Below are 72,089 nucleotides of genomic sequence, written 5' to 3'. Positions count from 1 at the left end.
ATATAGGCTGAAAAAATATTATTAATGAAAATGCTTCAGTAACGTAAGACAGCTAGAGTTTAGTCTAGGTCGTAATTTTAAAAATAAAAGTGTGTGGACTCTACAATCTTTCTTCTATGGGCAGTGCATAAAAAACATATTCAGAGGGAAGATTAGTGCTGGCTGCACTGTTCCTGTGAAGAAGCTCAGCACACAGACACCTTGTTCCTCTCTAGAGAAGGTCCAGAGGTGATGAGAAGGGAGGGGATGCTCACCTGAATCAATTCAATTTTACCCTGGTTTCCTAGGAATGGCTTTCCACACGGCTCAGACGTCTGAGCTGAAGGGTTATGTTCTACAGCACTGTCCTTTGCAGAGACAGAGGTTTTCCATGAAAGGGATAATTTAATTGGCAGTTCTATTAGTTTTCTCCAGTAATGCATGATTTCTCAGCCTCTCTTTAGTGTATTAGTACCAATACACTAAAAGTAAGCAACATAAGAAATGAGACTTTTGGGAAGGAGCATATGGCTTAATATCTCTCTGTGTCAGAATGTGAGTAGTGGGGATTTTTCTTTCCTTTTTAACATTAACAAATGACAATAGGGTATAGCAAGCAAATATTTGAAAAATATTATCAATGAAGACACAGCACTAGTGTATAAGCTATACACTAGCATAGATCCTTCACATGTATAGATCCTTCTGTGCACAACAGTATGTTCTCTTTCCGTATAAAAAATGATGATTCTCAAAGCATGACATTTTCTAGACATTAATCCCATCCCTTGACACTGGGAAAAATCCCTGTGTTTTGGAAAAGTGTGTAAGATCTAATAAAGCTCTATTCTTAGAAATCTGATGATGTGCTTCAAGAAGCAAAAAAAAAACCAGCAGTGATGCATGGTCAACGGGAGTGTAGGAGGCTTTTGTGTTCCTATGGGAAGTTAGAGCCATTCTTTCCTCTTCATTAAAAAAAAATGGAAAGAGAAACAAAAAAAGAACCAACCCCCCAAACTTTCTAGTCACTGCAATAGTCATATGCACGCTGAGCAAACACGAACACAGCTGTTACAGCTCTGCCTTGCAAGAGTAAAAAAAAAATCATCTGTACATTTGTTTACATAGTCTCTGCACTGACATTTGGCCAGGCCACACAGCAACACGCCGAAGCAGAATACAGAAACCGTATGTTGCAGATACGCTTAGTATGAGAGGGCTTCTCCTCCACAGCTGGTGTCCCTGTGCTGTATGTATAAACAGATAGAGAACTGAATCCCAATTAACCTGCCATCATCTTAGTGCATTAACTTCCAGTTCAACACCCAGCAGGCGGAAACTTTCTACTCTCCAGTGTGCTGCTGGCGAGGGAAGGATGCAGGAGGTCAGGGGAGCCCAGCTTGGGAAGGACTTCCAGCAGAGCAGGCTGTGAAGGTGATGTGGGGCCCTGAGAAAGGAACTGGGGATCTGCAAAAGCCCCTGAGCTGTGCCCTGGCTGCTGGCAGAGGATCCTGCAGAACATGCAGGGGGGGTGAGTATGCACCCCGCTGCCTGCAAGCAGGGGGGCAGCCCACAGGGATTACGCAGGGGCTTCAGTGTACCGCTGTACAAACCTGCCCTAGGGCTGAACATGTTGATCTGAGTGTTGTCCCTTAAAAAAGGGACCTCCAGTGCTCCAAACCTCAAGCCTTTAATGATTTCACTATTTATTTCAGGTGGCACTTCTGAGATACCTTCATTTTGAAATAGCATAAAATTATGGTTCCACTGTGTGCAGTCTCAGGATCCCTAAAAATTTTCCAGCGGATGTTGAGAGAGTATAAACCTGTTGACTGCAGAGCTGCCATCCTTAAGTCCTTTTCTCAGAAACCATAGAAATAGCCTACAGGTCCCCATGGTCTACAGACCATGAACTGAAAGTATTGCTAGAAAAAAACAACAAATCTGTTTCTGTAAATGATTACTGATCCATTTTAATTTGTGTCTGTAGGTTAGGAAATGTATGGAAACAAACTTGATTACATCGAGATCTAAGAAGTACCAGCTACTTGCTATAACATCATGGTTAGGTTATTTAATTCCTGGACATAGTTCAGAGAGAGGTAAAATCAACATCCACTTGGTGGAATTTGTTTGCTTTTCTGTTCATCCCTCCATTGTTTTTCCAGTCCATCAAGATTTCTACAGGAAAACGGTATTTGTTTTCTTTTGGAGTTAACAGAAAGTACAACGTGTTACCCACAAAAATAAGAGGAGGCCTTACGTGTTGCTGTTTTCCTGAGCTTCGTGAGCCAGATTCTACCCACAATTAGTTATGAGTAAGTTGGATCTATATGTGTTTGTGTATGCATACTACCTCTCCCTACCTCTTCAAATAAATTGAATGTAGAAACAATAATGAAAAAAAATCTTAACAAAAATGGTCCACTTTTTCTATTTTTTTTTTTTCAGATTTGTTTCTGATCCTGTAGGCTTTGATCTAATTTGCAGGAAAAGGAATGTATAGATCAAAGCAAAACCTAAAATGAAATTCTAATAACATAATGTATCTACCAGCCACATTAAGCATACAAGCAGGAGAACTGGATTTGAATATGATTTGAGCACTTGTTGAACAGAATATATATAAATATGCTTAGATACACATACTTTTGCTCAATTCCAAGCTTCTTTGAGCTCATTTAGAACTACTCTGGAGACTTTGTGGTGCAATAGATCAGATTCTGGTCTAAATGACATCATGCTGGCCAAATGGTGGCAGTGATTAAATTCATCACTAATAAAAAAAAAAATATCATAGCTGAGATGTCAAGTATGTTAAACCCTTGAGGAGAAATGATCTAAAAACTTGCCAGGAATGTGATGATTTCACCAACCCATGGGACAGAGCTTGCACACAGTTGCAGATGTAGAAATATGTTCAAGGCTTCACGACAAAGCACTAACCTGACCACGGGCCAAGTTCAGACTTGGCGTGAGGGAGTGCAGAACTGATGTAAAAGGATGGAGTTGCATGAAGGGGGACTTTCTCCCCAGAGATGCAGAAAGGTCTTTGGTGAGTATACTTCAGCTAACAAGGCTATGTTCATTCAGGGCCAGGTTTTGCTGATCTCACTCTTGCTGAATAACATCCTCTTAGGACGCTGGCATCTCACCATATTTAGCGGATAAAGTAGGAAAGTCACTCTGGGACCAGCCTTACAGATAGAATACCTTTCCAGTGCTCAGGCCTGGGGAAAGGCACACCCCGCAGCGCAGCACAGCACAGCCTGGGAGAGAGGCCCAGAAGTTATGTGGTCTGTTTAAGCCTCCAACAACAACTGCTGGTAGAACATAAATACTCATGGTAGATTTTGAGACAGTAAATTTACACTCTTTGTAATTAAAAAAGATTCACAAAAAATCTTTGTTAATGGTGTTTTTAATTTCATTTAGCATATGTTGTAGCATTACATAATTACTGTCATACTTCAATGCTCAGTGAAGAAATTAATAAAAATTGCAAAGGTGGGAATGATAGAAGGATCTGAAATAATTTAGGAATTATGCCTGTAATTCTTGACTTAGTGTATGGGTGTTGAAGAAAAGACCCAATATCCATATGCTGCAATTATTGACACTTTGAGAAATGGCCGAGAATGTACATAGTATATGCAAGCATTAGATTTGTCTTTGTAGTTCAGGATTCAGAGTTTAAAGACCACCATCACTTGGACACAGATTACCAGGGCACAAGCTATGAGCTTTGATTACACCGTTATTCTATGACAGTTATTCTAGGTGCACTAAAAATGAAAAATGGAGATTATAAGTCTGCATTCCTTTGTTCAGAGCAACAGCTGAACACGCTGCTCCCTGTGGAAGTGACTCGCTGTGGCAGCGCCTCCTGCCAATGCAGCCATATCCTCAGCAAGGTCTTCTGCAGGGTGGGGCTGCGTGTTAGAGCTGCTTTCTCCTTTGCAGAGAAGAAAAAAGGAAAAGATGGAGGAACTGCTCTGTGAAATATTATCTGTAGTGTCCTGCAGGATCTCCTAAGCTACTTCACCTTGAGGGATTTAGCAGTACTGAACAGAGATGAGCACTGTTCTTGCTGTCAGGCCATGTCTCCCCAGCAGGGGATTTGGCCGTGGGGCTCAGGCCAGGGGTCAATCCCTGGCCCCAGGGGTTGCTCCATCCCTGCTGCCCTATCTGTGCCCAGCCATGGCCCTGAACCAAGCCCCCACCCCATCCCCACCTTGGCCTATCCTCATTTTCCTGTCTGACCCTGGATCCCCTCACCATGTCTGATTTCCCAAATACCTCTTCAGACAGCCAAAACCACTACACTAAAATAAGGTAGATGTTGATAGCTCTCCTTTAACACTTCCTATTTTCACAGAGTTTGGCTTAGATGACCTTTTACACCACTGCTTACAAATTCAGTACAAAATCTGACAAACAAAGAAAATAAATTCTCCTATCAAAAGACAATACTTACTAAACAAACCAAGGACCATAACTGTCCAGAACTGTCAGAGTGAAGATGTGATCTGAAAAATATATGGTCTTCATTCTACTGTTTCCCTCATGGAGACAGCAGTCCTGAAAGTTATGGTTATGTATTTCCACTGCAAGTAACAAATATCTAAAAGTCTATTATTTGTCTCTGGTATGCTTACTGAGAAGAGATTCTTTCCCTCAACTGTCAACACATTTCAAAGCTTAGTGCTTACAGTTGCAGCACTAAGAGTGTAACAATAATAAACAGAATATAAGGGATGGAAAGCCTTTTTGCTTCTATCATGTTAATGGCAGAAGCGTATACTGAAACACTGGTCAAAACGGTTGTAGCCATTCAAGAGAAATGAGAGGTCCAACTCATCACAAAGTATGCTCTGGTTCACGTATGTACTTGGACCCATAGACTGCTGTTTTAGCTTCACTTTCTTTTGTCTTTTACATCTGTAGCCCTTGCTTTTCAACTTAAAGAAGAATACAATGTCACTAAGTTGCTTTTTAAGTTATATGCTCCTGATGAAGCAAGTATCTAATTATTTGGCTTTTTAAATCGTGGTTTCATATGTTAATGATCAACCTCCATTCAAATAGACAAGGACACCTACACAGCAAATCAACTTTTTTCTCTTGCTGTAAAACCACTTAACTGAATTCACTATGTCAAAATTATTTCAGTAGCAACATCTGAGTTTGCAAACAGAAGATTAAGCATTTGGTGCTAGAATATGCAAGCTCAACTCAGCTGAACACAGTGGAGCTGTGCCTGCCTGTGTCAGCAATGGATTTGGCCCCAAGGCTTCATTATTCAGATTGTGAATTCCTGATATGAGGAACTATGTCTCTGTTTGTTGGAGAGATACTTCAGATACTTTAGCTGCTTTATAAATAATAAATAAAATCACAACTAGAAACCTCCGGGAAGAGGAAGACTGATTGTGAGAGAGAGGGGCTTTGTACAAATACAGAAAAACCTCACTCCAGCTACCTTCCAGGGACACAGAAATAAAAACTAGCTTAGGTATTTATAAGGTATGTTGGTCTTCACTTAAAGCCAATATGTATTTCAGTTTCTGGAGATACTTCAACATAGATCATAGAATCATAGAATGGTTTGGGTTGGAAGAGACCTTAAAGGTCATCAAGTTCCAACCCCCCTGCCATGGGCAGGGACACCTCCACTAGACCAGGTTGCTCAAAGCTCCGTCCAGCCTGGCCTTGAACACCTCTGGGGATGGGGCACCCACAACTTCCCTGGGCAACCTGTTCCAGTGCCTCACCACCCTTACAGTAAAGAATTTCTTCCAAATATGTAATCTAAATTTCCCCTCTTTCAGTTTAAAACCATTACCCCTTGTCCTGTCATTACACCTCCTGACAAAGAGTCCCTCTCCAGCTCTCGTGTAGACTCCCTTCAGATATTGGAAGGCTGCTATGAGGTCTCCCCAGAGCCTTCTCTTCTCCAGGCTGAACAAGCCCAGCTCTCTCAGCCTGTCTTCATAGGAGAGGTGCTCCAACCCTCTGAGCGTCTTCGTGGCCCTGGTGCCCCTGGACAGTGAGTTATTAATCTATGGATGGTCCTACTGCAGACCCCATTGTGTTCCCCAGGTTTTGGGAAAATACATAGGAGGAAATAAAGTATGGGAAGAATATTTAGGGTCCCTTTTTCAGATGTGTTCAGGAGAGGGTTTGCTGTGAAAGGTCTGGGAAGATAGGCACCTTTACTACCATCTTCTGGGCAATGTGTCTCACCCTCCTGTGATGCTGATAAAGCCATCACCTATCCAGACACCATGACCATCCTGGTACCTTCCCAGCTGGAAAGCCACCTTACACAGCCCAACCAAATGGCTAAAAATTTACTTTGACTCATCAATACTGAACAGCTAAGCAGTGCAACCCTTAAGAAGTAAGTACAATCAGTCACATTTGCAAGTAATTGGGAGAATTTTTACTCTAAATTTAAATAAAATAGAATGGGGAAGATCGTAATCTTGATGAAGGAATGAAGCCATAATATAAGCAAGAATTTGATGAATAACCTAGCCAAAGAGGCTTTGCTATGCCATTGGTAGTACCAATTTCAGGACATTAGCAGTCTAGGCAAACACTCTGTCTTTGAACATCCTGAGAATATGGCTAAGTAGGAGTTTCAGTAGTGTGATGAATACAAGCAGATCCCAGAGCAATGACTTTACATGACTGAATTCATTTGAATACTCATTAGGTAAATGTATAGAGATTGCTATACAGTCAAATTATTGGTGGGAATTTGCAAGAGCCCTCTTGCTGCAGAAATTATTGGAAGATGACAATCACAGTGTCACTTTTTCAGCACAGACCAACACTATGCTTAGAATTATATACAGGGAAAAATCCTCAGGGCCAGATTTAATTGAAACTTATTCCCACAGAAAATATTAACACGAAATGTGTTACCTATAAGGGTCTCTGGAACAATGTGTACAGTAATAGCTTTGAGACAGATAGAAAACTAGGTACATTTGCAGCTGAGAAGACAAGGACTACTGTGGGATTTCAGGGCCTTCTAGTTTGTTGAATCTTTGAAATGACAGGTTCATTTAGAAAAAATATTAATTTCTTAGTTCAGTTTATCTAATCTCATGAAAACTGAGAGCAACAGAGATTTCATGTCAGTACTGTTCTACTGCCAAAAGCAGTAATTTGAGCTCTCACACAGAGCTCCTCTGTACATCGATGCATTGTAGAGCTGTGTTAGAGAGACATGGGCCTCATTTCAGGTTGTCTAATCTGACATTATTTTTATGCATGTTCAACTTTGAAGGCACAGGGAAAGAACTTTGGTGTTTTGGGGACACAAATGTTATTAAAGACTGGATGAATCAGCAATAAACAGCATGTGCTTAGATGTACAACAATGAATGAAATGCAGTCTTCGTTATTATTGAGAAGAAACTTCCAATGGCTACCAGTAATGACAGTGATTTTACTAAAGAAGGGCTCCAATAATACAATGTCAGGCATATGACAAATCTAACTTGTTCTCCTATAATAATGTAAAAATAGATACCATAGATTAAAGTGAAATGAGCAACTGCTGACAAAAAAATGCTTGCCAATAATATATCACTTAATTACTGATCATCTGATCAAATCATCTGCCATTCAAAGTGTTTGAAATATTTCTTGGCACAAAGTAGTCTTTTCCACCACCCTGCAGGACAGAGAAGGTTTAAAAAACATCCTCCTCAAAAGAAGACACTTCAATAGGGCAAGTATTTTCTTCTATACATAATTTAAAGAGAAGAATGGAACGTACATGACTGTCAGTGGAATAAGAATTGTGTGCTTTTCCACAAATTAGAAGACTGTCTAGAATACATTATTAGTAAAGGACCAACAAGACCAAGCAATTTAATCAGAGAATTTAATTCCTTGCTCTGAAATGTCCAAGAACCAATTTTTCTCAAACTTATTTCAGTTTGTTCCATTTACTTTAGGGATTACATAGAAATAAGTTAAATCTTAGCCATTTTAGTCAGTTGTTACAAATCAGTGAAGTTATAGCAGTAATATTGTTTCTTTTCCCAGACATGATAGCACTTCTGATACAAATTATAAAATTCAGTTTTTGGTTAAGCGTGCAAAAAAACAATCTCACATATGAAAGTGTAAGGGGAACAGCTTATATAAAGAGAACCCCCTACACGTGTAAAAACTGGTAGGTTTTAGGTTCGGATTGAAATCAATATATAATGGAATTATTTGGCTTTGGATTGGAGATTTCTGTTTGTTTTTTGGTTTAGAGGAATCGGAGCAAGCAAATTTTGTTACAGCCACAACAGCATTTGGAACACAGTTTGGCAAAAAAGAGATATGTTATTTGATCAGCAAACGCGTACTGCCATATGTATTAGTGTTTCAAACAATCTTCTACAGAAGTTACCTCTATATTCAAGTATTTTAAGCTGAAGTAGTAGCTTTTTCTCTCCCATGCTATTTGTTGAAAATTGTCTCTGCTTTCGTTTGGTCAAAGAATGCAAAAATAGAAAAAAAAAACCCAAACCAACCCTTTCATGCCTCCAGTACTGCACTGCTCTATCAAAAAGTCAGAGAGAAGCAATAGAGTTTATTCAGTTCCCCAGGGCGCAATACTTGTACTTGATTTTGTAGCTGTATTGCCAGGCGATAGGAGGTTCAGAGAGGGCCTCCTGACCTATGAAGGTCACTGCACTCCAGGCTCAGAGGAAGTTGTTCATGACCACAACATATAGGCACTGAAGTCTTTATGTCCATGATACTCAGAAGGGGAAATTTGTGAATGAGAGGCTGACACAGAATGCTGGTTACAGCAATAATAAGAACACCCTGTGGTTTTGTGGTCTGGGTGCAAGCAGAGTGCTTTCTATGAACTTCACAACCTACCTCCTTCATTTTCCCTGTATGTAAAATGGGAATAATCTCTCTCTGCTTCAAAAAAGAACAGAAGAATTAACAGAGCGTTTGTAAAGCACTTAGAAGTGATAAAACACTGACAGTCAATAGAAAGCCAAGCTAAATAATTGTACAGAAAATGAAACAGAAATCTTTAGGAGGAAGTCCAAGAAAAAACATCTGGCAAAAGAGAGAGGCATAGGAGGCCTGACAGAAGGAAAAGAAAAGCAGTATTATTGGTTTGTTTTTCCCTTTGTAGATCAAAGCAACGTGTCAGATGCAATGCAATCTGTTGTTTGTACAGAAAAATTGGGGGAAGAAAGAATGGGAACATCTGAACTAAAAAGTCTTTTAAAAATTAACTGTACTGTGCCAAGAAGTAGATGGAGGGCCTGGAGGGACACACGGGGTACAAGGGAGGATCTTGCTTTGAGCACCAGCAGTCTTCCAGAACAGGGATACTGTCAGCTCTGAGATCCAGGCTGGGCTGATATGAGCAATGAATGAGTGGAAATAGCTTTTTGATTCTCTACAAGGAAGTGATAAAAGATGGCAAGAGGTCTAACTGATCCATCAGCTCAGCTTTGTAATATAGTTGTCAACATTCAGGTACATCAGTGAAATGAGCTTTCGGCGATTGTTGAGATTGAAATTTTCCTGTTGTCTCCTCCCCAGATTTCCTGTAGTTCTTACTTCATTTTTAGCTCCCCTCTTTCCCTCTTGTCTCCATTACATTTCTTCATTTCTTGTGTAATCTTCCATAATCATCTTCTGTCCTGTTCCTCCTTTTTCTCCCTCTTTCCTCTATGCCCGTGTTCCTTTCTCCTCTGCTTTTCACACTGAGACTATGTAATGATTTTCCTGAAGTCTCACCACGTGTTGTTCCTTCAATATATAATAGCAGTGACAACTGTTCCGCCTTGGTGCACTTCTCCTGTTCTCTTGCCTGTAGGTAATGTTCCTGTGGCTAATGTTCCCGCTTAGGGAACCAGAACCAAACTGATGATCCAAAACCTACATGATGTACAAGCAGTAGCACAGAGAGACTTCATTATCAAAAAATTAACACTTAGTGTAAGACAAAAGAAACAGATGAACATTTTTAGACAGTGAACTATGAGGGAGAAGAACCAGCCTGATGAGACAAAGTCTTAGCAACTTAGTTCTAAGAAAGACGGAGGTTTTTCTAAGTACCAGTCAAGAAGATGGGTGATGAGGCTGATCTCAGGCAGAGCAGGGGGGCCCCTATGAGACATAAGGAGCAACAAAACATAAAGCAGCGTCCTGTTTCTTCCTGGGATAGAGTTCATTTTCTTAATAGTAGCACGCATAGGATTGTGTTTTGGATTTGTGCTGAAAACAGTGTTGATGATTCAGGGATGCTTTAGTTATTGCTGAGCAGTGCTTATACTGAGTCAAGGCCTCCTCTACTCCTCATACCATCCCACCAGCGAGGAGGCTGGGAGCGCACAAGGAGCTGGGAGGGGACACAACTGCGACAGCTGACCCCAGCTGACCACAGGGATATCCCAGACCATATGATCTGCTCAACATTAAAAGCTGGGGGAAGAAGAAGGAAGAGGGAGATGCTTGGAGTAATGGTGTTAGTCTTCCCAAGTCTCCATTATGCGTGATGGAGCCCTTCTTTCCTGGAGATGGCTGAACACCTGCCTGCCCATGGGAAGCAGTGAATGAATTCCTTATTTTACTTTACTTGCATGTGCAGCTTTTCCTTTACCTATTGAACTGTCTTTATCTCAACCCACAAATTTTCTCACTTTTACCCTTTCGATTCTCTCTCCCATCCCCCTGGTGGGGAGTGAGCGAGTGGCTGTGCAGGGCTCAGTTGCCTGACAGGGTTAAACCACAACAAGCAGAAAAAGGCTTGTGTGAAGATCCAATTTGGGAGCACTGTAAGAAAGACATCATTGTGAGTGATCAGATGTGGGACCTGATCTTGTCATACCAAATGTGAGATAGAAAGCCTACAGAAGACCTGTGAAAAGGAAGATGGACCATTTCTGTTCTGTGTGTTAGAGAAGGAGGAGCCAGCAGAGTGAAATGGCTGAAGTACTTTAGCTAGGTGGGTAGCTGTTGTCCATGCACTTACAGTTCCAATTTCAAAATTTTTTCTGCTTTTTATAGTTACAGTAACTTAAAAAAAAAAAGAAAAAAAAAAAAAAGAGAACATTGAGATTCATATGGCCATATGAGAAAGCTTATTTCAAAAGGATAGCAGTGCTAAGTGCTAAGGATAGCACTGAGTCTTGTGCAACTCGTAATAGAAGAGCCTAAATGCACTTGGATATGAGATTCTCCCTAAATACAAAGAGGACAGAGAAGACATGCAAAACACCCACCTTCATCTGAAGCTATCCTCGGGGACAATGCAGATGGAAAACACCTTTATGTGACTTCTCTAGAAAAGGTCCTCACATGATAGTAAATCTGCTTCTGGGACACTTGCCTCCAAGGCTTTCTCCAAAAAAGTGAAAAGTCCTTTTCCAGCATTGTCGGGCGCAAAGAGTCCGAAGTGTCTGATTCCAAATGCCATCTCAGTGCAAGGTCCCTGTTCAGACCTCAATCTAAGCCTCCTTACCTCTTCCATCCAGCCCAAGGTCATGTCCACTTCATATGGGCCAGGTTTTTTTCCCTAGTTGAAATCAATAAACTTATAGCATAAGAGGCATCAGGTCAGCCTGAGAACACATATAGTAGGCAGCAGAAATCCCTTCATCCCTTTCTCCAAAGTATAATAGCATTAGTGAAATTCTTATTCTACTTCTGTCAAACTCAGATATCTTTTCAAAGCAAAGATATTATCTAATCTATGCAAGAACATTTCCTTTCTCAACATCTCCATCATATCATTTAATGTCAAGTATGTATGACTTTGGCAGCACCTCCTCATCAAACTCCCAAAACAGGAATGGTTGGCAATAAGTGAAATATATGAAAATCAATAAAATGTTCTTGTACAAACAGCCCACTTAGATGAAACATACAGTGTACTGCTCCTTAGGTGCAAATCATACTGAAATGAAACATCAGAAGCAAAGCTAAAAGCCTGTAGTAGTTTTGTGGTGTGAATTCTTAAGTCCCATTAACATTAATTGTATGTATGGTTCAAAAAGATAATATACGCCAGGATATTTAAATTAAAGTAACTGGTTGCAATACAAACCCTACTGCCGGCAATTACAAGGGAAAATATTAAGGGTATAATTCTGCAACAGCTTTCTCATCTAGTTAACTACTGAGTCACAGTGAATTTATCTACCTACAGGAAGGCTGACTGTCCCGGTTTGAAGTAAAACAGAACCAATTTTCTGTTCTGTAACTTTACATCCTAGCTAGGCCTCCTCTAACTCTCTGAAGTTAACGGCATATTGTGGAGAAAACTGCTCGTTCTCAGAATGATAAGACCAATGTTTGTGCTCCATGCCAAGGAATGGTATGCAGGGAGGCCCTTGCTTATACTTGTTGCTACAACAACCAAGGTCAGCCAATTTCGTTATTTGCCCCCTTAGAGGGTCGGAAACGGAAAAAACGTAGAGGGGTCACATCGGTGGGGAGGAGTGGACAGGACAGGTGACCCAAACCTGACCAACTGGGGTATTCCATCCCATCTGCCCCATGCTCAGTATAAAGGCTGAGGGATCAAAGGGTCAACCCCCTTCCTGTGATGGCCGACGTCCAGAGAGGACTCTGTCTGTTCATCTGCCTTTGATCCCGATCCATGTGTTCCTGACTCCAGAGCTGGAATCCAGTTCCCATTCGTCACTGAGTCCAGTCTGGGACTTCCCCAGTGCCTGCCGGTGATGTGACTGTCATCCTGGGAGCTTGACACGGTTTTGTATATTTATTGTATCTATTTCATTATTTTCTTCTTTATTTTTATTTTAATATTAATTCTTCATTAAAGTAGTTTAGTTCATTCTAAACTTCTGAATCTCCTTATCTCTTTCTCCTCCTCTCTCCTCTTTTTGGGGGGGGAAGAAGGAGGGGGAAGGGCCGTCTGTTGGTCCGGTTTTGGTAAATTTGGCCGAAACCACGACACTGACTGAGTCAGGCCCTAATTTTCTAAGTCAAATCTTTCCTTCATGTTAAAAGAAGACAGCTAAACTTGAAATTATGGTTTTGGGAAGACATTTCTTGACTCTTTTTAGGAACACAATTTAATCATAATATTGTACTGTTTGGGAAACTTGTTTGGCTTTCCTTCCATCTTCAGTTATGATGAATAGTAAGTAAGAAGAATATCAATAATATTGATAGTATAGTAATGTCCCATAATGCTCTTTATTTCACTATCTTTAAGGGCTTCATGGTCATGAATAAACTAAGCATTATGACAACAGTCTGGAAATATGTAATGTTGTGCCATAAGGAAGAAAACGAAGTGTGAGGAGTGACGTGAATTACCCTAGTTGAGTCAGTGGCTGATTGGGAAGCAGAACATGGACATCCTGGCTCTTGCTTTTCTCTTCTAACCACTAAGCCCATTTTCTGCACTGAATCACTAGGAGTGTTTTGTATTAGCAAAATCAAAACAAAAACCTCATCAAAATGATACAGAAAGAAAATAACAAATCATGAAGTAGAGAACACCCAGATCATGAGAGTGCTTGAGGAGGCTGCCTTCTGAAGGTGTTTCTACATGCCATTCCCAGGCAAGTAAAGAGAAAACCAGGAGCAGTTATTCTCTAGAAAGTGTTGCAAGATTCCCCCTGTGGTTTCTTACCTGGCTGCTTTTAAGATATTTTTAAAGCAAATTTCATGGGAAAGTCAGAAACACATGTCTGTAAAGGGAGACGAAGAAGGGAAGCTGTTCGCTTGCCCACCCACCATGCTCCCCATAGGTGCCATCAGCTGTTCTCTGCACCACTCTTAAGATGAATGAAAAATAATCCAGCAGGTCTTTTTTTTTAAAAAAACTCAGATTTGCCTTGAAACCGAACTTTAAAAAGAGTCCGTCTGCCAAACAATTGACTTTCAGACTTGGCTCAGTGCAGCACTAATTGCAATCAATAAAGTCCTCCCTCTTACCTGCGAAAACTATGGCTATGCATGAGCACTGGAAGATGATGGTCATGTTTGATAATCAACAAAAAAAAATGAAGTGTTTCCCTTAGACATTTCTCAACATTGTTATTAAAAACCCAGTAAAACTGAGAAGAAGAAAATGGGAGAATGAAGTAACAAAATGACAGAGTAACTGTAGCATATAAAAATACCTTTGAGAGTAAATTAGTGACCTCTATGACTTTAACTTGTGATACAGTGCTTCTCTCAGAGCAAGAAGGAACAATAAAACTGGTTCAATAATGAACAGCAAAATGATTAGCTTCAAATCTGATATAAAATGCACACACACATACCCAGGTACAGGTGCATATTCCCTCATGTGGCTAATTTTACAATGTTCACACTTAGGTTTTTTGGTGGATGGTTTCAGGCCTGTCACATTTTGTGATTATAGAAGAACTGAGATGAAAGACAAGGGGATGCTTCACGCAGCAGGCACTGATGCTTACAGTCTTGAAAAGAGATCTCAGTCTTTGTGCTTGGAGGACTCTGTCTTACTATGGGCCTGAAGAGGCTCAAAGGATTCAAGTAAGGCCAGGCAGCACTGAAGAGCTCATAGGGTAAAGAAAAAAAGATGAAAGCACACACACAAAAAAAACCAACCATGGAAAATTTCCCAGTTACAGAGCAGTAAATATAGAAAAAGTGTGGACTTAAATGGTCTTAAGCTGAATATGTTTCAGTTAACAGAAGGATGCATCATCGAAGGTGTTCTCAGCAAAATAACGTTTTTTTTTTTCTCCTGATCACTGATATTGTTTCTTTGGCAACGAAAAAATTGACTTGGACTTTTCTAGCTTGTGTTTCCCTGCATCTCATTTTGATCTGAGATGGAAAGCATTCATCCTCCTCTATGCCCATTTTAGCTTGTATCTGTATTTCTGTGCAGAGGTTTGTTGAACCTCTGTGTTCTTTAACATGCAGCTGAGATAGGGGAACTTTGTGGTGGCCTGATTGATAATAATTACGGTTAGTATAACCACTACTGGGACCTGGGACAGGGACAGCAGTAACCAGAAACTGCAGTAGCCTCTTATTCTTCCAGGTGAAGTGGCTGAGTTTCTGCCACCACTGTTTATCTCATGTCACGACCTGCTGGGAGATATGGTTGCCTTCAAATTTCACCAACTGCCTGAACTCCTTTCCTTCATTTTCCCAATTCTTTCCCTTGCCTTTAGGAGTCCCTTCATGTAGTTATGCTAGATTAGTCAGCAGCACTTTTACCTACCCAGATACCTGCTGGGCTCAGACCCCGATTTGACACCATCTCAGAAGCTTTACCACAAAGTCCTCAGGCTCCTAAGATCTGTCTTTGGCCTGTTGCCAGGCTGTATACCATAAGGAGATACAGGGTAGTACATGCCAATGAAGTCTGACATTGTTTGTGAAAGGTATAGGCTTAGGACAATACAACTTCTGATCTTGTTTAACAGAAAACATTACACTGAACTTGACCTTCTGACTGAACGCAATGCTGCTCTAATAACACGTCCTTCTCATTTGTATCGCTCAAGGAAATCCTGCTCTCTGTGACATTAGGTTTTATCTGCACCATCAATCTCTAGCAGAAAGACATACAGAAGCTCTGCGTAGGGGACTGCACAAATCTTTTTTATTGTTATTAATGCCGAACATAACCACTTCAGCTTTGTAGTCATTATTTTCTGAATTCATCTGCTCATTTTTCTGGAACTTGAGAAAAATGTAGGTTTTATGTCTTATTTAACGAACTGTGGTTTGCACCGTAATGAAATTGCAAGCTACTGTCAAATCACAGATAATATGCCATCTGTGATGTTTTGCTAAGTTGTTGGGCCAAATATTCTTCTGGTATAAGTCAGCATAGCTTAATTTACATCAGCGGAGCCTTTCCATCAAACATGAAATAACAACTTCACCCATCCAAACGATCTTTCCCTTCTTCTAATTCCAGAGTCAAAGTGCAGATTTCAGAAGTTGTATTACAGCCTCTAGGAGTGTGAAAGCACTACAGCAGGAAAACAAGCAAGCAAACAAACAAACAAATCAAACCAATCCTTTTAAAAAGAAGTTCATCTATATCTTAAATACGTATTATTGTGTTCTGTCTGCCCCTAAACATTAAACCTGTCAGTCTATAGCAGAATTTTTGTCTCCAGTCCTCAAAAATTAATGCATGAACCGACCTTTTCCATTTTTTGATGTTTAAGATCACTGTTTTTTTCTTGCAAAAGGGGATATTATACTGGGACCAAAGAACAGTCATATCTTGGTTCTTTCACCACTACAATAACAAATAGGCTTTCTGATTTTATTATATTATTCTTACACAAATACTTGAGGTCGTTTAAGTAACTTTGCTTTTCAGTGAGAGCAGGATGTCTCAATAAAATTGCTACTCTGCCTCTATGCTATTTCTTATGGGCCTAGCATAAGTCTCTAAAAAAGGCGTGTATGAGACATACATCTCAAGAAGAGGGCACTGACTGGGGCTAGCTGCCAAAACACCTTCTTTACTCTGCAACCTGTCATGCCACAGCCTTCTGTGCTGGGGATCTTCTGGACAGGCATGGGGGTTGCCGTGAGCAGACAAATTGTTCAGACAGCCCACAGGCAATATCACTTCCCCTCCAATGATGGAGGTGTTGTATGACCGGATTTGCGCCAGATGTGATGGTGGGGGGAACCAAAATTTTGTTAAATGGTGGAGGCACTTCCAGTCATGGCTCTGCAGTGCCACCATAGGATGTTACATGACCTGTCTTTGCTGGAACATTTTTCACCCTACCTTAAAATCATGTGGAATCACAACTGTTCTTGTTATCATGCATTGGCAAGGGTGAGCACAATGTGGATGCCATGACTGTGCTGTCCGTTACATGATCATCTACCTTGACTTCAGCAAGGCTTTTGACACCGTCTCCCATAACATCCTCATTAGAAAATTAAGGAAGTGTGGGCTAGATGAGGGGTCAGTGAGGTGGATTGAGAGCTGGCTGTGTGACAGAACTCAGAGGGTTGTAATTAATGGAGCAGGGTCAAGTTGGAGGCCTGTAACCAGCGGTGTCCCCCAGGGGTCAATACTCAGCCCAGTCCTGTTCAACATATTCATCAATGACCTGGACGAGGGGACAGAGTGTATCCTCAGCAAGTTCGCTGATGATACCAAACTGGGAGGGCTGGCCGACGCTCCAGAGGGCTGTGCCACCATTCAGCATGACCTGGACAGGCTGGAGAGATGGGCAGAGAAGAATCTAATGAGGTTCAACAAGGGCAAGTGTAGGGTCCTGCACCTGGGGAGGAAGAACCCCAGGCACCAATATAGGTTAGGGATAGATCTTCTGGAAAGCACTACTGAGGAGAAGGATCTGGGAGTCCTGGTGGATAGCAAACTTTCCATGAGCCAGCAATGTGCCCCTTGTTGCCAAGAGGGCCAATGGGATCCTGGGCTGCATAGGGAAGAGTGTGGCCAGTAGGTCGAGGGAGGTCATTCGCCCCCTCTACTCTGCACTTGTGAGGCCACAACTGGAATACTGTGTTCAGTTCTGGGCTCCCCAGTTCAAGAGAGACAGGGAACTACTGGAGAGAGTCCAACATAGGGCAACTAAGATGATCAAGGGATTGGAGCATCTCCCTTATGAGGAAAGGCTCAAAGAGCTGGGGCTCTTTAGCCTGGAGAAGAGAAGGCTGAGGGGAGACCTTATCTATGTTTACAAGTACCTAAAGGGTGGGTTGAAGGATGATGGAGCTGGACTCTTTTCAGTGGTTTCCAGCGATAGGACAAGGGGCAACGGGCACAAGCTGGAACATAGGAAGCTCCATTTAAATATGAGGAAAAACTTCTTTACAGTGAAGTGAGGGTGAGGGTGACAGAGCACTGGAACAGGCTGCCCAGGGAGGTTGTGGAGTCCCCTTCTCTGAAGATTTTCAAGACCTGCCTTGATGCAGTCCTGAGTAATGTGCTACAGGAAATCCTGCTTCGGCAGGGGAGTTGGACTAGATGATCTCTAGAGGTCCCTTCCAACTGTGACAATTCCGTGATTCCGTGATAATGAGACAAGAAGCACGGAACAGCTCAGTGCTTGGGTAAAAGCACAGACAAGTAAAAGATAAGCAGCACATGAGAAGAAAGCAACACAAGTGTGCTCAAAACTTTCCCGAAACCTGCACTTTATAGCAAAATGGAAATAATAAAAGCCCCAGCAATCTTACAGGAAAAAAACTGATCTAGGACCTTTTGGAAAGACACAGCACTGGTTGCAGCTCCACCTACAGTCTGTTTAACACTCACTAGCAATAAAAGGTATGGACTGAGAGAAGGCGAAAGCCGAAACTGCCATTTTCATCTTCTGGAATTAAAATATCTTTCCTTTCACCATGCAGAGCAGCAGCACAAACGGGTCTTTCCACACCCAGGCAGCCAGGACCGTGTTGCCAACACTCAATCACTGTTTGGAAAACAAGCAGCTTTGGGAAAGAAAGGATGGGAAGATTTTTCCACAATGTTTGGGAATGTTTGGCATGCAGAAAACCGCTGCTGGCTGCCTGCCGGCCTGCCCGGCAGCCAGTGCACAGAACTGCAGATTCTGCTGATATCATCCAAATGTGTTAATTTTGCTGCTGCTTTGAGTGTTTTTCATCATCCTTGTCCAAAGAAAGAGACAGACAGGAGGGGCCTTTTCCTGCTCCCATTGAAGCCTGCGGCAGGTTTCCCTTCAATGGCAAAGTGCCAAGATCTGACAAAATAATTTTGTGTTTCTGCAGCTGACTGCATTTCCCTAAAACTGTTTGATCTGAGCCGTGGTTCCTAGCCAGAATCCCATGGCTCCATAAGGACAGATTTTGGTCCTGGAGCTGTTCCCAGCGCAGACGATGCTCCTTCACCTAGTGTCACTCTTCACAGAGAACCTTGGTGTCCTGTTGGTGGCGATGCCCTCCCTCTTGTCTGTGAGACTGGGCCTTTCCCTAAAGCCATACCTTGGCCCTTCTTGATTTTCACTTTCTGACTCATGCTTACACTGGGGCACCAGCACTGGCCTTATAAGCACATTGTCAGGTCAGGAGAGCTCACCAGACATCTCCCTTGCAGTCCCCTCAGTTCTGGTCCTGTCGCAGAATGTTGCCTTGCGGAGGAAGCCACCACAAATGGTGCCCTCAGTGACAGGTCCCTGCCCTGGTTCTAATGCCACCGGCAATGGTTTCAGGGGGTGGAGTTTGAGAGATGTGACCCTTGAGTTGCATGCCCTAAGGAGGCAAAGGATTCCCACACCACATACACCTGCAGTGAGTTTTATCTTCAGACAGAAAGGACACTGGTGATGTTCACTGGAAAAATAAACTCCAGCCTTGAACACTGTGCTCACTCTGGCTGTAAGCACAAACTGGTTCTTGCTGATACGTGTCTGCACACTCCTGTGGTTCCTCCCCACCTGGGGCAGGGGGTATCAAGGAAAAAGCTGTAAAGGTGAGTAAAGAAGAGTACCTTTACAACATCTACTTTTCAAAGTCTGGATGTGGTTCCTGTCTCACTGCCACAGGCAAGTAAGACAGGAGCAGTGGGCAGTGGTAGCATTCTCTATTTTTAGGCTCAAAAGCATTAAGAGGAGTATGGCACTGAAATTAAAAATGATATGTGATTCCTACCTCCAGGCCACGCATGTTTTCCTGCCAGGGAGATCAAATTTGAACAGGCACAAAGCAACATTTACATAACAAGACTGTAAGAAGCACCATGCTGTAAAAGAGATCTATAGGCCAGAGTTGAAGTGGCAACAATTTTTCTGGTGATAGCAATACTCAGGCAAATAAACCACAGAGCTTTCAGAGATCATTAGAGATACACATTAATGCTTAAGGCATTCAGAGGGGAGCAGAAATGAGTCTCCTGGAGCTATTTCATATCTGAACAAGATGCAAAGTTGTAGAGTTTGCAAGATGCTTGTGTGCACAGAGCTAACAAACACAGTCAGGAAGCAGGAGGCCCTGTATTATGTGTTTTCACAATACATGTGATACATATTGCTTTACATCATGATGTGATAAATCATTTGTTTGTATCCACAGCCTGACATACTTTAAAACAATCAGCAAAGGACTGCGTTGCAAACCAGCTTGTCACTGCCAATTCTCTAAGCTTTCAGTGACCGCTGTTTGGTACATATCGTTACAGCTTGTCCTTTTAAAAAACCTATGGCAATACAGCAGGAAGAAAGGAGCGTGGCTAAATCAGTAGTTTAACTGTGTCCATCCTTTCTCAAAGAAGACCTGGTGTTAGACACCTGCAGCCTGGACACTAAAGCACTGCACCTTTCCCCTTCCTCCCTTAACATCTTGCCACTGGTAGTGTTACCTAATGACCTTGCACAACCAACATTGAGCCTCTGATTGTTTAAACCAAATAAAATGTATATAGGTTTTCTGTCTGCATTGTCCCATATTTAAAAAATAGCAGGTGGCAAGTCAGTTTTATTTTGCTTTTTATCCAAAATTTCATGCAGCTTTACAGACAATTATTAAGCCTCACAAACCCCAAATTAAAAAATGTGGTTGTGTATTTTGTCAAGATAGGAACACAAGGATAGAAAGGTTAAATGGTCTATTGAAAAGCATACCAGAAAATTAGTGGCAGCATCAAGAATGAAACAAAAATTAAGAAGTGCTCTCTCACCATTTCTTCTACCAGCCATTGTACCATAGAGTCTTTGTCACTGTCCTTGCAATGAAACATATAGTAGTGTATGAGTGCTTCCACTGATGCTTTACCATCACCAGCTTCATTGCTTAATTTTTTCTTTTTCTGCAGATGGGAAAATGTTGCAACAAGTTTTTTCAATGCAGGTTATTCCCTGCCTGTAACAATTACCTCTAAAATCCTCATGTGTTCTTCAGTGTTTTATGCTTTGAAAACAGTGTGTGTTCACCAATTTTCACTGCCCAAGCAAGAAGAAATTAGTATAAATTGTTTTGGGTAGGATATTGACATAACCAGAAAAGATGACCGTCTTCTTAAGGGAAGTTTAGTAAGGTCTTTAATTTTCTTAAATTATTGCCATCCAAGTTGAACACTAGGGGTCATATTTACATAACCACTGACATACTGCGGAGAACATCCAGGAGAAAAAATAACCACACACTCACCAATGATCCATGAATGTTTAACAACTCACAGAGGAACAGCAGTGATTTTCACAATATACAGCTCAAATACTGGTTTGCCGTGAAGTGCTGGGTCGACTCCTGTATTCCTGTGCTTTCAGCAGGAGTTTGGAAAGAGAACTCACAAAATGCTTACAGCATTAGACAAGCTCTATCTTTTCGCCTAAGGGGGAATGTCCCTGCACAGGTGTCATAGAGTCTGTGCTCTCTTCCTTTTGCATTTTCAGTGCCACAACAATTCCAGTTCAGGAAAAGCAGGGCACAATGTTTTTGTTGTTGAGCCAAAGTGCTCTTGGGAAACCCAGAAAGATCATATAAGAGCCATATTCAGAGGCAGCAACACCAGTTGTTTCATCAGTTTTACTAAACTTTTGTATACTTACACATTTCTTGAAGTTAACTTTCACCACCACCACCACCACAGAAGAGCGCTGTCTCCAAGCAAAGTACCCTGATATTACATAGATTCCTGGAAGCCCAAATAATGCCCTTGTGAGGAACAGCTGTAGTGTGACATTATTTTTTCACCATTCTTGCAGTAGTAGAAAGCAACTGCAAGGAGATAGGTGCTTTTGTATAAGTGCAGCTCTGCTGGTGCTGAGAGGCAGACATGTTCCCTTATGCTGAACAAGAAATGCTGGAAGTGGCCTGGCCGGTGTCATTGCGTTCCCACTATCCCCAGCTGTGCCGTGGCTCCTCGGCAGCTGCGGAGGGCTCGCGTCCTCACGCTGTCACAGGTTGTTGTAATTCTGGGTTGATGTCAACTGGCAACATTGTGCTGCTGCAGGTCCATACAATGAAATGCAGACGTAGAAAACAAGCATTAGCTCATGCCTAATGCCTTTCTGCCCGCATGCCTTGCTTGTGTCCTATGTTATAGCTTCCAGTCATCTTTATAAGTCCTAAGTACTGGAGTTTCCATCATTTCCTTTAGGAGACTATTTCACAATTTGAAATGTCTTGCTGTTAAGGAGGTTTTCCTGACATTCATCCTAAAATTTCCTTCTCTTAATTTCACCTCATTATTCCTAATTAAACACCCATGTAAAGAATTCCTTCCCACAACTAGAGCCAGATTGCAGCCGTTCTTTCATGTATGTACAAGCTGAAGGAGGGAAAGGGAACCTGAATTTACCCCTGCCCTGTGCAGTAAATGCAGAACCAGCACTAAGTGACTCCCTAAAGGATATTCTTTCAAATTTTAAGTGTTGGACATATTGATATATACAGTTAGTTTGAACTCGGATGCCGTAGAAAATGTGAATCATTGAAAATAAATAAGCAGCTCAAGACATAGAAGCTGTAGTGGATTTTCACAGACTTAAAGCTTTTTAAAGAACATTTACTGCTATTTCATACTAAAGATAGGGTGTCACGTATATATCTTTCAATCTTTCTTTGGAAATGTGCTGCCACACTTAAGTATCCTCACTGTTTTGTAGAGCTTCTTGTGAAACTTGCTGACCACTACAAGTCTTTCTTAAGAGGTTAACAAATTACTCAAAAGCCTTATTGCTTGTAACTTACTAGGAACAGATTATACCTCAAAGCAGGGACTCATAATCAGGCATGGTGGTAAGAAACCCTGGATTCGCAGATTTAACTAAAATTCATCAACATTTTGGGCAGTAATAAGAGATTAAGTCCATGTTGTCCTGGTTAAATTCTGATTTACCTCTCTTGTGCTGACATTTAGTTGTCCTGTAGTTTCAAATTGAGTGTGCTGTTTTCAATTTCCCTTCTCAAAAATGGTTGCACAACATTGCGAGTAGACAGCGGCTGCTTTGGTTACATCTGTCGCACTGAGCCCCAACACTGGGTGGAATAACTGGTGAGATACTTCAACCCCTAAATATTCTGCAGGAAAACAAAAAGCTCTAGCCATACAGAAATTTAGCAGTATAGATATTTTTTGTTAAAATGCACAGCTGTTCACAAAGTTTGCTCCTCAGAAACCCATGTTTTCCCTTGCATATGTCAAGTTCAACAGAAATACAGAGATAAAAAGGAACTTTAAAAAATGCTCCAATTCAAACCTACATTTGAAATATTCTTGTTTTCTTTAAGATCCCAGGGAAGAAATCAACTTGTCATAAGAAATGGCTTGGCTTTAAAAAGCACATGAAATACCAACTATTGAGACTTAGTTCTGTTAACTGGGATACCAAAAAAATTATGTTAACTTTCATGCTTTTTCCTGCCTGGGACAGAGAAGCACCACAGAGCTGAGAGCCCAGGCAATCAGGGCTTTTCTTTCCCTGTGCATAGCTGTATTTGTGGGTTTGTTCTCGCACTCAGCCACGCCAAGGAGCACTGGGTGACTGCCTCCCCCGGCTCATCTCAGCAGGGTGGATTTGGTCTGGGGACAGACAGTAGTGTGATCCTGACCCCAACTTCAGGGTGGGCGAGGAGAGCACAGGTCCAGCTCATGGTCCCTGAGGATGGGATGGGGCACTTCTGTGGACTGCAGGCAGAAAGCCTGCTCTACCCCTCTGTCGGAAGGGGCCTTGTCTGGAGGAAAGTAAAGCAGGTAGGGAAATAGAAAGAAGAAAATCTGGTTTCTTGGAGGCTCTACGGAGAGTTTGGGTGCAAAACAGGTACAGTAATAGCAATATTCTTTTCTTCCTTGGGAGCAATGCGACAAAGGAAGTGTGTAAAGGCTGAGGGCAGTAGCTGGAACAAACCCACCTCTCGTGTGTGTCTTCACAAAGCTTTACTGGTAGTATTTTCACGCTGGTAGGTTTTAAACAATTTGTTACAGCCTATCATTATGAACCATTTCAAATCATAAGCGGTGCCCTATTCGTTCTGTAAAATGTTATCTTTAAAAGGGGAAAGTTTTATAGACTGTCAGAAGTTCTATGTTTTGTTACTTTCCAGCCTGAGGAGCGGAGATTTCCCCCCCTCTGTCATACTATAGAGAAAATTATTTTGAGTAAACAATTATGTTTATTTTAGCATAATCTTTTCCTAAAATCAGATGGACTACCAGAGATGGATAAATATTAAGCTATAGAGTTTCTATCCAACAGCCATTGAAGACTATTTTTATCAAATGCTTAAGGATGAAAGAAACACCCGATGTAGTAAAATAAGGCAGAGGGGCCAACTCTGATATCAAAGGCAGGTTAGAGGCTGGAAGAATTAGCGCAGGAGTCTTAGACAGATGACCTCTACTTAAAATGCTTTTGTATTCCAATAGGTAATCACATAAACATCATCTGCGTGGTTAAGTGCTGAATTTAGCATTTCAAATCACAAGCTGGATACCTTTTAAAATCTGTTGAGAAAGACTTCACTTGGGAACCACAGTTTATGCAAAACACTCAAGTATGGGCATTTGCTGTGGAAGTGAAGACAGTAGCTCATCTTTGGGGTACGGACTTCGGTAGTTGACTCTTCAAGTGACAGTTTCCCTGCTTGGGAATAGCAGAGTCCTCTACCAAGCATGTCTCTGAATGTGTTCACTTCTTTACAATGAGGATTGGGGAATTCAGCACCTTGTGAGAACTGGGCAATGTTTAGGGAACTGCAGTGTCATGTTTTGCTGTAATTTTCTGTAAAGCTGAGAAAACATTCCTTTAGTAAATCATAGGGGGGAATTATTTAAGCATACTACAAATCAGATTTTTGGTACTGTGAGCACCAGGAATATTTTCTGCAACCTACTTATCTAGGGTTTTATCCAAAACATGTTAACTGAATTTACTGATTCATTAGGGAATGAAGCACAATGCACAATAGTACACAAGTATATCTTCACAAAATGTATTGTTTTCGTTTAGCAAACAAGGATATAAAAAGTAAAGACTGCAATATGTGAGTATAACAGTGTTCACTTAAGGCTGTGCTTTTCAAAATGTAGTCATCATAACTATATGTTTAATGTTGACAGTGTGCTTGCTGTTCTGCAATAGCAAATTAAATCATATTTTAATATCTTTGAGCCAACATAACAAAGAACAGACATGACAGAAAGGAATGCAGATATTAGAGTAACTAATTTGGGTTACTGCTGTTAACTTCTAGTTTTATGGCTATTATAAAAGATATAAGTCGTCAAAATGGATTCAGTGGAGAGCTGCAACTTCGGTGAGGTGAAATCGTCTTTTGGTAAAGAAGATGAAAATGAAATCTATGTTACAGGTGGCCATGGTGGAATGAAAAGAGGGGAAAAATGTCTTCATAGTCTGTGAGTTGTTTTTCTATTAGTGCATTAAAGAAGTTTTAGGAGTGTGGTATTTATTAGTCACAATAAAAATGTTAAAAGTAACCAATAGGTAGTTCAAGTCTGAATTTTACTGCTCCCAAAATCAATAAAATAAATTATTTATTGAAATATCTTTGAGATGAATGTTACGAAAAGATAATTTTTACTTTGGATTTTGTAAAAACCAATAATTGATACCAAACCTGATATATAAGAATGGTGTATCTGATTAACATTATTTTTCTGAACTGAGTGAAAGCAAACACTGAGCAAACATGAGAAATAATGAAAAATATACTTTAAAAACTACTTGAAAAAATACTGTGAAATTCAAGGATCAAATTCTAGATCCACCAATGCAAAAATGCTTAACTGAATATGCTATGAAAATATCTGACTGTCCCTTGCTAGAGAGTGGGGATCCTCAGTTGCACAAACACGCGATGGCATTCTTGTGGTGCCTTAAGCACGTGCTACTTTCCACCCTCGGCCACGAAAAGGAGTGGTGCAGCCCTTGTACGATGTGGGTGCAGGGAATTGGCGTGGTGTGGGCAACTGTCTGTCAGAGACCCTTCCATCCCCCATCTACCCTGCTCAGTTTGCCACAGAGCTTGTCAGTGATTCTAGCCACTGGAAAAAAAAAAAAAAAAATCAAATTCTTCGAGTGTTTCTTCTTAAGCCTGTGCTGAATCATAGTGTTCAGTGTACACTCCTGAAAATGCCCTCCTATGGAAAAAGATCCAAATCCTGCACTCTTACAGGGACAGTCCCTCTTTCCGCTGCCAAATCTTGCCTGATCTTACCTCCTCCCTGCCCATGCAGAATGACCTGATTTGTATCTGATTTAAAGATAAAGTTCTGATATTTTTCTTTAGCTATATTGATCCTGAAGATATCCAGATCGCATTGTGGAAATTGAATTTTGATTTAGGGTTGAAATCTGATTGAACTCAGATTTAGGGTTTAATCCCCTAAGTTGCTATGTGACAATTTTCACCATTTCAATGGACAATCTGTTTCCTAGGTTCTGACCCAGAATTGGAGCCACCCCAGAGAATCTTGCCATTTATTTCTTTTCTTAGCAGAAACCTCTCACTCCCCTCATGGGACCTTCTCTCTCCCACATGTAGGGCATTTAAGGCTCCAGGTTTTTTCCAGCATGACTCCTGAATTGTTCTGTTTACTTACAGTGAAGAAAACCAAGACATAACCAGAATCGGGCATTCAGTTTCTGATTTGGTTTCATCCTGAAAGCAAACTTTGCATGAAAATCAGCCATTTCACTAATCCAGCTAGCTTTCAACATGTTCTCTGCCTAGGCTAGCAGTTGGAAAAGCCAGGTGTATTGCTCCAAATAGTTCCTAGCGCACACACGAACTGGAAGATACCCAGAATAGCATGGAGCTTTTCAGTGAGCTCAATAACCATGAAAAGTAGACACCCAGACCAGCCAAGCAGAGATGTGTCATAAGTCTGCATATACATTCCTCTTGCACACATAATCAAAACTCAGGCTGTTGGTTGGGAATATACATGATTTAGGAGACAGACCCTATATAACAACTCTGAAATTTTAGCACTGTGTGTTTAAGCAGTATGAACTTTTGTTCATCTTAGACTTAAAGATAAAAGTAATAAACAGGAACAATTTCATAAGTGATATAACAATTTCCATTAGAAAGCAATTAATTCAGGAACCAAAGAAAACCTGGTTTTAGTGTTATGTTACTTCTGCAGTATAAAATAGTTTTCTAATATCTGTAATTTTATTTTCTTGAAGTGCAGGGAAAAACAATGATTACAAGAAAAACAATTAGTGACAGTTTTAGCAATGCTCAGGCAGCACAGTAAATCCAAAAATACTCAGTAAATCCTAAATACTTTGTCGGACTTCACAGTATTCATGCTGATGTAAGAGATTAAGACCATCTTCACAGTTACATAGGGCAGACTGGAACCAATCTTGCCATGCATTATAAAAATCTTATTGTAACTTTACATGTGGAAAATTAACAAAGGCAATATTGCAGTTGAGCACGAGAATTATGCCACTACCAGTTGCACCCCGTTGACAGCTATTTACAGTATTGTCTTGAGAGTGCTGATTCACTCCCACAGCCTGAACTGTGATGTTAAAGTTATGATGAAAAGAAAAAAAAAAAGAGAGAAGAATTATGTTATAGCTATTTTTTAACCGTCTGATTTGGAGCCACTTGGGCATGTACTGTGCAGATATAACCTCTGTCTATGGGAGGGCTGCCAAGCAGAGAACACAGAATGTCTCCTTCTGCCCTTTTCACGCTCCCTGCCTGGTGAATGTAGGTTGCTGCATTATGCAAACTAACAACCTTTGCAATGTAGGTGGTTTCAGACAAATAGAAGAAAGGCAAACAGCATGTCTGAGAAGGGAACAACAGGCTTGTCTGATGGCATCCCCACACTGAGAGATGATTCACGAGTTCATTTGGGTTTCTTCTCTCTTTCCCCAGCTTATTAACCTACTCATTGTCAGACGCCTCATGACAATCTGAAAAGGACAACGCCATACGTAGACTGACTGTTTAGTTTTTAGGTAGATTTCCCCAGGCTGGCATCTACTGGAGCTCGCTGGAGTTTCTGCCCGGGCCAAGTGCCTGGGTTCACTTCATCACTGCGTGCCAGGGCCTGGGGAGCAGCCTGTGCTGATGATGTGCTGCTGCACTGGTGGAGGCTAGAGAACTTCTACAGCCAAAAAATTTTATTATCTCTTGATCTGAGACTCCAATCTCACCCAAAAAACCCACCAACCACAAGAAAGGGAATTAGGATCAGACGTTGTTGTCTCGGTCTGACTGTTTTAGACTGAGAAAGTCTCTCAAAGGGACAGTCTAGTGAGGAGGAAACTATACAGCACCACTAATGATGCTTTGGTGGGCCTATTTATCCCTGTGAAAAGGGGTCAGTTGTGACACACATTAGTGAGAAAGGAAGAGCCAGTCCAAGGAAGCTACAAGACTTGGTACAATGTAAAGTAATCGGACCTAACAGCAACTTTTATGAAGGATTTCTTGGAAGGAGACAGAGAAGGCAGCAAGCAGTATGCAGTCAATCACTGTGAACAGTGTTTCTAGCTGCAGTCCATTTCCAATGCTCTGCCTCAAGCAGCAAGAGAAAATATCCAGCATTTCAAGTCTGTGGGTGACAGGAGACAAAACTGCAGAAAATTCTACACAAAAACATGTAAGCCTAACAGACCAGAGATAATACCTGGTCTGTAACTACAGTCTTCACTCTTGCCCCATGTTGTTCTTCCATCCTCCTTTTTAATGTCTGTTGCCTAGGACCAAGTGTTGCCAGTCCAAAATCTCAACAAACTTTAAAAAATAATTAAAACTGTCTCACAAAATAGCCCTGTTGCCAGTCCCTACACAGACACACACACACAAAGACAGCATCTCCAGAAATATTCAGGAGCGATGCAACACTTGGCAGCTGAAGTAGCAATAACTTCTTAGAAGGGATATTCTGACATTATGCATACACTGAATGACCACGAGCAGTGCTGTATCAGGGTATGCTTTTGGTGCATGAACTGAAGTGAGTAGTCCTGATGAGCAAAAGGGAAATGTACAGCTGAAGAAATCCCAGTGGTAAGACTTCTAGTGTAGTCTGAGGGTTTTCCTGTAAATGGGTTTTTTTCCTGTGCTTTAAGTTATAACTGAATGCTTTTCTACAAAACAATAGCAGTCTCAGCAAAAGTGTTTTGTTAAAATAAAATAAAATAAAACAACAAGGACTGAAAACAAAACCTGTTTAAACTTTTTGAAGAGCAGAGGAAATCTAGCAGACCTAAGAGCTCTGCTTTTCTTTTTTCTTTTCTTTTCCCCTAATTATTCTTGGCTAGATGTCTTAACACTCACTTTTTATGCACTGATAACTTCTTTGAACTCCTGTGAGCTCATGTGTCAGTCCACACGCTCTGTCACATGCAGTCAATTACTTTACATTATCTGACTACTGGCTGTAGCCTTTAATGCATGTGGGACCCAACACAATTATCTCCAGTTATGGGGAAGTCTTACAGCAGTGAATACCAGCATCAAATGAATGAGGACTGCAGGAATACAGCTTTTGCTCTGCCTAGTATTTCCCAAGAGTTAAGGCAAAAAACAAACCCCAAAATACAGGAATATCCAAACCCGAACCTGAAATAAGAAAACAAATACACTCAGCCCCCAACGTAAACACAAGTAGAAGGACTCCTTCTTTCTCTAATCACAGGGAGTTTTAAAAAAACCTTAAAGACACAATTTGTCATCATTCACGCAGGTGTGGGGTACTGATTTCCCAAGAGTTTTATTTGCTCTACATCCTAGTAGCTATAAATCAGAGGTGTACTGCTTGGTAGCAGTGGTCATGGGTTTTCACTATCTTAATTTTGTTCTCTGAAAGGGCCTTTTTAAAGTGTCCACAGCACTTCAACTAAAGCACAAACACTGAATATTTTAGAAAAAGATCACAAACTAAACAACAAACGTTTACCTCAAAAATCTTTACTACTATTTACTTCGTATAAGTCAGAGGCTACATTAGCTACATTAAGTGACTAAAATGAAAATTATTGCAATTGCAGACTGATTACAAAAATTGGATAAATTCATATTCATTTCCAATTCATCTTGAAATATCCTGTCCTATTCTGTAATATTCATATTACCAGAGCTAACAAGGTAAGAAACATCACTGCACAGGGAAGAATATGCAAAGAAGCCTCTTCCTGATATTTTGTGAAGAGTGACACATTTCACAACATTAGATCCCCAGCCAAAGCCTGTAACACGTTAAGCAATCTCAGGTGTTACAGTACACTTAGTGGACATTAGAGTAAACACTGACTCTTAATCAAGTAAGATCACCAAGAAAGACTACAACAAATGCTGGATTAATTTCCCGGTGTATGTAGAGGTGAAACTGCAGCCTTTACAGCTGTCAAATGGCCAGCTTTGAGAAACCACCAAAAAAACTTGGTGGATACTTTGGCAACTTTCCATCCGTTACAGGTCTTCAAACGTGACACCAAATTCAAACATACTGACAAAAGCCAAGTTCTTGTCCACCTCTGATCTGGATAAGGCTCACAATTCTGCTCACATAACTTTATGTATGTTAAAAGATGAAAACATATCCTCTTAATAATACCATCTTATTTTAAAATAGTTTTTGATGGTATTGTTTTAATAAAGGTAGTTGTGATGATTACATACAAGGTACAGGAAGAGCCTGTCTTTAAATGACTGCAGCTGATGTCATTTACCAGAAATGAGTTTGGCCCAGGATGAGTTATAAAGGCCATTTTAAATTATAATAAGCTATTTATTGCCAGGAAAGCTCCTCTCTTTTCTACAAATTCCCACTTTTCTCTCCCCAAAACAATTGAAAAATGTGATTGGTCCAAAGGTTATAGTCTGCAAATGCTAATAGTTCATTAAAGTGGTAACTAGATATTACCTCACTCAAAAGTACAAAATATGTAGATGACAGAGTAGTAAATCTAGCTGTACAAGCTCATAGGCATGAGACTACTCTGGTCATAGTGTGATCATGAAAGACAGGTAGTAGTGTAAAACCTCTGGAATATTTTCTAATATTCTAGTATTTTCTAAAATGAGAAACCAAAGGAAATGCATATAGTATGACTGCAAAGATTAAAAAAACCCACCAAAACCTGGAGATATATTATATGTAACAATGTATGCAGGCTTAATGCGTAGCAATGCAACAGATCATAATACATAACTGAATATTGGTAACCAGAGCCATGTTCTCCACACGCTGCAGCACAGACAGGGAGTCCTTTAGACTCAGCTCCGCTTGTCTCTGGTCCCATTAGCATTCTGCCAGCTCACTTCTGAACAGCCTACGGTAAACACGCAGTGCAGAAAAGAAACCAGGAAAGCACAGCCGAGAGTGACTTATGGAAAACAATTAGGTGTCCTTCAGTGTTTTCGTCTCTAAGTGAGAAGTGTATTATTTTTACTCAGTTAAAATGCCACAGGTATACCGTAGACCAGAAGGAAGATATCAATCTTATTTTTTCACAGACAGTTCAGATGTATATGGTTATTGTCCTAAAGCAATCAAGCAAAGCAGTAAATGTTTCTGGTTTTTGCCTCTGGTCTCATTTTCTCAGGATGAAGTAGAATACTAACGCTGCTGCACTTACCTCTGCAGTTCTCTCCTTTCTGTACTGGATAGAGGCTTGAATTATTTTTAGCATGTTGAACTTGTTTATTTCATTCTTATTTTGAACATATAGGAAAGTATCCCTGTTTTTATTGGAAAGAGCCTGTGAAACACAATTTATTCCCTACTGGAGTTGTTTAAAAAAAAAAAAAAAAAGAAATCAAGGCCTTAACATCACAGTCAGGTTGAAGATATAGTCTGGTCATAAAGACTGGTGCTCGAGGAATCTTCCTGGTCCTCAGTACTTGCCCTGACCATGACCACAAGGGTTTTTTTTTTCCTGGGCACTCCTCACAAGACACTATGTACTGGACCTGGGAAACACTTAAACTTGAAGTTGTTCACTTATCTGCATTGATTCTGGCATTGGGCCTTTCTGACTTCATATTCTTGGCTTCATTTTAGTAATAGCACAGTGACAAAAGGTAAAAAAAGAAAAGAAGGCTAATATTTCTTCCAGAAATATGTTCTGAAAAGCAGACTAACTTGCTCCTTAAAACTTGGGTAAATATCATAAATAGGGACACCTATTGTGACTTGGTTTGTGTGACTACAGGTACTGATGATTCCAGCCATGCTTTTATTTCTCCAGTCAGTAATTGCACAGGCAATAACTTTGCAAGGTATTTTTCTGGCACGTAAATCACAGTTTCAGTGCCCCTTCCTCCTTGGGTTGTGATTTTCTGGCAGCAGTTGGGAGAAACTGGCAGAAGTAAGAGCAAGTCAAATATACTGTGGCCATGTTGAGAAACAAGACTACTTTAACTGACCCTGAATGGGGCAACTAAGTCCTGAGCACTTGGGTGGTGGAAATGCTGTTGGCAATGGGACATGAGGTAAGATTAGCAAAGACTTTACATCTATTGCTCTCCTTGCTGAAGTAGGGGGTTCTCACAGTCCCCTTCAACCAGAATAGCAAAGTCTTATAACCTGTTGAAGTCCTGCCACATGGATATTTGTGGCCAGCTTCTTAGCTTTGCAGTCCTCAAGAAAGGGAGGAAACCTGGTATTTGAAAAAGTACAGGACATCTGTGACAGTTAAGTCTTTCATAGAGGACTACACAGACTATCACATACCCTCAGCAAATTACATAAGAATGATTTTAACTTGGCCAGTATAGCTGTTCAGCTAGACTTCTGCAATGTGTTCCCAATGGAGAGAAGCAAAATGATACCTAATGGCAGTCTTCAGTGCCATTAAGGTGACAAATAAAGCCTGGCAAATAAATAAAGAAAACAAACTTAAGAAGCCTAGAAGCTGCTACCACCTTTAAGACCTTGAAAAACAATTTCAAAACAAAATAAATGTTTTTTGAGCTATTAGACATTAATTTGGTAGCTTTTCATGCCTCTTTACTTTCCTTGTGCTTGGTAAGTGCTAGAGATCTGTTTGATTAGGACCTCCATTCCCAAGGGAACATCAAGGACTTTGTTTGCAGTATATACCCTAAGTGCATTGCATTCTTTTGCTTTTAAAATTCACCCTCCTGTTAAACTTTTGCCCATTTCAGAAAACACTGGTGATGTTGTAAGGCCAGAGATCACTCATATCACCTGTACTGCTCTGTCAACTGCTGATGTCCATTGTCAAAGCTTTCAGTTTCTCAATATTAAAATAAAAGCCTCTACAGCCAAATCATTGCTAGTCGTCTTCTGGAAATAGCACTAGGAACCGCATGAAGGAGAACAGGTGCCAAAGGGCTACTTCCTATTGTGGCTTGCAGCTTATCAATTCTCATTATTGTACAATAAAAGAAATAATAGTCTTTATGGGTTAGTGTACCAACTTGTCCTCCCATTAACACTGGATTTACAGCAATAACTCAATTTACTTCAGCAGCATTCATCTAGCTATTGCTCCCAGAGCAAAGTCTGGATGCACAGTTTATAGGAGAGGGCCATTTGAAATGGCTTTCTGTTTTATATCTTACACAGAACTCAACCCTGAATTGCTCATTGATGAGCAGCCCCATCTTAGGTACCAAATTACAAGAGTAACTGGAAACACAGCTTCAGCAGCAGTGTGAAGGTGCTTACTGCAAAGAATATTAGAATGAAAAAAAGTTAGCGGGAAAAGAAAAAGGGAGCATCTAGTCACTATAAGGGGACTTCAGATGACAGACAAAGTTAGGGGAAAACACAAGCAAACAAAAACACAGTGGAGCACAATGGGCTAAACTTATCCCAAGTATAACTCCAGCCAGCTGGCCAGTATCTGGTTGTCAAAATATGTTTCATGGGGAAAGAAAGAAACAAAATAACATATAAAATCTGTTCTAGAACATAGCACATTGTTTTTGTCTGGGTAAATCAACATGCCTTCTATAATGCAATTCTTTGAGATAAATTACTTGTTACTGCAACTTCAATACCAAGATATGATTCTTACCATTTTCACCCGCTTTTTTATTTCACAGCATTCCATAAATATCCATTGTGCTATTTGCTTGTGATCAGAGTAAAGACAGGTTTTAGGAATTTTTGTACCTATATCACCGTGGAAACAAGATACATGTATATATCTATGATCGCTCCTTCTCTAGAGTAAAAGCCAGCATTATCTTTGCAAGCTTATGGCTAATTGTTCTGCATAAGATATGAGTGTCTTATTCCTACTCACTACTTTGGAAATTCATTTGTTTTAATATAGTTGCACATAGCAAGCTGTAAAGTAGGTTTTATGAAGCCAATAATGCAGATATAATACTTGAGGAATTCCTTCTGGTTCAGATATATTTATTTTTCCAAACATTTTGTTTGAGAGAAAACGAGATTGCTATCTGCTGTTTCCTTATTTTTTTGCAGGAAAGCAAAGGGTTGTTGACTTCCTCTCCCCTCCCTTCCTTCCTTCTTTCTGAAGGTACTGTACTCATCTGAAAAAAAGAGAACGAAATGATTGTTCCTGTTCTCTTTCTTAAGTCATTTGAAACACTGTCCCTGCTAGTTTTCTAAGTTTTCTGCAATCTCTGCACGGGGGGAGGGAGAGAGAGGGAGAGAGAGGCAGAGATTACCAACATGAGTGCAGGTAGAGAGTTTAGGGCAAGACTCCTTCCAGCTTCAACAACTGGTAAGTTAAGTAAAAATGCTTTTATGGTTAATTCTTTAGAAGTGCAATATTTATGCTTTTGTATTAAGAAAAGGCATTAATCAGATACACATTTAACAGGTAAAAAGATAATAACCATATGCATTGAGAAGCAGTATATTTATATTAGAGATGCCGATAGTCTGGTTTTTAGATACTGACGATAATAGCAAATGGTTTAACCAACTCAGGCAAGAAAGTGTTTTCCAGTCAGGCTGATAATATTCATAACATAATCTTCTGTGAATTTTGCATATATGACTTCTGCTACCAGAATTTGTTACAGACTTCACTAACTTTATCCTGAACGTTTCAGTAAGATTCACTGGGCCATTGCTGAAATAGAGAGAAGCTGTGTCATATGCAAATTGATGTATTTCATATATCATTTGCCACTATTCTGCTCCAACCCACCAACCTGTGCTATAGCAGGAGAAGAATTACTAGGGTTTTGTTTTCCCTTCAAACCGTATTGTGTTTATGATTACACGTTTATCTCTACTCATCTGTGTATACGATCAGTCTAGGAACAGTGACATTAAGACATGGTAATATAATTCCAGGTTCTCACTTAAAAAAAAAAAAAAAAAGAAAAAGTTCACATTGTGTAGTATATAACAACACTGGGGCTCATCACCAGCATCAGTAATAGGATGTACTCAAATGTTTATTTTTTGTTTGCATTGTTGTAGATGCCAATAATATTTTTTATGTTGGGTATAAATGTATCAGAAGTGGCAGGTAAAATGAGCGATTGCAAGAGCATGTTTCAAACATTGGGAGAGAAAATTCCCCTTTCCCCCACCCCAACCCTGCTTTTATAAAAGCAGAACGCAGAGGTGAGGGGAAGAATTTGGACAGGTGTCCATTTCTCCACAGAAGGAGAGCTTGGTCACCTTCTGATCCAGTATTTCCTCCTGCAGCTCTCTGAAGTGCAGGGTCCTCTGCAGGATGCTCCAAATGGCGGGCAGGCATGGCAGAGGGCCGGCAGGCACTTCCAACTGCCCTGCTCCCGCTCCCACTCGCGCTCCCACCCGGGGCACCTGGGTTGCGCTTCCGCCCCCAGGCAGCCCTCAGCTCCCACCACCCCTCGCCGAGCCAGCTAGTGGAAAAGATTTTCTTCCCCCTCTATCTGCTGTCTCTCTGCAAGTATTTCCATAGGAAGGAGTGATTGACCCCAAATTCAGCCCGATTTCTGGGTAAGTTGCAGATTCCCTTCGCTTAGGAACAGCAGATGGGTTCTGCCAAAGGAGGTGGAAATAACTTCTTTCTCGAACTGTGTAGCTTGATGTTGCAGCTCGGTCTAACTTGGTACCAATTATTAGGTTTATTTCATTATACCTAACCCTCAAAGAATTCTCTGCTAATAGCAAGTAAATGCCAGATGTTGCCATGAAAACTGCTTGACACATATTTCGCTCGGGATACCTGGGTTTATGTTTTACATGACTAAATACTGATTCAAATTAAAGAGATGATTTGGACAGTTACTTTGACAGTTACATGTCACACATCTGGAAAACCACATTTTACTTCAAATGAGAAGTAAAAGAGTCTCCTAAACATTAAAAAACTATGTAAGCTCTCAAATTGCAGAGTGTTAGTCTGGATTGCAATCAATCACCTGCAAGTTTTGATCTGGGCAGTTCAGAAGTTCAGTTTACCGTGTGGGTAAGAGCCTGTTGCAGCTTTAATTATAGATTTTGTTTCTGAAGATACTAAACATTAATGTATTCTTGACTTGGATCATTTATATGATAAATTCTTTCTCTGAGAGATTGTCTGAAATACATAAATAAGAGTATGTGTCTTCAGATTCATAGTAGGGGGCCAAAAGTAGTACATGCTAATTTTAAACCCATTCCCAATAATGATTACACAGAAAAAGCAGTTTTAAGGGAATGCTTAATAATTTCACGGTAAAAAATATACTTTGAATTTTGAACTTCATTCTTAGATTTCACCTATCGGGTTTAATTTTCCTTCAAATGATGCATCTTTGTAATCATTTGGAGTTTATTTGTTTTCACGTTGTATAATTTATTGCTGGGATAAGTGCAATATGATTTAGTATTGTGGTAATTTGTAACACAACTAATATCTTTCTTGAGGTGTCAGGAAGAGATTTTCAGTCGATGTGTTATCCTTAACCCACATTGCTGAGATATTTACAAGCAGAGAAGGGTATAGTCTGAGGCTGGTTTGAGTGTAGATCTACTACCAGTTTAGAGCACAAATTAAATATTTTTGAAATGAATTTTCAGTTATTCACCTCCACATTGTAAAAAAAAATAATAAAATAAATTGAAGCAATAAGTCAAGAATTAAAAGGGAGACGGTCTGTTTATTTTGATTAAAGTCTTATTGTTTCTATTGTTTACAGCCTTATTTCATAGCATACATAAGTAAAAGGTCAGTCAGTGTATTTTCCCAGAAACCTCTGAAAAGCTATTATTTCCATTTGATTTGTTCTGAATCAAAGCAAAATAAAGACAGATTTTTCTTTTGTTCTGAAAAATAAAAACAAAACTATGTCAATGATGGCAAAGATGTTACAGAAATAAATTGTAGCCCACGGAAATTCCAAGTTAACAGGTCTGATTCAGAAGCGTAGAAACTGACAGGAGTCTTTCTGTAAGTGTCAATTGCCTTTTTACACTTAGGACCAGCTTCTTTAATAGTGAAAACTGTTGAGAACTTGAGTTTTGGTTGCACAGTAGTAGCACTGAGTTACATTCCTAGTAACATTTTAGCATCTGTAATATAGATAGTTTGATTCTTGAATTTCAAGGAGTTTTTAATTGTTTTCACATTGTTTCAAACAAGCACCTCAATAAGAGCCTTGCCTTAGGACAGATATGGATGTAGAGAAGATACTGGTGGTCTGAGAGGCACAATGTGGCGACCTATTGGCATGTCTTCTAGGTGCTGTTTCTAGTAGTGCCGGATAGACATGCAGGATTTAGAATGGGAGAAGCATGAGGCGGTGAATCATGATAGCAACCCAAGACAAGCCTCGTATACAGAGGCAGAAGAGTATGGATTACCCCAGATAGCACTTATATTGCTTCTAATCTTTGATACTGCAAAGCCTTGATGATGCAGAAAGACATCTATCTGAATGGACCACTCCACTCAGCCAGACATGTAAGCAGAAGACCACCCAAGAAACAAAAGCAGTAAAGGTTTTTCTGCAGCCATGGTTTAAGAACACAACTCAGGCAAAAGGGTATAAGGAATAGTAGCTTCTTATTCATTGATAAGAAATGATCCATAGTTTCCGAGTGCTAACACATTTTCCCCAGTGGTAATTGACCCAATGAAACAAACCGCTTCTTCAAAGAGATCTTACAAGTGCTGTGTAGACTGTTACAGATAGTTGTAAAATTATTCATTTGTTTGAGGGACTAATTTTATACCCCAACTGATTTTTAAAAATAGACCACCTATTAAAACCAAATAAGCATTTTCTTCTTAAATGTAGTAGTTTTCCCCATTCTAGTTTACCATCCCAGATGACCACTGAAAAGGAAGGAATGTCAGCTTGGAAAAGACAGAATTGTAAAGAAATAAATAATTTGAGGCCTTTAAAAAGAAAGAAACAAGTCTGGAAAAAAGATGACCTGGATTTATCCTCTTTGTGCTGGAAGACTGATATTCTGAAACTGAGACCACATCCCTCCATCGCTGTTAAAATGCAGTGGAATTTTATGGATGATATTCACATTTTTATCCAGTAAAGAGGCCTAAGTTAATACTTATTGGTTATTTAAAACATGTATTGAACTGCATGCTGGATGTCTGATTTTTCTTTATATCTGTCTGGCAGGGACTAGTCCTTCTTTCCTGGCTTCTAAAAAACAAACGATCCAGTGAAAAATATTATTTATTTTTTGTTTTAGCTCCTTCCAAACTTAGTATGTTTGTGACTTGCTTTTGTGACACAAATGGTGTCATACTAGTGTTACCCTGATCTTGGGCAGCAAAACACAGTGTTTTCCTTCTAAACCAACAATCTTTAATGTACTGTAAAGAATTCTAATGTCACTGGAAGCAATTAAGCTAAGTAATCATATATTAAAAGAAATTGTTTTCGTGCTCTGAAGGTTATGGGAAGAAATTATGTGAATATTTGCTTTTTTCTTTTACCTTCACTCCTTATTTCCTGCTTTGTATGTTGGAAAAACACATTATTAATTATTTGAATGAAGGATGACAAAAATATTATTCTTACTTTCTCTTCCCTCCCTCTTCTACTGTGAAAGCTAAAACACTGACACATTTTCCTTCTGATTTGTGGGCGTGCATGAGTTCATGTCATTTAAAAGAAAAAACTTAGGACAAAAAGTGTGTTTCCTGAAAACCTATTTTCCCCTTGCCAATATTCATAAAAAGTAAACCTGGAAACATCCAGCTTTCCAGCTGCTTATGCTCATTGGCAGCACTAGAATTCAGGGAACACTGAAAAATACAAATGTTCATTGAATCTGAAGGTTCATTTAATTACAAAAAGCTACAAGGTAAACAGAGTCTCATATATTGGTAACATCACTTTTCACTACAGAATTAGAGAAAACTACAACTCATTTGAAATTACAAGCCAAGACTATGAGAAGGGTCATACATTTTTAGTTGTTATTCTTAGACAATGTTGTACTACAAGGAATACTAACACACAGCAAGCTGGCATTACTCCTCTGTCTAGCGGACTGATGAAGAATAGAAACCCCCTAATTTCTCTGTGTGGAAAGATTTTTGCAGGGTGTTTCTCCCAGGGTGGAGGAGCAGCTCCGGGACAGGATCATGTGGCTTTCCCACCTCTTGGGGGGCAGCTTATTCTGACATCAGGTCCTCTGATAAGCCACAAGTGTGTTGCCTGGGAGGGAGAAGATGACTTCCAGTCTTCCTCTTCGCTGGTTTTTCGCTATTCCTGGCTGTAAAAAAGCCTCTTATGCTTTAGTCTTCTCTGGTTAGGGTTGCAATGTAGCTGTTAGACTCTTCTTGCAGTGATGAAAGACATTATGTTTTGTGGAGGCCTCTGTGGTGGATTTGCTACTAAAGACTTCGTAAACTGGAATGAGTATGTGCTCTTACCGACACCCAATATATGAGATTTAAACTGAACTTAAATATACCTGCTCTAAAGATATCCAGGAAGAGCACGTTGGAATATTGTTACTATTTCAGGTTTATTCCTCTCTCTGAGGTGCTGTCTAAAGCAAACAGTCTTTCAGCTTGATGTTTCAGCTCCAGGTAAAAATTATTTGAAAGCGTTATTTGAAAAGGGAATGTCTTTCCTACAGGACTTCCAGGTAGCACAATGTTTGTCTACCTGTCTACTTCTTCTTAAAAGTATTCAGAATACATGTGTAATGAAAACAGTATCAGGAGGTGAAAAGGAAAGGGATGACCTGTTTTTAGTGCACCTCTCAGCTTCTAAGGAACAGCAGAACTTGTTTGAACCATCTGATAGGCACCAGTTCACGCTGGGTTGGTTCCCTAGCGCAGGTTTCTGAAGCTATCAAGAGTGTCCTGTATTTGTCCAAAACTACTGTCCTGTGATAGGAATTCCAGAAAACTGTAGGGGACCTCCTGGAAGAGCAAGTTAACAGCAATGTGCTCAAAGGTTTACCAGAAACTAAACCTCTGCTTTTATAAAGATGCAGGAAAATATTTTCTCTACAGCACCACAGCAAGGAATCACACTAGCACAAATGTTATATCAAACAGTTTTTCTGCATAATGCTGCACTCAAGATGTGAAATCACCAAGGTTTCCAGAATGATTTTAGATGTCTGTAGGTAGCATTTTATCAGGATGCTATGAAAGCAGTCACACGCATCAGAGGAATGGTGCTGACCGACTCCTCCTCTGTATCTCCTCTTCCCTCTGCCAGAAAAATCAAAATATTAATTAAGGCCTTTTGATACCAAATACATTAATTTCTTTTTTCATGTACCACAAAAAGGGAACCCTCCCTAAGCTTAAGCCACAGGTAAAGAAGTGCAATTGAATGGATGTCACTGGGTTATGTAGGTAAATCATCAGGACTTGGGATTCCCTCTAATGACTGCAGTGAGGATTTCCACCAGCTCCTTCACTGCTAGACACAGAGAAAAAGCATGAACAGGCACTCAGTGGAAGGCACCGAATGTGGTTAGAACAGTAAGTCAGAACTGACTTCACACAACTATTTATCCTCAGGGTAATGTGCCCCTTCCCCTACCACAGCCCTGCCTGATATTCCTCCCAAAACACGGCAATAATTTCTATCAAATATTCCAGGTCTTTTTACGTGGCACTTGGCATTTTTCCAGGAAAAATGGAAAAAGCCCTGAATAGAATGGTTGCGGGGGGAGGGAAGGGGGAAAGTTGAGAGAAAAAGTTATATTAATATATAAGGTGTTTTTTTACAAAACCTCTTTTTATATTGCTGGTGGGTTACTCTTAGTCGTGGGGTAGAGTCACAGTGGTTTGATGATTTTTTTTTAAATTTCCTTTTTCTTGTGATGAAAATCTGAGCTGAGTAATTATCTAGAGCCTTTGGCATCACTAACAGAAGGAGTAGTGTTCAGAATTTCAGATTATGTTAAGTTTCTTCTCATTCTCTCTCTCTTTTTCTTTTTATCTTTTTTTTTAAATTTTTATTTGGCAAAAAGTAATTTCTTATTTGTTTGTAGCTCTAATCTCTGTTCCAGTATCTGCTGATGACATTTGACTAAATCTGAGCTGCCGTTCCCACTCCCTATGCTAGTTTATTGAATTCACTAAAACTGGCATTTTAAATCTGTTTCAGTTTAAAATAATTAGCCTCAAGAATTTCTCCCTGTTAGTTGATTTACATAGAGACTTGTTTCCCAGTTGATCAAAATTACAGAAGCAATATAAAATTTACTTTAAATTTAAGATGTTCTTTAGTAGTGGCAACAAACTAATGCTTATTTTTAAAGCTTTCTAGAAGTCAACAAAATAATATGCAGGATGCATTTTGGGGTTCAGAGTAGGAAAGCATTAGCTTTTTTGTTGTTCAGTCAAGAATAAGATTCAAGTTTGGCATCACAGGTGAAGGGCAAAGTCAGAGAGGAAGTTATCTGAAACTACTTCCTTGCAGGCACTTAAAATGATCAGTCAAAAATGCCATTTTATGCTGGAACTGAAGACCTAAGCACATTTCTCTTTAAAAAAAACAAACTGGTTTTAAGAAAAGAACCCTCATTTGAATGCAATCATGAGCATGCAATGAGATATACATGAAGGCAGTAATTCTTCTGAACAATAAATACATATGCAGCACAGTTTCAATGCTTTAACACAGATTTTATGCTCTGGCAGTCTGGAAACCAGTGCTTCCTAATCACAGTGCAGACATATAAAAAGTAGTTTCCTCCAATGCCCCAGTAAACAGTCATTTTTAACTCTGTCTCGTTGCTTCTGGTTCTTAGTTTTTTGTTTTTTTTTTTTTTTCTATTTGTGTATCAGTGGAATAAACATGGTGGTTCCCTAGGAATGGCACTGACATCTCTAATTTCTTTACTGTGTTTCCTATTGAAGTTCTGTTCAGCTGGAAATGTCTAAGTCACTATTGAACCAGCTAAATTGCAAGTGAGAATAGAGGTTAATAGGGATTAATCAGTCTTTTCAGCCAAGCAGCTTTTCCAGCAAGAAATCTGCTCAGACTTCAGCTGAAATAAAATTTATTCATATTTCCTAAATGATTAGAAAAACATAATCTGTTAATTACTTTTAATGAACTGGACACCAAGAGAAGTGTTCAGTAGCAGATACATTTTTCCTAATTCTGTTAGTTTCTGGATTAAATCCTCTTCTTTCAGTTCCTGTAGGATACAACATGTCTTACTGGAACACAGGATACCTACCACTTTAGCAACCTTCAGTTTCATGGTGAGTTTTGAATCACGTGAAACAAAGAATTGAATGCAAAATAAATGCAGAATGCAGTGGTTCTGCTGAAGGCTAATAATACTCCCCCATGTTTAAATAAAACTAGATTTTCATTAAAGTACCACCCTGTTTTGGAGACTTTATATGAAAGTTCTCCCATACCACGCTCTTCTCCCTCAGCCTTTCTCCAGGCATATGTGCTCATTTTACCTGGTACTTTCTTTGTTGAGATGATACCTGTTGTTTCACACGTGCAACGCTCAGAAGGTGCAATTAACTACTAATGGTGTATGAGGGTGCCAGTAGGCTTGAGGAACCCAGGTGGCCCTTAGCTACCCTTTAAGATAACAGGGAGATGGCAGGAGATCAGACCATCTCTCTGGCCTCCATAGAGGTGATAACGACACTGGGATTACAGTAGGAAGGAAAGCTCAATCTATTTCCTTTTTAAAGGTCATGAATGCCAGTGAAAGGTTTAATTTCAAAACAACAGCCCAAGCAGGACAGCATGAGGGTTATGGAAGGGCATTCTTTTTTGATCGTTCTAATTTTGGGTGTTCTGCATAGCTCTGTTATTTGTTTTAAAATTATACTACTGTACGTCTCAAAACCCTTCTGTCTCTGCTTCAGTCTGTAGTGTTTAATGGTTGTGCTTTGTAGATGGAAAGATTATGTCCAAAGTGTTCTTTCAAGGACTCCAAACTCTATTCAATACTACTATTTTACTAACAGATTCTTCCTTATATTTATATTATTTTTTTGTTCTTCTGTTCAACCTGTCTCTTATAATATGTGTATGGCAATTTAAAAAATCCTAAAACTGTATTAGTGTTATTAGATGATTTTCCAGAGGAAAAGCTATTTAATACATAGGATTCCTGTGGGACCAAAAATGTACTATTTCAATTTGCAGGGGCAGATAGGGAAGTAGACAGGAAACAAGGATGGAGTGATAGGACTTCTATAAACAGTGATTAAAGTGACTCCACGTACTTTATAAAGGCAGGGGCACATCCATGGTTCCAGCATTTGACATGAGAGCTCCTTATCCACTTCTTATTGACATCACCTCATAACAGCCAAATCCCAAATCTTGTTCTCAGCTACACCTCAGCTGTTCCATGATGATGTCAGTACAACAGGGCTGATGCCAGGGAGAGAGTTAGGACAGTTACTTAGGATGAATTATAGTCATTGTTTCACTGAGTAATTAACTGAGCTGGCCAATCCATGGTTAATTTCTATAACTAGTGGGGGCAGGATCACATTGCATTTCTACCTGGTCTGCTGGCACTGGTTAAACTTTGCACATTTGAAGCTCTCCTACTGTATGTTTTCCTGATGTCACCATCATGGCCAATCTGGTCTTGTCAGCCCTGAACTCTGGGCAGGGTCTGGAAATTCAGTATACCTGTGTCCAAATGCTCATGGGGACCCAGTCCTGTAAGAATATTTATACGAAGCTGAATATACACAAACGACATCAAATTCAGTGCAAAATATAACAGCCATGACGTGGGAGACTTTGATTCATTTCTCTCTCCCCCTTGAGGAACTTGGACCCACATCTCTAGCCTCTAAAGGGAGTGCCCTAACCAGAGCCTGTGAGGGCGATCCTGCTCTCCTTTGACTGGAGCTGGGCCATTACTCAGACAAAAATGCAAGTGCCAAGGGGCAGGGAGTAGAGAGAAGTTGGATGGGATAGTCAGGGGCTGCAGACTCCATCCCCTCTAGAGGTGGGTCTGGGCTCCGCACCAGGTGTCGTTTCTCCAGGTTTATTGAAAGTTAAAGGCACTTCACCCTCCAGTATTTTGGCTTGGCTATGGTGTCAGGCTCCTTTCAGCTTGTTCTACCTTGTAACCCCTTCTCTGCAGTGCCAAAGCTCCAGAAGAAGGGCCTAAGGGCCCAGTATGGGTGAGTGCAACTGGCCAAGGTACATCCTCAGCCTAAATTCAGACCCATACTCATTTCCTGAACAACCGCTCTTAGCACTCAGCCTTGCAGTTTTGTTTTCTTTTCAAAACAGGTGGAACTAGGCTGGTGTACCTAAGACAATTTCTTCTTGACATGAACACAGAATTGCCTTCAAAAGCAGCCCAGTGCCACACACTGGTTAGCCTGCTTGAGGCTAACCGGTTCACCTCTGCTTATCCTCCAAACTTCTATTCAGGATATGAATGTATTTAGCTTTCCTGTTTTGGTTAAAAAAAAAAAAAGGAAAAAAAGAGAAAGAGAGAGGCATTGTACATTTAAAAAAGCCTAGCCAGTAAAGACTATGTAGTTAAAAGGTGACTACCAAAAGTGATCCAGCTTTACAGTGGCAAAATAATGGTTTTGAAAGATGGGAGAAATTGAAGCAGGACAGGGTCAGCTGTTCAGGGAGCTGGTGGGGACATGGAATGTGGGGCATGAGTGAAATAACCTACAGTACACAGGAGTTTCAGGGGACTTTAAGGAGAAGATATAGAAGTGTTTCAGGGAGAGGTAGATTGAGAAGAACGTAGGTGGGCATCTGTCCTCCTGCACAGTGTGGCTCTCACTGCCCTGGCTCCTCTCTAAATCCCTGGGGGTACAAGACCCTCCATTAAAGCACTCAGAGACATCTCACTTCTCTGGGACACAATACCTGTCTTCATATACCTCTCAGCCCACAAGAAACAGTTGTTTTTGGATTTTTATATTAAATAACTTATCCACATTAATCATTATGGAATAACAAAAAAACCTCAGAATGTAACTCTTTGAATCGGGAAACCTCTGAGTCACAGACAGCTGGAGGCCTGAAGACCATACTGGAAAGTTGTCATGATACTCTTTCCTGTTTCTTATATTCTTCACAAGACTGGTATCTTGTGTTAGCTACACTACTAGCCTGAGCTGATACCTCTGGTTTTACATCCTCCTGTACCTCACCAACAGCTCTGTTTCAGGCTACATGTGGCATGTTTTCGTGGAAAAAAAAAAAAAAAAAATAGGCAAGAGGCTGGGCCAGAGTCCACCCTGCTGTGGGCAGACGGGGCAAAGCTGTGCTGTGGACCCAGAGGTAGAGATCTGCCAGCCAACGGCTGTTCCCTCTCCCCCACCTCCCCACCCCATAGTAGCCTTGAATTCCCTGTTGGTACCAGAGAATCAGGCAGGTGGAGGCACTCAGCTGAGGAGGTATAATCTTTGTTCCCTTACATGCTTTTAGACCAAATAATTTGCTGTGCCTTGCAGGCTCCCACCATATGTAGCTGTGGTCTGGGGGTGTGTGTGCTTTGTGTAAACAGATAACACTTCCAAGTCTCTGGACTTAACATCCACTTTGTTATTCAGATTATCTATGTGTTGTCGATGTGTTGCTGACCATTTTAGCAGATAGAATAGAGAAGCAGAGAGGGAATGAACCACAGATGGAATAGAGAAGTGAAGGGGGAAGGAAACATAAGAGAAGAACTAAGAAAATTCACAAAGAGGAAGAAAGAAGAAAAAAAAGGAGAAAGGAGGACAAGAAAAGGAGAAATAAAGAGCCAAACCAGCAGCAAGCCCAAACTGAACTAAAAGGGCACTTTGTACGTACATTGAGCCGACTAGAGATGGTCTGTGAGGCTAAAGTACAGTGAGGGCTATTACCAATAAGGCCCTATTGCAGATGTCCAGTGGTTAACCCAGCAGTACTGCTCTGTGACCTGCAGCCAACTGTCTTGGTAGGCAGCAGCAAAGTAGTGGAAATGATAGCTGTGTTTGCTAAACTAAGGACAGAGCACACATAAAAGCAACGAGAGGGATAGCAAACTGTTTTGCTAAACTGAGAACATAGCACTTATAGTGGAGAGAAGAAGAATATCTACACCTACCTCACTATAGCACCAGGCATATTTTTATTTTTAATCTAATCAATGCCACCATTGAAGAGCAAATTATGCCATAAACAACTCTACAAGCACATCTGATACCAGGAATGATGCCCCAGCTTTGGCAAGGTGGGTGGTGTGACTGCCCCAAACTTCCGGTGAAGGAAATCTCAGAATCTAGTTTAACACTTTTGAATAAGTATCAAAACAAAAATGATCTGTAAGTTATGGAGAAGTGAACGTAAATTCACTTTGATATGTTTTAAACATTTGCTCTACTACAAGAAGTACCAAAGTAACTATACTCCTGTAAAAGTGTTCATAGTGCCTTGCTCCCTGAAAACTGAGTACAAAACCAAGTTACACATATATTGAAGATAATTCCAAAAGCCGCTCTAGAGGCAGTGCAGGCAAATGGGTGTTTCCTACATTTCTGTATTTCCCAGCTAAAAAATACAAAAATGATGCAAGTTAAAATGTCAAAATTTGGGAATAACAAAGGCAATGCAGGAAGAGTATTTCTATTGTGGAGTTTTCTGAGATAAGACCTATTTCTTCATACTAGTGTCATTTCCCAGACAATATTAATGCAGCTACATTGCACAGGAAACCCCTTAAAGCAGAAGGAATATCAAAAATAATCAAACTTCAAACATGAAGCAAGGAAGACATGCCAAAATAGTCAGTGAAGAAAAAAACTAATTATTTAATATATAAGATATGTTTGAAAGTTCATTGCTTGTGCATCTGTTTACTCTGTCATGTTAAGCTGCTTAAATGTGTCAGATTTTTGAGTCAATTAAGTTTCTTAGGTGTGTAATTGTATGATTTCCATTAAGGTTGTCTGCAAAGGTTGACATCTGTTAACATATTCTCAGTAATATAAGTTAATTTTTTTCCATATGCATGCAACACATTTGTCAAAAGCATCAAATTTTGGTCATGGCATTGATGGGTTCATATCTAATTGGACAACAGAACCCATAACAAATAAAAGGAAAATTGTGAAGGATTAGTTTCAGAGTTTATTGGAAATCTTTCCATAAGCCTTAGTGAGCTCTGATTAGGCCCTGGGAAGAGTTACCAAGGTTATCAGTTTTCCTTTATCAAGAATTTGCTGAGCAAAAACCACATTTGTTGATGGAAAGAAGAAGTTTTATCCTGAAGCCTGATGCTGCAGATGAAGGTAATTTCCCAGGGAGAAGTGAAAAGACACTGAGCTCCTCAGTACTATCATACTAATGTAGGAAGAAAAAACCTGATCTGCTCCACTTCTCGTTTTCAGTCATTCCAGATCATTTTCATGAACAGTTGTTTACTTGTTTCCAATTCCAATTCCATTAATGATGGTAATCCAAAAGGGGAAGAGAAATATTTATGGCAGTATCATTATCTTGGTAGCGCTCTCCATTTAAGCAGACGCATCTGTCTCATAAAAGGCATGGGACTATAAGCCTTATCTCAGAAGACAATTAAATGGATGGTTAAATCATGGACTTCATTTGACACCAGGTCTACATGCACGTGAGAGAGAGAAAAGAAGCACTTTTAGAAGTGGTATTGGAAAAGATTTGACTAAACTCCACAAGGCCGTTATTCCCAGTTCAGGTCTTTTTTTTTTAAGGCTTCCCCAACATCTGTGTCTCCCTAATCAGTATCTGCACTCACTGATTTTGGACGCTTTCCCTAAATCCATGTTTATTTTTGCAAGGTAGCCCAAATTTCTGTCTTCTCCAGGCTCCACACTGTGGCAGAAAAAGTGTTCTCTTCATTTAAAATGTAAACCATTTTTTAGGTTAGCTTCAAATAAGGTAGCATAAGGACTTCAAGGCTGATTTGGGTCTACTAACATATACTCAGTTTATATATAACATACACTCAGTTTGTATACTCAGCTTGAGTATATTAACATACACTCATTGTATGTTAATGGATTTCATTTTTCAAATTTGTGTGCTTGAAATGTGGATATTTATGCCTGGAGAGCATGGACAGAAAACATACCTTGCCTGGACTTCTCTAAAGAATAGTGTTGACACTGATTTTAGATAAGTTCTGGTATGGATTTGAACACGTTCTTTTAGCTTCTGCCCTCCTCTAATGACTATAGTAACTCAAGCCTAGAGTAAACAAAATGCCTTAATTTGAAAAAAAAAACCTATACAAATAATCCATTATTGAATAACAATGGCAGTTTGAACCAATATCTAGTGAACCTAGGATTGAAAGAACTCTAAATCTTTTGAGCAGGTTTAGAACCTCTCCATCGTTCACCAAGGCAGCACGTACAAACAAAAATCTGACTGTACAAATGACAAGCTCATGCACGGATTTCACAGAGATGGAACATTATTATCATATGGTCCAACTTTTTACTCAATAGATTCCATAAAACCGTAAATCAGACAAGATACACTTGAAAATTATAGGTTAAAAACATCCATGTGATTGTTTTCCAACTGTATAAAATTATGCAATTCTGAACAGAAAAGGAAATGGGGAATGGCATGACTTGACTCACACACTGGAGGCAGCAGAAAAGAAGTGGAAGAGAAAGAAAACATGGGCTTATAGAGTATACATGCTACCATTGAGAGAAATTAGCAGGGAGAATGGTAAGGAGGGATCAGAACTAACTGAAAATACTTGGTTACCAGTAATGGATACATACATGTTTGTACAGGTATTCTGGCATTTTCAAAGTCTGACAAATAACTCAAAGCCGCATAGATTTGGCAGAGAAGGTTGCTTCACTGCTGAAATGAGATTATGTTAGTAAAGCCCCTTTGGTCATTCTGAGACTGATGCAAGTTTTGCATAAAAATCAAATGGGTGAAAACTAGGTAAAGAATTTGGTGCTTAGTTCAACAGCTGTATGACTGAATACATTTAAACCCAAAACCTATTTGGAAGTGTGAGCTGAACGAAGGAAACCCCATGAAATATGATTATTATGATTATTAAGATAATCATAATAATTTCTATGGTAACATTTTACAAAACTCAGTGACTGAAAAAACCCACTGGGTTGTTCAATAAGGCTGAAACTCTCAAACTCTCAACTTTAGCTCAAGGAATATAATATTGTGTCATTTGTCTCTGATCCTCACCACATTCAAGTCAGAAACAGCTGTTAGATTTCATTCTTTCCTTACGGATGCCAGTATTTTGGGACCCAAGAGGAGGGCAGAAATGCGCTCTTAGAGGGCACGGTTTCTACAGTCATACATGTTCAGTTAAACGTGCAATCTCTCTTCCAGCTGAGAGAAGCTGTTCAGCCTGTTCAGCCACGCTTAGACTTCCTACACTTTCCTCCATTTCTTCTTCTTCTGAAGTAGCAAACACAAGTGCAAACCTCCTAATGAAGCAGCCCATTTTCCTTTGTCAAAGAGTACATACCGCTTTCACTCATCTTGGTCTCATTTCTGATTTTATCATCGTGCTGCCTAAGGACAAAATCAGAACAGTAATAGTCAGTGTTTAAGCTTGAGAAACTTCATAACCTCACATTTTTATGGCTGGGCTTATTATTAGTCTATAGACAGAAGGCACACTCAGATAGGAAGAAGAATCTTGGTTCTACTCAAGTCTAAAGAAAATTTGCTGTTGACTTCAGTACTGAATATCACCTGGAGACTGTAACAATGAGTATGTGTGCGGAGTGAATGGCATGATTTACGTACTTTGAAAAATCCTTTGTAGAAACATGATGAGTGGAAATGAGAAAGTAAATGGTGATTCATATTCTGTATTAAACTCTCTTCCTCTTTCATGGAAGTTAACAACATTGTTAGCTGCTGCATAGATAGATATTCTATTTTGGAAATACCTCAACAACTATCTGAACTTGCTGTAGCCCTTTTCTTTTTTTGAAAGGTCAGGGAAAAAGCTTATTTGTTCTTCTATTTTTCAAAATAGTGTGTTTCCAAATATACTTATTTACATAAAGGAACTGTGAGGATGCTTGTCTGTTCTAAAGAAACTAACATTTTAATAAGCTTTGGAGTGCTAGGTTTAGGATTTTTTCTTGTGTTTAAGTGCCAATACAGCATGGAACCTCTGTCTCAGTGAGCTTTCCAGACCAAGTTTTCAAAACTGAGGAGCTGAAATACTACTGATAAAAGCTAGAATTTTTAATGTCTATCTAGGTTTAAACTAACCTCAATGTTTAGAATCACACACTGCTCTGCTACATAGCATTGCATTTTAAATACTTAGTGCTGAAGAAAGAAAGAAAGAATTTTTAAAGTGCTTATACAGGAAACAGAAAAGCCCCCTAGGAGACATTTAAAACAGAAGTTCTTCAATTTATCCCCCCTTATTTATTGTTGAGTATTAAAATGAGATCAGCTACTCCAGAGTCCGATAGAACAAAATTATTGGGGAACTGTGCGATTAAAAGCTTGAAAGTTCTCTACTGAAGTTATTTAAAGAAGAAGGGACTGCTCATTAACTATTTCTTGCATGATGGTCAAATATGCAGTCTCTTCTACATTTCCTCAGGACTCACATTTTATGGAATTAAGTTCTGGTCAAGGTGAAGATCATGCCTCCATTCAAATTAGCACAGGCTTGCTGCAAACATGAAAGGACATGAGAAGAGATGCTGCATTTAATCTTTAGTCAATTAATTGCTACATCATGGGGTTTGGCAGTTTGAAGGGGAAAAAATAAGCAGCAAGGTGATCCATATTTAGACTTCAAATCTGTACTTTCCCTCCCCTTTTAGGTGCTCTTCTCTTGGATTATATTGCACTTCTCTACTTGTGCTGGTCACTGACAGTTTAAATGCTTTTCCTCATAGGCTTGGTCCCATGATGTGTGTAGCTGTGGACAGTGGAATAAACCCATACGCTCAGTGAAAGCAGCCAAAGGTTAGTAGTGCAAGGAAATTATTTCTTTCTAGTAATTTCAAGCAGTTCTACCTCCTCTGCCTTAACTATGTTCCAGAAAGTTTGAAATTTTGCATGGAAGAAGGGAGCAACTGGCAGCCAAGAGACAAGAAAGCAAATAGGTACAACTCACTGTCACTTCTGTGTATTTTTGGCAGCATTTCAATAATCTAACAAAAGCAGTAAATAACATAGCTAGGTTCTCAATTGCTACGGGCTTTCTGAAGCATTTTATATTCATGTTGCTGGGAAAGAAAAAGATACACAAGATGAAAGATATTTGAGGGACAGGCCTGTATTTTGAAGGGAAAATTTTAGTCTACAGGCATATTTTATGTTCAAATTGTGTGAGTTTAACTTTGCTTAAATTGAATTTTGGGAAAAAACCCCATCTTTTTCCCTTTTGGAAAGAAGTGGAGTCTTGTTGTTCAGAGGATTCCTTTCCCCTTCTCCCTTTTTAATAAGTCAAGCCTTTGTAACCAAAAAGTCTTCAAGATCTAACTGTTCCTTATTTTTCCCAGGGAGTTAGAGTGACAAGGAAACTTAGCAGAATGCATACCCTCTAACTGTTCTCTCTGATGGAACATACACGCATATATATTACATATGTACGCATATACACACACATAAGAGTGTGTATATGTATAGTGTGTATTTATATGTATACTGTTGCCAATCAGTGAGCTAGGAACTGAAACTATAATTATTAGGTACTTTGTGAGCAGTTGTGAGCAATTTTTTTTAGTCCTTTCCACTATCACAGGTGTCTTCTGAATCATCATTTTAGAGTTCCTACAATTTTTGCTTCAATTACTGCTCCTTCTTTGTGCATTGATTGATTCCTTTGTCTAAATTTTCCACCTTAAAGTTTTTTCACTGAGCCTTTGCCTTCACATGCTATCTCAAAGATAATTCCACAGTCTACCCTGTTAGAAGGAAGTAATCTGTTTGCAAGCAGGTTTGTAAGATGCCTTCTCTTGTCCACAGCCTAACTAGCCACAGAGATGTGCTTTTATATCTATCTTTAGAAGCAGGTTTATCCAGTGTGGATCTTCCTGAAAAAGAGTGTCTTTAGTAATCCAACCACCTTCATGTTATCCACCCATCATTTCCAAGAACCGTGTTATAAATAGTATCAACATTGGGTGGGAAAATATGTCTATTTTTCCAACAAAAGCTCCACCTGGTTGGATAGATGCATGTACGCAAACACAGACACACACACACACATGCAGATAAGTGCATTCTTCAAGAGCCAAGGCAAAAGATAGCAGCCTTAATGAAGATAAAATTCATAACCAATATTTTAGATGAACCTCAAATTCAGGAGAAGCTCCCTGTATGATCAGTGGAACATAAAATTTTGCCAGAAGGCAATTATTGATCTGCCTTGTCACACTGTACCATTAGAAAGGCTTGGAGCCTTCGTAGGGGTGTCAATTACTCTGGAGACCTGGGGGAGTTGCTGGCATTAATTCTATAATTATAGTGGAGGTTTTACCCACCTGTTTAGAAACAAAAAAAATCCCTAGATTAAGTCTATAAAACTGAATGTAATTTGGAGAGTCGTCAAAGGTTTTTCCTCCCCCAAATCTGCCAGGTAAATATCGCTGGGATTAAAACAAAGAAAATAAATTAATCTCCTCCTTCTTATTACAATACAAAGTGAGAGAAGCCAGGAAACACGGCGCAAAACCTGATGGTACACAGTGTCCTTAGATCACTTGGCCATTGTTTTCTCTCACAGCAGCACATGTTAATGATACAAAGAAGTTTAACATTTTTTGGCTTTGGTTTTTCATGTCACAACCATAATAAATGTGCACGTTATTGTTTGTATTGCCATATCCTTTAGATGCACCGCCAATTTTTAGAGCCAGCCCATGCCAAGGACAGGATTTTGCCCACAAATAGCCTGGCTGAATTAAATTAAGCAGAAACATTGCCATGGAGATTGAGCTGTGAAATAGCGTGTCATGGTACAGCGTGTTTATGTTGCAAAGATATTACACAGGCCAAACTTGGTTTAAACCACCAATTTAAACCACCAAACACAGGAAGACCAAAGCTTCTTTGTTCTCCACTAACAATTTAATTCTGCTTTAAAAAGCCTTTGTCTTATATGGGCCTAAGATGTCCTTAGTTGCATTCAGTTAAAAAAACCGAACAACCTCCAAACCAATAAAATAGACAATAAAATGTTAAACGCAGGAGAACGGGAAGAAGTAAAGAGAATTGGTTCTCTGTTTGTTTTAAGGAATTTGGACAACACAGAAAAAAATCAAATATGATGAAGAATGAAGAAATGAATTTTAATGTCGACAGTACCAGAGCCTCTCATTTCTCCCGCTGCCTGCAGCCGCTGAGCCCTGTTACAAAGCCACACAGAACAACTTCGTTTGGTGAAGAATTCAGACCGCACCTCTCACATTTCCGCTATGGCCCTCCTCCTCTTGGAGACATGGAAACATTTCAAGTGTCCTTGGAAGGAGGGTCTCGGAAACGCAAGAGCATGCCAACAAAAATGCCTCCTTCCATCGCTCTTGAGGGTTCCTCATCACCATCAGACAGACCTGAAGATCACAATGACATAGGCCCTTCCAGCCTCCCCTTGGTGTTCCAACAGCCGGCACAGCCCAAGTACAGTTCCCAGATGATTGACCTCTGCAACTTTGGTTTTCAGTTCTACAGAACTCTGGAGCACTTTGGAGCAAAGCCTATTAAGCAAGAGCCAGTGAAGCCTAACATGACATGGCCCAGTAGCCCAGCATTCATGCAGGCTCCTTACCCTTATTATCCTAAAGTCCACCCTAGCTTAATGTTTCCTTTTATTGTGCCACCAAACTTTCATTTCAGGAACCCCTTTCAAATGAAAAGACCTCCAGAGCCATCCTTCAAGAGGGCTGAAGTAAAAGAAAGTGGTGAAAATAAACAGAAAGTGGAAAGAGTAGATGTCAACCTTCAGATAGATGACAGTTACTATGTTGATGTGGGGGGTGAACAGAAACGCTGGCAATGTCCCATGTGTGAGAAGTCCTATACATCCAAGTACAATTTGGTGACCCATATTTTGGGGCACAGTGGCATTAAGCCACACGCTTGCACCCGATGTGGCAAGCTTTTCAAGCAGCTGAGCCACTTGCACACACATATGTTGACCCACCAGGGCACTCGGCCACATAAATGCCAGGTGTGCCACAAGGCTTTCACTCAAACCAGTCATCTTAAGAGACACATGATGCAACACAGTGACATTAAGCCTTACAACTGCAGGATCTGTGGCAGAGGTTTTGCCTACCCCAGTGAGCTGAAAGCACATGAGTCTAAGCACGAGAGTGGCCGAGAGAACATTTGTGTGGAGTGTGGTCTGGACTTCCCGACCCTGGCCCAGCTGAAGAGGCACTTAACAACCCACCGTGGCCCTATACAGTACAATTGCACTGAATGTGATAAGACCTTCCAGTACCCAAGCCAGCTACAAAACCACATGATGAAGCACAAAGACATCCGCCCATACATCTGCACCGAATGTGGCATGGAGTTTGTGCAGCCCCACCACCTCAAACAGCACTCCCTGACTCACAAGGTAAGCCACCACGGGTCGCCCTCCCACCTTGCATCGGAAGGTTGCCCAGGGATTACAGGCTACTAAAGACACACGTGTGTACCTCCTCGGAAAGAAGGTAACTGGCCTGTAGAGCCTCATGCTGGCCCATGGCCAGTGGGAGAGTTTTGTGCAGAACAAAAGCCCCAGCAGCACTGGCAGTAGTAGAAGCTAGATGTCTCTGCCAGTCTTAAGAAAGTACACACAAACCCTGCTTTGTGATAGTCAGGAGTCCAACCAAGCCACCTGTATTACTTCCCAAAACTATATTCCCATCTCTCCAAGTTTTATCTTCGGAATGACCCTCTGTAACACACCATAATTTTGTAGAGCTGTATAACCCCCGTCCCCTGAAACATTAACAGACATTTTCTACTGAAAACCAGCTCTATTGCTTTGCTGCTTCCATTGGGAAGAATGTGGATTTGCAATAGGCTCTATGTATGCAGCTAAAGAAAGTATATTATTACTCAACAGATTTTGAAGAACCGTTATAATGAGACACTGTTGGAAAAAAACCAACCAAAGAAAAACTCTCCTTAGTGCATGTTATCCAGAATGCCAGTTAATAAAAGTGGACAAGCAGGTCCATAATCCCAGCCAATTCACATCAAGTGGCAGTCTTGTCACTGCTGACAGCAATGACAGCAGAGTCAGTTTCGGTCAGGCTATGGAACACATCCAGAAAGATCACTTTCAAAATTAGGAAAAATGTAACTGTTCCATTCAAGAATGTCTGAAATTGGCTTACCCACCTTTACAAAAATGTTGTTAAGGCAAGCCAAAACCCCACAAATTTCAGAAAAATTTGCTTCCTGTTTTGCATATTTTTCCTTTAACACTTGAATTTTGGCTTTTATGTGAAAAACATTAAAAATACTGGAAGCTACAGCATTTCAGTCATATAGACATATTTTCTTTTAAAAACCAACAACCTCTACTTCCACATTTGCTTTTTCTTCCCTACTACACAACTATAATTTCTGCTCTTTCTGGAGATTCCCTGGTCTTTGGATTTACCATGCAAAATTCTACTATTTTAAGACTTGGCATTTTTTTTTTGTCACAGGAAATGCAATGCCCCTGGGCATTTAGAGAGCTTCTGCTTCTTTGTCCACAGCTGCAGGTGGATTCAGCTGTGAACGTAATTAACAGTACTTAACTGCCCAAATGCAGCCTCACATCAGATACTTAAGATACATCAGACACAAGTAGACACTTAAAGCTGCTTTTGGTGTTCACAGTTTTAGCTTTGCAATTAACTGTGAAAAAGCCACTGACTGGCACAAAAGTAGAGATTGTTTCAAGTCTTCTTTGTAATGGGGGCCTGCAGGAAGAGTAATTGCTCTCTGCACTTCACTAGTAAATCCTCATTACCTTCAGCAAGTTATACTCAAACTCTCAAAATGTGTAGTGGTAAATTCTTTGATTTTCATAGCATCTAAATGACTTTTTGAGGACCTGGCAGTTAGACCACATGGGTGTGAACAAGAATATTGAATTATGCATTAGTAAATTGACTAGATAGCATAAAAGTCATTAGAAATGCTCTGTAAACACCAGATAAAATGGGATCACTCCATTAGTGTTAGTGCATGTCCTACTAAGAGTGCACAGTTTCTGAATGTAATGTTTATCTCTATTTAGCAACATTGCTTGACTACTTCTCAGTTACTTCAGATTGTTTTCTATAGCTTTCTTCAAAACAGGGCTATGCCTTTTTTTAGAAGCCAATGATGTTCGATTGTCAAAGGCAAGCACTCCTTTAGTCTCTTAACCGGTTAGCTTTAATTCTTGGTCAATAAGTGTACACATGTGACCAATACTTTACATAAGCAGTAGAGTAGGACAGAGAAGCTCTACTACTGACAGTCTCTCATTGATTTGTAAACTTACTGATGGAAACAAACCTCATTATTTCATTAAGCTTACATTTTGTTTTCCTTCTCTGCTTCTCAGATTCTTCTAAGAATTTGCGAGGAAAAAAATAAACAAATATCTCTTACTTGAGCAAATCATGTTAAATGTGAAATAATTTATTATCTGCTTTGCTAATGTAGAATAAGTAATTCATAATTGCTGTACTGAAGATCAAATTATCTAGAAAATTTTCCATCTACAGAATTTTCTGATTATTGTCTTCTCTTACAGGGTGTGAAAGAGCACAAATGTGGAATTTGTGGCCGGGAATTCACTCTGCTGGCCAACATGAAGCGACATGTCCTGATCCACACCAATATCAGAGCCTACCAGTGCCATTTGTGCTTCAAGAGCTTTGTGCAAAAGCAGACTCTCAAGGCCCACATGATTGTTCACTCTGATGTCAAACCCTTTAAATGCAAGGTAAGTGCATTTGGTGGCAGAGACATTAGCCCACTGGATATTTCTGTGATACTATCATCTTGCGGTATGGTAGAATTAGAAAAACAAGACTTGTGAACACATATGGAGGTTGCATTTAAATTAGCAGAAACCAGCCTGGTTTTCATTCTTTATCCAGGTTCTACTTATGTAGCACAAAATAATGGAGGTAGATACCCGCGGTTTACTCCCTTCCCCTTCAATATCAGTAACTTTCATCCTCAAATATTTTTTTCGGCTCCGTAAGGATTTAAATGCCACAGCAGTTTGAGGACAATAAACATAACTGACATTTGCTTAGTACAGCCATCGAAACAGAAGTCACAGTGCTTAGTAACTTGAATCACGCACTGAAAATAAAGATCAAGTCGTGCACCCACAGAGGACTATGGAAAAGCAGCAGCCACTACTTCGCATAATGACGCTATGTGACAGTTCAGGGAAAGACTCAAAGAAAAGCACAGCAAAATACAACTGCAGAAGGGATTTGATTGGGCCAAGTGTAATTACCAGACTGAAATTCAGGGCAGGACATCCGCAGCCGAACAAAACAGCCTCTGAGACCATCTGGCCTTTTTAGGATCTTGTGCTAGCTCCAGTTTGCTGCCTCCCTCACCAACATTCCCTTCCCATCCTCTCTTATCCTCCCTCCCCATAAGCCTTTGAGGCTTTGGCTTTCTTGACCGTGCTCATCTCTGATATCTTCGTAATGAATTATTCATGTTTATATTCTTACTCAGTACTGGACACTACATCTGTTCCTTTTGCTGTCTATCTGGTTCATTACTGTAGTCATACTTTGTGAAGTCAAAGGTTGTAGGTTTTATTCCCACTTTGATCTGCTCTAAGAGGGCTATAAATACAAAGTGGAACATGTTACCCAGTTTATGCCTAAGTAACTGAAGATTGATCTGGAAGCAATTTCTAGAACTCTTTCATCCAACACCTTTATGGAATTAAATACATTCTTAAAAGAAACATTTCATCGAGAAGCAGAGCTGAATGAAAAATTTTAAATGGAATTATTTTCTCTTGAAAAATGTAGAACTTCAAAATGTCATAGGAAAATATGGCATTCAGTGATAATTTTACTAGGAAAATGCAAAAATGAATCTTTTTTACTTCCTCATTTTGCTTTGATAAGTTTGAAACATTTCACTTTGAAATAACAACAGCAGTCTTTCAACTTTAGTGTTTTGTTTCATTTTAATTTATGTTGTATTAAAATGTTATTTTGTATAATAGGACTTACGTTTTTCTAGATTGATAAAATAAATTCTGTTACTGAAATGCTTGGGTAGTTCCAAGTCAAGTCTGCTGGGGACTTTCATTCTTTGAGAACATCTGCAACCCTGTCTTTTTGTTCCCATTTGGTCATAGTCCTCCTCTGACCCCTCAAATTTCAGAGAAGAAACTCACTTGTTTGATGAACTGTTTTGGATGCAGTATCTGGACCCACGCTATTTTTCAGACATGTGCAGATTAGCTAGAAGCTGGTCTTCAAGTTAGGGTTTGATGATGACAGACTATTAAAACTTGGAGATGGCAACAGTTTGAACCAGGAACTGGAGTACCACCAGTATGTTTTCCAGCCAGTAACAAAAGCTTTACAGGAACACCTGTTTTTCTTATATTTTTTTTCACTTCTCTGCCCCCACCCAATGTTCCTAGGAAGAAAGAAACAAGTAAGCACAGTGAACCAGTTTCTCCTGTGGCTGAAGGGGTATGAATCAACATCAGTGCCCCTGAACAAAGCGGAGATTGTAACAATAAGCAAAGGGAGAATCAGGAATTGCTTTTTGGCATTAGGAGCATCCCTTGCCTCTCTGGCAGAGCCCTTGAAAGACTTGAGCAAGTATTTCTGGCTGGTATTCAGAGGGTTAAGGCAATGACCAGATAGCAGCCTTTTGGCACCAAGCTCCTCCTCAGCAGAAGGAAGGATATAGCTGTATGAACAGCCTGCTTAACAATGGCTCACATGTCCCCGGGGAACCGCCTGCAAATAGATTTCATCTTGCTTTCTCTTGTACTTTTCAAAGCTTCCTGTTTTCTCACGGTCCTTTTGGACAGTTTACAGTCTTTCTCCCTCTCCCTCTCTCTTTGAGGAAAGGAACACCCTTCTTATGAAGAAAAAAAAAAAAAAGAAGAAGAATGCAAGGGAAAGAGAGCACAGCAGTAGCCTTTCTACTTCACCACATGCAATGGTTTTCTTTACCTTTTTCTCACAGAAAAAGAAAACATCAGGCTTTCCTATATGTGTAATCACAGCTAAGCACAGACTATCTGAAGTGAGGGAGTATCAAATAGTTGTCCCTTCTGCTTCCTCATCCAGCGGCAGCTTGGATCTGTTTGATTTTTCTCTGAAGAGTGAACTTCTCTGTAGCTTTTAAAGGCCCGAGCCTGTGCTGCCTTGTTTATTTCTGCTTAGAAAAAAACCACTAAAGTGTTCTAAAGGAGTTGCACCAACTGGTGCAATACTGCTAATTTGGATTTGTAGAGGAAGCTTCTATGAAATTTACAGTTGCTTTTAGTGCTGAAGTCATCAACGTTTTCGACCCCCAATAAAGATTGCAATGAAATTTTCTCCAGCCCAGCCAAACACACTTTGCAGCAAATGTTTTGGACTCCGCTTTTTTCCCATCTAAAATCACAGGTTTAGATCAGGCACCAAAACCAAAGAAAATGTAGGAAATGAGTACTTTGGGAAGAAAAGCATGAGCTTTGCATCTCCCTGAGTGCTAAGTTGCTCTGTGGTGACTTCTGCTGGAGCTCCCTCTCATGCAACTGGCTCAGTTCTTTCTGTTCATCAGTGCTCACACCCCTGCACTTTCACAGAGAAAGAAAGTCTTTCTTAGTTTGGTCTGCAGACTGAGGCTGTTCTTTAAACACTAGATGTGAACCCCAGCTAGCTCTGAGGTGCTGTATTCCAGCAGGTGAGCCCCAAACCCTCTCCTTTCACCCTCTGGAAGAGACATTCCGTGGACATTCATCTGAAAGTTGCCTTGTGTCTTTTGAAAGGGATAGGTTACTCAGAGACCATGCTACACAGAGCCATCGTTCCAAAAAAACAATTTTCATATCTGCATTTCTTTCATTTTCCTGCCACACCTCTCCACTTTAGTACCATTTCCTTATGTCCCCAGAGGACATTTCAGGACAGGAACACATTACAAGTCCCTAAGACTGTGCCTGACTTTGGGAAATGGTAAACCCACCCCATTTATTCAGAGACACAAAACTTCTATGCTGTAAGGAATTATCCTTTACAAAGTCCCCCATCTTTTCCTTATGAAGAAAGAGGAATAAATGCTGTCTTGACAAAAAAAAATATAAATGCTCCTACTAGACCCATCTTAATTCTCAACACCTTACAAAGATGTAGATTTGCCTGAAGTACTCTAGCCATTCACCTGTTTAACATGATTTTCCTTGATTACCAGTTAAGATAGAGTAGTAAAGACCCAGTTATCAGAAAGCAAAAGCTGGTGAGAACACAGGTCAGCCACGCTGACCAGAAGCCTTCTGCTAAAAGGTATTAGAAGGGTATTATCATTGGCATTCTTGTAGCCAGAGAAATATTGACATGTCGTAGGTCATTCCAGCAGCTGTCAAGATAAAATCAGCTGCTGTTCTTCCTTGCAAATTTTCTGTGCTCATCAGTGCTTCTCCTCTTTGTTTCCTCCCAGCACTTTCAGAGTGGTTTTTGGTATATTCAGTTCCCTGGATATAAGTCATCCAGCATATTAGCTTTCTTTGAATGCAAAGAAGAGACAGTCCTTTTTCCTAACTGGATGGATGACACTTGGAATCAGATATCTTACTTTTACAGATTAATAACTCATTTTCAGTGGCTATTCTTTTTTTTTTTCTTCCTCCACTGTCTCAGTGAACACTTTGCTGATAAATTTATTTGCTAGAATGTTCATTTTAGCAAAATCACAGAGAGCAAATAACGGAAGAGAATTTATGCAGCTGAAAGAAATATTTTTTTTTAAAGCAAGTGAGTGTTTCCAGACCCTTTCTTTCTGCAGCGTTGACTCAGCTCTAGATTTTATTTAAAAACAATACACCTGCAGATGTTTATATTAATGAACTGCTTCCATTTTCCATGAAGAGATGGTTTAAAATGCAAAGGATACAGTACTGTTTCACTGACTATCATTCCACTATCTACATTTCATCCAGATATTCCAGCAGATGGCTTTGTGAATTTGAATCAAAAAGTACTGTAGCAGACCTTCTGTACTACCAAAATAAATTAAATCAGAAGTCAGATTAGACCAAAAATTTGGTGGAATCTCAGTAATTGCTTTTTAGCAATTTTCTCCAGATGAGTACACTGCTTGATGTGTTTCAGTTACTCAGTAATGGTGATTCTGGTTCATGCAGGATTGAAGATCATTAAAAAAAAAAATCTTGACAGTAAAAGTATTTGTCTAAAACCATTGCAAAAAAAAAAAAAAAAAAAAGAGCTGAAGAAGAAAGCAAACATCAAAGTTTGCAGAGGATGGAAATAGCCACTTGAATGTGAAGAAATTATAAATCCTGATAAGGAAAGACCAGAAGACATGTAAGACTAGAAGCTTGTAATAGTGATGTCAAACTCTCATGTCTTGAGAATACATTTGATTTGTAAGGGACCAGATGACAAAAGGACCCATCTAGATAAACAACAACAATGAAAAAACAAAACCCTTATTGTTTCATCAAAGGGAAACTTGCACGATCAATGGCTTGAGCTGGCAGGAACATGCTTCAGGGAAAGCTGAGTCATTCTTACAGCCCCATGACTGTTTAAATTCCAGCTTACTCACCAGAGACACTGAAACACAGAAGTTGGTAAACAGAAGATAAGAGGATCAGAGAAAAATGGGGGAGAAAGAAACAAAGAAAAAAAGGAATTGCATTTTCTAGCTTTTAGCAAAATGTGTAGCCATTTCATTTCCAGTTAAGGAGAAGTAATATTCTGCTTGACTGTTTCACAGAAACCCTTCATTGGTTTTATTTTGTATCTCCATCTCTGCCTGGCATTGTTCTTGATTATTGGCTAGATTTATAAACTATAAATGAAATGGTTCACCAGGTTGGAAAGTTACACTTTGAATTTCATTAAAGTTAAGAGCCTCCCAGTTTATGCACTTAAGCCTCTCTCCTTGTTACAGCAACGTTCCCTGCTTTTGGGGAATTCTTGACTCTGTATCCTAGTCATCAAATTTAAAAAATGGCAGCAGTGCAGAAGGCTCTCAATAGATCAGACTCAACCACACACTCTTCTCTGTACGGCTTTTGCCTGTACCATTGAAAAAAAAAAAAAAAAAATTGCAGCCAGAAATTGCTAGGGCTTAAGTTGAGAAGAGTAGGTCCTATTTCTTCTTAAAATGTTCTCCTCGGAAGTACCTCTTTGAACTAATCGTTTTAATTTTTACTGTTTTTGACAGCTGTGTGGAAAGGAATTTAACAGAATGCACAATTTAATGGGACACATGCATTTGCACTCGGACAGTAAGCCTTTCAAGTGCCTCTACTGTCCCAGCAAATTCACCTTGAAGGGGAACCTAACCAGGCACATGAAAGTCAAACATGGGGTCATGGAAAGAGGATTTCATTCTCAAGGTAATATTTTTCAGCAAGGTTATTCTCTGAGAGAACTGAAGTTGTGTATCAGTAAACCGAAACGGGCTTTCTACCACAGATCCATATTCTCATATCGTAGATCCAATGCTATTGGAAGAGATTGAATCCCGTAAGCCTGGGAAGTTGTTATTAACTATCCACATTACTCCAGTGCTACAGATCAGAGACCCCTAACCTTTGCCTCAGAGACCTTTCAGACTAGATATCTGGTAACACATGGGTACAGATTGAGATGCATTAGTAAATGGAGACAGAATGAGACAGTATGTATGAGTACAAAGGAAATAATTTTGGCACCTTAAGTTGCTGGTGTCAGGTGTTGGGGAGAATACGGTCAGTAGTGTGAGAGCAGAGGATTTATCAAGCTATACCAAACATTCTTGTACTTGAGCCCAGGGCTCCCATCCATCACTGTGAGAAGGTGTAATATCCACAGCACTGCAGAGCTTCTCCCAGCATGTGGGTACCCTGAGACACAAATGGGCACAAGCTGGTAGAGACTCAGCTTTAGTGAGGCCGTGGCACATATAGTTGGCCAGGGGAATGATTGGATGGCATGATCTTTCTGACTGAAGGTGTAGTTCCATTATTTTTTAATAAATATTACAGTTTCAGGAGGTTTGATTGCCAGAGCCTAGCAGCCATAGACAAGCAGATATATTTCCCCAGAGACAGACACATCTGGTCAGGAGTTTATGGTTTTTCTCTCATGCTTGAGGTACATCATAAATCATAAATTCATTTAAAGCTGACCAAAGCAAAAAATCTAGATTTCATGGGTCTTGGTTGCTGCTTATTGGATTCCAGTCTGAAATGGGAATGGAAGCCTGAACAGCTCTACATTCAGTAGCCTTTCTGCTCAACATATGGTTACTCTGTACCATATTGACATAGCTGATGTTAGGCAAAGGCAACAGGCTCAACACCCAGTTTACAAAGAAGCATGTGGACGGGAGGAGACACTCCTCCCCCACCTCAAAGTATATGGTTTTTGATTACCCGGGGTGTCCTGCAGAGTATTTCCTATCTCCCACCTACCACATACACTTCCTAAAGTCAGCTTCATGTGTGCACACATGCCAATGCTACCTAAAGAAGTGGGGGAATTCAGGACGATTGTTTTGAGAGATTGAGTATACAAGATATTTTTTTCGTTAAGAATTTCTGGATAAATAGTTCTTTCATGGTAATATTTCTTGGTGTTCCTCAAATTCAGGCTTTAGGCCAGCCTAGCATGTGTGTAAAACATACACTCTAATGACATTTGGCATAAAATATACAAAGATCCTAACAGGTAATGAAATAAATGGCTCTTTTTTTCCTGTAAATCTTCCACAGCACCACGCTAGTTACACAATTACCTGTAATTGAAGGCAGCCTAAAAACTTTTGAGTGCACAGAGATTCTTCAGCCTTTGAGGATTATCAAACCCAAGACAATTTGTAAGGGCTAACACCTGCTCAAAAAACATTTTAACAAATACAACCTCTGACAAAATAGCAGCTGTATCTGGTGAGGCTGCATAGATTCTTCAGAAAGTGGATTCAAGTACTGAGGGAAAAAAACAAACCAAAGCAACACAAAACAAAAACAAGTAAAATAATGGCTTTCTTACATATTTGCTATTGAGTGAAATCTTCACCCCAGTACTGTTACCATTCTTTTAATGAAGATGGACTATTCAGGCTGCAGTGCCTGAATCTTCTCTGGTGCATCCTGATGCTCAGAGACATTTGAGTCCACAGATGCCTGCTGGGTAATGTCTGGATTTGCAGCAAGAGATGAGACACTCTGACAAATATTAAGACAAACTGTACCCAGGACTACACTCAGACTTATACCGCAAGGCTCAAAATCGTTACTTGTTTATAATGTTTTCCTCAAGCTGAAACACTAGCTAGGGCATAGAGCTTTTCAGTGGCATAAGTGGCTTCTCAGTAGATGAAAGAGGAAAAATTGAGGCGAGTGGAAGTCGTAGACTGCTGAGACTTGTCTTTTCATTTTTAAAGTAGTAACTTTGAACCAGAATGTCCATAGAACAAACACATTAACATGTTTCAAATCTTTTCCACTCCTCAGGAAAAAAATGTACAAAACCTGGGTCTTTGATTATTGCCTGTGATTCTTGAGATCAAAGTTTTCATTTAAAAAAAAATAGGAAAGAGGAAGTGGGTAGGTTCACTAGCAAAAATAGTTTAGAAGCCAGGCCACTTCACTTTTATTCCTATCTCCCTCGTCAAGTGTCTGGCATGTACCGCACAATGTTTTATGTGTCCTGACCTGGTTGTGAAGTGCATACAATAGTACTTTTAACAGCATCTCAAAGGAGATGCCATGAGATGTAAACAGTAAAGTACTTGGAGGTAGCTGGGTAGAAGAAAAAAGATAAAATATGAAATAGAAGGCCGCTTCACATTTTGTTTTTTAACCATGTATCACCTATTAAAATTTCCTATGTATAAATTGTTCCTTTTCTCCTTCTCTCAAACACAACAAGGTTTTGGAAGAGGAAGAATCGCTCTGTCACAGACAAATGCCTTGAGAAGTTTGGAACAGGAAGAGCCCTTTGATCTTTCCCAGAAAAGCCAAGGGAAGGGAATCTCATTTCATTCGGATGGTGAGAGTGCCAAGGGAAGCTCATGCCAGGAAGAAGAGGAAGACAACTGCTATGAGGCAGAGCGGTACAGCCCTGCCATGTGTCACCACGACGACAACAAACTGTACGTGGCTCAAGATCTGTCTGGCAAATCTGAGTGCATGATAAAGGACTTCAGAGAGTCCTACTGCAATGAGAAGGAAGAAGTGTTAAGTGAGGGAGGACTGGAGAAGAGAATAGGAAATTCAGACAAACGTGAGAGCCAAGGAGAGAGAGACCTTGAGAACAACAAAGAACACGTCAGCTTTATATCCTTTGAAAAGGCCAGACTTGGCCACTCTCTCTCTGATTACTTGTATTTCAAGCACAGGAATAAGAGTTTGAAAGAATTGCTGGAAAGAAAAATGGAAAAGCAGACAATGTTTATAGGCATTTAAAAAAGACATTTTAAATCAGCTGGAAAATGGGGATCAGATAGTTTTTAACATGAACTGTAGTTTACCAAAGCCTGAGTCTTTAGAAACAAACAAGCCAAATTAATTAATAAAAATTTTAAGGCAAAACACATACATTAAAAGAATAAAGCAGTCCAAGGTTACCAAGAAATGCAATAGATATTGAACCATAACATTTTCATACTTACCCATTTGATGTATAAGCACACCATGGAGTGGGTACAGGAGTTTATTTTCCTTTATCTGGGGTGGCAGAGACTTACATGCAATCTTCCGTTTATCAAAAAACAACATACTTTAGCATTTGATTTATTATATGACTAAATATATATGAACACTTCTAACCATACATATAAAAAAAATTCTGAAAATACTAAGTATTTAACAGTGTAAGCAAGAGTACTATTAATCATGGTGTGCATGACAGTCCTGTCACTCTTGGAACTAACACAGTCCAAATACTTTCATTTACTGAAGCGACTGTTAGTTCAACCACTTAAACAATGAGAAATGGGAAAAAAATTAAGAAGAAATGCTAATGTCTTTTGAGATAGTGAAAGGCAACTCTGTAAGGCTTTGAAAGGACTATAATTTATTGTGGCCACAGAGGCTTTTCCTCTGGCACAAGGGATGTTTGTGTTTCGCTATGTTTCAGTCAGTATGTGAGCATTCAACAATTCTTCAAGTGAAATAGCATGGACTACGTTGACATTTTGTTCTACTGTCTGCTCAGACCAATACATTTAATGAGCAGCAGCAGCATGTAGCATTTGCAAGTCTTGCTGTAATTACACATAAAGCAGTAAGAGTAATTTCATTGAGAAAATGATGCAATTTTGCCATTTATCTCTTCAGTTTATCTTGGCTGAGGATGATTTTGAAATATACAGGTCTGATCAGATTTTATTTTAGAAGGTATGCCAGAAAAGGGACCTTATGGGGCAAGCAGTACCTCACAGAGGAAAACTTGCTTTGGAATTTCCTTTTATTGGAGTCAAGATTTTTCCCTTATCAATGTGGCTTGACCAGTAAGCTCCAGACCTTTCAGAAGAATTCCACTTAGCTGTTTTTACTGAGTTGTTCCCAGCTTTTCATCTTCTGATTCCCAAACAATTATATTTTCGTAACAATGCTAAAAGCACATTCCAGTAAGCATATTCCTTTAATTGCATGAATAGTTTGACCAGCACCTTGATTCCTGCATCTTCAAGATAGATGACAAACAGCCCCACACCATCCTATTGCTTATAAGGAAAGAAAGACTTCTAAAATAATTTAATTAGTCCTATGTCATTCTGACATCCCAGCTCAAAATGTTAAAATCTGAATATATGGTAAATCTTTTCCAAATATTATTACCTTCTTCACTCACCTGCCAAGTTCTTGATTTGAAATACCTTGCTATCATGCTTTATATATAGCAGTTATAATTCAATATAGACATATACTTATGGCTTGCTAAGGCTAGAGTCATATAGCTGCAGCTCTCTGGCATTACAAGAAACACCTTACAGAACTAATGATTCTCACACCTACCAGTTAATAAGCTTTCACAGGGCAGCAGCCCTTATTCATCATATAAACTGAGTTTGTGTAGTCCGAGGTTGCAGAAGACAGTTTCATTTTTCAGGGCTTCAACATGGCATAATAAAGATTATAAATGAAAAGCAGAAAAAGTTGTTGATAAAAGAAGCTGTAACATACAGATGACTCTTTTAAGTGTAACTAGCTCTACAGCTGATGTAGATACGTTTTTAAAATAAAAGTGGTATACCAAATTGAAGTGGAACATAGGTCACTTTAGGCCTAGAATTACTGATGTCTTTCAAAATGAGGTGTTTTTCAGAGGTCCCTAGCCATGTTTTTTCAGTGATGAACTGTTTTATCATACACATTCAACTTCCTTGCTTTCACTGCAAGATAACTCCTCTTGAAAAAGGAGTTATCTTTCTTTCAAGCTAGACATTGTGGTCAAGCAGAATAATCAGAAAATTTTCAGAGTAATGTGTGTAACTGCATTCTTTGTTAGACTAGAGGGGAAATGATAAAGTAAAAATTCAGCGTGTTCTAGGATATTGTCTCTTAGAAATGAGAACAAGTCTTTTGGTTACCTTCTTGGCAATACCTTGTCTCTGCCAGACAAAAGCTCCTATCTGAGAACATATACAGCCAAGAGCTGGGTGCCATTGACTCTTAGAAATATCTCTCTCAAGGTTGTGTATTTTCCAGATGCGCATGGTTCAACATCAGTTCACTCCATCTTTGCAGCCTTATCAGTTCCTATGATAAGAAGAATAAGCAAGGAACCAGGAACCTGGTTGCAATTTCTAGAATGGTGACCATGCAGATGAGTTGAACTTAGCAAATCCTTTCACTTCTGTGGTGAGTAAAGCAGAAAGGCATGCAGCCCTTCCATTGCAAAGCCCTGTTGCCTATGCATGGGAGAGTGTTATGGGACAGCTAGACAATCCCTATCAAGAAATATGATTACATGTCAACAGCACTCCAGGCAAAGGGAGCAAAGGAGACACTTTCAGCAGAGCTCAGCTCACAGTAGATAACATCATAAACACAAAAATGAAGTCTACTGGAAATATGCAGTCCAGAGTTGCCGTAAGGGAAATCGCCAGATGTGTCCTTAGGAAAGGAAATCATTGCAAACATTTCTGGGTTGTCTGAATGGTTAACCCAAACACTTTCAACCACACCGTCAACTGCAGACAATTCATCCACTTCTACAAAACCACTTCTCACTGCAGCAAAAGCAACTGCCAATCACATACAGACAGGTGGAAAGGAGTAGAAGTCCCCAGAATGGTAATGGTATTTGGGAAAAATTTGTAATGTGAATCCCTTTTCTTGCCTTCTTCCTAGAAAGAGGAAAATATTCCATTACAATGAGACTTTGAGACTGTGCCCAGTCACATAGTCACATTAAGATAATTCACAAACACCCAAGGCTAATTCATAGAATAGTAAAGAACTTGTCTAAAACCGTTAAGTCACGAGTCAGAGGAATTGCAAACAAAACTATTACTGAGATAAGGAGACAGTGCCAAGTGACCCAAGCAAAGAGATTAGGAGATGATAGTCCTCTCTACTGCAGAACATAATGCTGCTGGGTCTAAGAAACTTGTTACAAAGAGGCCCCAAGGGACAAATTAAAAGTAAAATAACAGCCTTCATTGTGAAGCACCTTGCTTTTCAAACATAAGTTATTTTCACGTTATTTACATTGGCACCGTTTTGGGAACAGACAGTAACAGACTGCTTTTTAATAGCTTTGAAAATGCTTTATAGAAATTTGCTCTCATAATAAAGTTATTTCCCATTTTTTATTTTTGAGGAATTAGCTTCCTTGTTTTGCTTTGGATAGAGGCTCAGAAATTCTGTAGAGATATTCCTGTGTCATGGATATTTGGGGATGCATTTTCTTATTTTCCTCCTTACTAATCTATCTACCTTCTTCTTGCTATGTTCTGGAAAAAAAAACCATAGTTATCTGGCACTTCTGTGCTATTTAGGTTTTCAGCTCGTGGTAACACATGAAATTAAAGCCCGGTCTCCACCACCTCTGTATTAAATCACATCCATACCATTCCCATGCATTATTATTTGAAGCCTAGCTTCATCCTCTTGGAGAGCATCAGAGCAAATAAGAGTGGCCGTAAATGCATATAACTGAGGTGCTTTCCAAACTCATACAATCTGAGATGCTTCAAAAAGCCATGCTGAGGAAAGGTAAATTGGCCACACCATAATGAGTCTGGGCACGTGAAGGCATGGGGTTTGTTAAATCAGAGGCTTTTCTGCTGTCAAGGGCAGCTGGGAGAATTATGCAAGACACTGAACAGAACAGAGTAGGTGGATGGAAAGTTGGTTGAGGGTAAATATGTTGTAGTTAACACTGGAATAAGCTGTTCTGAGTCTGGCCACAAGAACTCAGTTATCTCCTTGTGGACCTGAGTTCTCCTGGCTGCCATGCAGCCTTCAGTCTGTGAAGGCAAAGACAGGTGCTCTGTGTTCAGTAGCTCTAAGAATAAAACACTTCCTGATAATATTATAATAGAATTTGTCCTGTGCTGTGTCCTATAAAACCAGTTACTGGAAAGACCAAGTAATGCTACTGTACCCATCTCTTTACAACTCTGCGTTGGTCTACTAGCTATTCTCTGATTTCTCTCTTCATATGGTGCTGCTGGACTCTGCTGTTATAAGTGTACAGTTAAGTAATATAAGTACTATATTTATTATTCCCAGAAGTTTTTAATAACTATTAACAGTTTTGAAAATGTCATCTGCTTAGCTGAACAAGATGTAACAGAGCTAACATTTTGTACTCCTAACAGATTTTGCAAATAATGTGGTGTATATTTATTTCACATACAACGCCAGGTTCCTATTTAAAGACCCAACTCAAGAAATGGACCAACTATCTGTGAATATTTACTTTCTGGCTTTCTATCTCAATAATAGAAGCATGTATTAGGCACTGTATTAATTTAAGCAAATAAAGATGTACTGGAGAAGCTGCTGTACTTTGTATTGAAATGAGTCTGGAGTTCTTGGCACTCTAGCTATTTTATATAGTAAGTGCAAGGGGCTGGTCTGACAAGGTCTTACTTCACTCAGCGCCACTGTGGAGTAGTCCTTGTAAAGGGAAGGCTAAATAAATGGTGGAGGACTAGTTAGAAGAAAAGGGCAGAAGAGCTAACGTCCTCTGAGGTAGAGACCACTTCATTATTACAGACTGCAGGGAGAACATAAAGAATGCTCTGGAATGATTATGGTGTTTAACTTGTCCTCAGACAAGCTAAAAAAGAAAGCTGTAATCCTTGTTTCAAAGATCTGTATTATGTAAAACGAAAGGAAAAACCAACCAGGTGTTATAAAATTGAAGTTAAGAAAGTAGGAATACCTTTATAACTTAAAGAATAAGCAGAAAACTCTGAACTCAGAGGCTCAGATTTTATTTGCTAATGGAAAGCATTACTTTTAAGTGATGACTAAACTCTTGGATTTGTTTGTTTTAATGAGATCCTGGTAGAATTGGCATCACCAGACTTCACAAAGAACTTTTAAAGCCAATTTTGAGCACAGAGAGAAAGCAACTGGAATCTTGGCTATTAAATAACTCAATTAATAAAGAAAATAGAGAGATTCAGTTTCTAATTCTCAGAGGCATATATCTTAAAAAGTGCAAGAAAGCCTATTCAAATACTAGAAATATATGTAAGACTCTAAATGAGACAGAACTAAGCCTTTTTTTTGTTGTCTTGTTTTGTTATTTTCTTTTTTTTCCCTTCCATTTTGTTTGCAGGTAACAACCACTATGATGATTACAAGCTACCTCTACATGAGGAGGAGGAGGAGGATACAGTGGGGAGTGACTTAGTTAATTTCCAAGTGACTCAGTATCAGTGAATCTGAAAGCTTCCTGTTTGCCAGTCACAAAAATATAATTTAGAAAAACAGATTTTCTTGTTTTCAGAAATTTCCTTTTCATTTTTGTTGAAAACTGAGCTATGCCCACTCTGAGAAGACCAGATCACTATCAAGTTGCAATGCGTTAGACCTTCAACAGGTTAAAAAAATCCCAGTTTAAGTAACAAGGCTGAATAAACAACCTTTTGCCAAATTTGTCCCATTAATACACTCTATGGCTTGTGTGGTGCAATACAGGTAAATGTGTTTGCCCGCTGGTTCATAATGGGCAAATCTGATCTAAACACACATGCAGGATGTCAGTCATTTCAGCATTTGTAAATGATGAAACACTGAATAGGGATCACTGCTAATGCTGTTCCCAGATATGATATGATGTTGTGCTGAATCATACATCATAAATTTCCCTAATGATCAGCCTGCAATGAAAGCAGAGCTGAACACAGAACAGCCTCTACTTTGTGAATAAGCCCTCTGGTGTTCTATCATTCTGTTTACCCCTGAAAAAATACTGTATATCCAGTCCAATAATATAAGTGATTTAATTTGGATGGAGCCAGACACCATTCCCATTCAGTGAATTACTTCCTAGATTGAAAAATCTCTTGTAGTGTGAGCATTTTTGTTCAACAGACTTCTGTCAATTTACGTCAGTGGAGAATATTGGCTTGTGTGGAACTGGGATTGTCTGTTTGTACTGTACTTATTTTCAGTACTTTAGTACCCTTGCAGTTCTTAA

At 39.7% G+C, this 72,089-nt stretch overlaps 1 protein-coding gene across 1 annotated transcript; it reads left to right on the top strand.

Annotated features, from left to right (window-relative positions):
- Positions 1-35,588: 35,588 nt before the first annotated feature.
- ZNF366 (zinc finger protein 366) lies at positions 35,589-67,674 on the top strand. The gene is made up of 5 exons (XM_074166541.1): positions 35,589-35,827; positions 53,513-54,841; positions 57,011-57,202; positions 62,659-62,833; positions 65,352-67,674. Exons 2-5 carry the CDS (start codon positions 53,543-53,545, stop codon positions 65,885-65,887), a joined length of 2,202 nt encoding a protein of 733 aa, XP_074022642.1. The 5' UTR covers positions 35,589-35,827; positions 53,513-53,542; the 3' UTR covers positions 65,888-67,674.
- Positions 67,675-72,089: the final 4,415 nt, after the last annotated feature.

The sequence above is a fragment of the Numenius arquata genome, chromosome Z, assembly GCF_964106895.1.
Source record: "Numenius arquata chromosome Z, bNumArq3.hap1.1, whole genome shotgun sequence".
NCBI classification, from domain to species: Eukaryota; Metazoa; Chordata; class Aves; order Charadriiformes; family Scolopacidae; genus Numenius; species Numenius arquata.
The sequence above is the reverse complement of the archived record's forward strand: the minus strand, read 5'-3'. Positions and strand labels throughout refer to the sequence as shown.

Excerpts from the sequence above, each read along its gene's own strand:
- ZNF366 (XM_074166541.1), top strand. The coding sequence starts at position 53,543 with ATGATGAAGAATGAAGAAATGAATTTTAATGTCGACAGTACCAGAGCC. Across the intron at positions 54,842-57,010 it reads AGCACTCCCTGACTCACAAG|GGTGTGAAAGAGCACAAATG; the intron begins GTAAGCCACCAC and ends CTTCTCTTACAG. Across the intron at positions 62,834-65,351 it reads AAGAGGATTTCATTCTCAAG|GTTTTGGAAGAGGAAGAATC; the intron begins GTAATATTTTTC and ends AAACACAACAAG.